At 56.2% G+C, this 68,109-nt stretch overlaps 3 protein-coding genes across 4 annotated transcripts; 1 reads left to right on the top strand and 2 right to left on the bottom strand.

Moving 5' to 3' along the window:
- The first annotated feature begins 1,048 nt into the window (after positions 1-1,048).
- On the top strand, positions 1,049-4,338 carry NPTX1 (neuronal pentraxin 1). The gene is given in 7 exon segments (XM_053960656.1): positions 1,049-1,549; positions 1,726-1,933; positions 2,390-2,634; positions 2,727-2,906; positions 3,014-3,092; positions 3,095-3,268; positions 4,250-4,338. Coding segments are annotated over 6 exon segments (1,296 nt in total). The 5' UTR covers positions 1,049-1,105; the 3' UTR covers positions 3,235-3,268; positions 4,250-4,338.
- Positions 4,339-14,161: 9,823 nt separating this feature from the next.
- On the bottom strand, positions 14,162-23,963 carry ENDOV (endonuclease V). Of its 2 annotated transcripts, none has more exons than XM_053960641.1 (9): positions 23,841-23,963; positions 23,314-23,485; positions 22,286-22,420; positions 21,877-21,916; positions 21,676-21,788; positions 21,499-21,567; positions 20,799-20,927; positions 17,219-17,295; positions 14,162-16,733 (listed from the first exon to the last, which is right to left on the bottom strand). In XM_053960641.1, exons 1-9 carry the CDS (start codon positions 23,876-23,878, stop codon positions 16,703-16,705), a joined length of 804 nt encoding a protein of 267 aa, XP_053816616.1. In that variant the 5' UTR covers positions 23,879-23,963; the 3' UTR covers positions 14,162-16,702. The 2 variants fall into 2 exon arrangements, with proteins under 2 accessions (XP_053816616.1, XP_053816618.1); XM_053960643.1 differs by having other exon boundaries at positions 14,162-16,730.
- A 72-nt stretch (positions 23,964-24,035) lies between these two features.
- RNF213 (ring finger protein 213) lies at positions 24,036-67,102 on the bottom strand. The gene is made up of 65 exons (XM_053960640.1): positions 66,856-67,102; positions 65,819-66,424; positions 64,718-64,899; positions 63,972-64,130; positions 63,535-63,728; positions 63,070-63,341; positions 62,063-62,322; positions 61,260-61,448; positions 60,595-60,793; positions 59,900-59,958; positions 59,501-59,654; positions 58,877-59,023; positions 58,212-58,310; positions 57,385-57,507; positions 56,829-57,009; positions 56,114-56,287; positions 55,608-55,766; positions 54,724-55,316; positions 54,285-54,450; positions 53,527-53,744; positions 52,843-52,983; positions 52,562-52,723; positions 50,985-52,125; positions 50,333-50,526; positions 49,844-49,996; positions 45,602-49,183; positions 45,258-45,394; positions 44,861-44,956; positions 44,307-44,425; positions 43,656-43,778; positions 42,976-43,058; positions 42,071-42,218; positions 41,656-41,791; positions 41,066-41,254; positions 40,620-40,759; positions 40,048-40,202; positions 39,529-39,741; positions 38,982-39,163; positions 38,159-38,279; positions 37,953-38,053; positions 37,531-37,710; positions 37,039-37,202; positions 36,848-36,950; positions 36,085-36,199; positions 34,360-34,570; positions 33,553-33,743; positions 33,130-33,258; positions 32,819-32,923; positions 32,333-32,575; positions 31,627-31,708; positions 31,030-31,064; positions 30,621-30,715; positions 30,127-30,286; positions 29,639-29,819; positions 28,802-28,896; positions 28,282-28,533; positions 27,948-28,080; positions 27,290-27,373; positions 26,808-26,988; positions 26,492-26,693; positions 26,329-26,406; positions 25,840-26,037; positions 25,482-25,571; positions 25,181-25,359; positions 24,036-24,632 (listed from the first exon to the last, which is right to left on the bottom strand). The coding sequence occupies exons 1-65, from the start codon at positions 67,045-67,047 to the stop codon at positions 24,479-24,481; spliced, it is 15,282 nt and encodes a 5,093-aa protein (XP_053816615.1). The 5' UTR covers positions 67,048-67,102; the 3' UTR covers positions 24,036-24,478.
- Between the last annotated feature and the right edge of the window lie 1,007 nt (positions 67,103-68,109).

Raw genomic sequence — 68,109 nt, 5'->3', positions numbered from 1 at the left:
TTTCACAGGATAACTTGGCATTATGTAAATACTCCAGCCATATGTGCTGCTGCAGTGCCCAGCTGAGCTAAGGGCCACGGTCCCCCATTTCCCCTGCAAGCTGCTCTCCAGGGCAGGAGTTTCCTACCGCAACACAACACCTCAGGAGAGGAAAAGGATAAAGTCAACAGGCAGGAGAGGCTCGGGGAGCTGGGACAGCTCCGTTTGTGCTCAGGTGTCCTGGCCAAGGACGTGGGGAACAAGGGCAGGGGACACTGCTGGCTGAATGAGAATCGGCCTCGGCTGAAGTGCTGAAGATGGGAAAAGTGACAGCTCCAACAGCCACGGGCTATTCCCACCAAGGACAGATGCAGACGTTACCTGCAAGGTTCTTTCGCTGGTTAATAAAGAAGTAAAAAAAACCTGCTCCCCTGCAGCCGGAGTGGAGCTGGGCACCGGCACCAGTGGGAGCAGCTGCCCCGGGACACGCAGTGAGCGGGGCCCGTCCGTGCTCCCCCGGGGCCGGCAGCCCCACAGCTCACCCGTGTCCTCCCCGCATTTCCCCGGGGCTTCCCTGCTCCACGCGGCACCGACCCACGGGGCTGCCCCCGGCCGCTGCTCCCGCACCGCGGCCGGGCACCCGCAGCCCCAGGAGCCCGGCACGGACACCCGGGGGGCACCCACGGGGCATCCTGCCCCCGCCACCGCACACAACCCCGCACGCACCTGTACGTGCACACCGGAGCGTGCACAGCCCGCACACCGGAGCGTGCACACGCACAGCCTGCACACCCACCGCATCCACCCCGCACATCCCCGCAGCCCATCCCTGCACAGCCTCCTCTGCCCACGCGCCGCCCACGCGCGCTCCCGCCCGCGGACACACGGACACAGGCGGACACACGGACGCAGGCGGACACACGGACGCGCTCTCACGCTCACAGAATCACCACCGCACGCTCTCGCACGCACTCACGCCGCGCTCCCACGCGGGGCCCCCCCCTCCGCCGCGGGCCGGGATTCCGCGCTCCGTGACGCCCCGCGCGGCCCCGCCCGGCCGCGATAAAAGCGGCGGCGCCGCAGCGGAGCCGGAGCCGGCCCGGAGCGAGCGGAGCCGAGCGGAGCCATGGCCGCGGGGCCGCCCGGCAGCCGCCGCCTCCTGCCGCTGCTGCTGCTGCTGGGGCCGGCGCTGGGGCCGGCGCTCGGCCAGGGCCTGGGGCAGACGCGCTTCATCTGCACCTCGGTGCCGCTGGACGGGGACGTGTGCGCGGCCTCGGCGCTGGGCACCGGCTCGGCCGAGGAGCTGAAGGGCACCGTGCTGCAGCTGCGGGAGACGGTGCTGCAGCAGAAGGAGACCATCATGAACCAGAAGGAGACGATCCGCGAGCTCACGGCCAAGCTGGGCCGCTGCGAGAGCCAGAGCGTGCTGGAGCTGCCCGGCGAGGGAAAGGGCAGGAAGGGCTTTTCCAAGAACACCATGGGCGACCTGTCGCGGCCGGCCGCCGCCGAGACCCTCAGCCAGCTGGGGCAGACGCTGCAGTCCCTGAAAACCCGGTTGGAGAACCTGGAGGTACGCGAGGAGAGCCGGGGAGCCGCGCAGCCGGGCACCGGCAGACACGGGCAGCCGGGGCGCCCGCGCATCCCAGCGCGGGGAGCGCGGAGCCGGGCACCGGGCAACCCGCGGAGCCGGGCACCGGGAGCCGCCTCCCGCTGCTAACAGCCCGCTCCTCTGCTCGCCCCTTGCAGCAGTTCAGCAGGATGAACTCCTCCAGCCAGACCAACAACCTGAAGGACATCCTGCAGAACAAGATCGATGACCTGGAGAAGCAGGTGCTGTCGCGGGTGAACAGCCTGGAGGAGGGCAAGCTCAGCCCCCGCAACGAGTCCGAGGAGCGCGGCAAGATCGAGAGCACGCTCACCTCGCTGCACCAGCGCATCAGCGACCTGGAGAAAGGTACCGGGCGCTGCCCACCCCCGCCCGCCCGCCGCGGGACCCCCGGGCCGGCTCCCGGAGCTCCCCCGCCGCTGGGGACCGGGCGCTGCCGGACGATGCGGAGCCGCTCCCGCGGGCGGATCTGCCGAGCCCGTCCCGTTGCCCTCCCCGGGAGCGGTCCCTCTCCCCCAGCTTGGCTTTCCCCGTGGCAGGGGTCGGGACTGGCTGATCGTTAAGGTCCCTCCCTGGCCAAACCCTTGCTCGGCGGTTCCTGAGGCGGCCGGTGCCCGCGGGCTCCGCGCCGGGGATGCTCCGGGCGCTGCCCGCCCCGGGGATTAGGGAGCCGCGCGGCGCCGGAGGGATTTGCTCCTCGCTGCCATCTCAAGGCCCGTTACATAACGGGGTGGGGAGGGGGGGAACCCCCAAAGGGGCAGAAAGGGGGCCCGGCAGGAGCCCACCGCCCCCGCGCTCCCACAGGCCAGAAGGACAACCGGCCCCCGGACAGGTTCCAGCTCACCTTCCCCCTGCGCACCAACTACATGTACGCCAAGGTGAAGAAGAGCCTGCCCGAGATGTACGCCTTCAGCATCTGCATGTGGATCAAATCCAGCGCCTCCCCCGGCATGGGCACCCCCTTCTCCTACGCCGTGCCCGGGCAGGCCAACGAGCTGGTGCTCATCGAGTGGGGCAACAACCCCATGGAGATCCTCATCAATGACAAGGTACGGCCCCGGGGCGCGGGGAGGGTGCTGGGCTGGGGGTGGGGGCAGCCTGGGGGACCCCCGTGCGTACCACCCCGACCCGCTGCCCGCAGGTGGCCAAGCTGCCCTTTGCCATCAACGACGGCAAGTGGCACCACATCTGTGTCACCTGGACCACGCGGGACGGCGTGTGGGAAGCCTACCAGGACGGCACACAGACGGGCAACGGCGAGAACCTGGCCCCCTACCACCCCATCAAGCCCCAGGGCGTCCTGGTCCTGGGCCAGGAGCAGGTAAGGGCCGGGGGCAGCCGCGGGGTCCCTGCTCGGCCGGTGCCCCCGGGGGACGGACGGGGCCAGCCGGCCCCGGTGCCCCCCGGTGACCGCGGCTCCTCCCGCAGGACACGCTGGGCGGAGGCTTCGACGCCACGCAGGCCTTCGTGGGGGAGCTGGCCCACTTCAACGTGTGGGACCGCAAGCTGAGCCGGGGGAGGTGTACGGCCTGGCCACCTGCAGCTCCAAGGCCCTCGCGGGCAACGTCATCGCCTGGGCTGAGGCCAACATCGACATCTACGGCGGGGCCACCAAGTGGACTTTCGAGGCCTGTCGCCAGCTCAACTAGGGCCACGGACAAGCGAGAGAAACCTCCTCAGCGGGTTCTTTTTTTTTTCTTTTTTTTTTTTTTCCTCCTTTTTTTGCGCAAAAAAAAAAAAAACCAACCGAGAACGAAGCCACCCGACTAGTCCCGGGCGCAGGGATGCCCCGGCAGCGGGGCGCCCGCCCCCGGAGCCCCACGGCCCTCCGGTTTCTGTCTTGCCAACGTCCTTCAACGCCTGCGTGCCTTGGCCTGGCGCGGCTGCGCCCCCCCCGCCGCCCCCCGGCCCGGCCCCCGCTTCGCCGCCGCTTTCCGTGGGCACCGGCGCCTGACAAGGCTGCGGGGCCCGGCCCAGAGCCCCCTCGGGGCTCCTCTCTGTCCAGCCTGAACCCCCCCCCCGGGAGGATGGTGCCCCCAGAGCTGGGGAGAGTTGCAGCATCCCCCCCCCGCCGCCCCCCCCAGCTGCGCTCCAACAGCGGCTGGCAACTCCGAGCAGGGGCGACCCCTCAACGTTGCCAGCCCCGGGAGGAGCCGCCCCCCCCCTTCCCCCGGTGAGCCCCGCACCCCTCCCCGGCCGGCGCTGCTCCCGAGCACCACAGCCATAGCCCCGGGCTGCGGCGGGACCCCCGGCGGGACCCCCGGCCCCGCTCCCCGACCTGCCGCACTCAGGTACCCCCGGCCCCGCCGCCTGCAGCCCCCCGAGGCTCCTACGCGCCGTAGCTGGTGACAAATAGCCTTTACCGTCCCCTCCAGCCCAGCTCCCACTGACAGGTCTGAAGCCTTTCTGCTTTTGATAATACACTCTCTTGTTTCTCTTACTGTAAAGGGAAGTTTATTACCAATAAAAAAAAAAATAGGGTATTTTTATGAAGATAAGAAAAAAAAATATATATATAGAATTATCAGCGCTCCCTGAGAAAAAAAAAAAAAAAAAAAAGTGCTTTGAGATTCTGCAGGATAAAAAGAGATAAAGAAGCGTATTTTGAGATAACAGATGCATTTTGTATGGTTTCCTTTTCTAAACTCCTGATTTGTACTACAGATTGCAGAAATCACTCCCCAGGCCCCCTCCTGCCCCCCCAGGGCAGCCCTGGGCGGCAGCGGAGGATGAGGCAGAGAATTCACCCGGGGCTCCAGAGCCTCACGACCAACTCCAAAGATGCGGCAAAGAGACGGGCGGAGCGGAGGGGTCCGCGCGGGGCCGGGAGCTGCCCCCGGGCCGGGGCACGGAGCACGGAGCCCGCCCCGCCCCGGCTGCTCCGCGGGGCAGCAGCAGCAGCAGCGCCGGAGCGAGACCCCGCGCACGGCTCAGGGCAGCGGATCCTCGGCCGTGCTCTTGGTGCAAGAAAAAAAAAAAAAATCCCCGAACCATCGAGAGTTAATTTCAGTTCCTCCCAAGCCCCCCGTTCACGTCGGCGAGCACAGGCACAACCTGCTGAGAGCAACAACGAGACCATGGCACGGGTTTGACCTCCAGCCCCAGGTGCGTTGGATTTGCCAAAAAAACCACGAAAGGGTGTGATGTCAACGCAGTGTACATAGTGTACAGTAGGGGAGAGAATTAATGTATCTTAATTTGTCATTATTTTGCTAACCAAAGCTGTACATTTTTCCTACTCCTGGCTCTGTCTCCTTTGGGATTTGAAGGGGTTCTGACACCCCACGCATCCGGCCCGCATCGGCAGTTCTGACAATGCACTGTTTCTACGGATTCTCATGCTTTTTCCATTTTATTGCTGGGATTACATGAATTGTTGACTTTATTTTTACACAATAAAGCGTGAAGAAAGACACCGGCTTCTCTCACATGTGTCTGTTCCCCGAGCAGCCAGTGCTCAGCAGCTTGTCTTTTTCCACAGGAAGGTTTTGTGCCTGCATGAAGCAGAAATTTCTGCCCAGCTCCTCTTGGAGCTGGCTCAGGCACTCCCTGAGCCTCTCTGCCAGGCTCTCTCCTTCTCCTGTACCCTCAAACCACGTCTTTCCCTGCTTTATGTAACACGCCACACAAACTGATGTATTTTTTCCTCAAGCCACGGGCTGGAAGCTCCCTCTGGGTCCTGCCAGGCTGGTGCAGGGGACAGTGGCACCCCGGGGCTCTGCAGGAGATGCTCCCGGTGCGGGCATCCCCCAGGACCGGCTGCCTCCGCTCCCTCCCCGCGGCCCCGCCGCTCCCTCGGGAGCCGGGCTGGGCTCCAGGCGCAGTTCCTGGAAGGCAGCGCTCCCGGGGGCAATCTGAGCCTGTGGCTCACAGGGTGATGTGGCTGGAGGCCACTCGTGTGCCACAGACGGGGCCAGGCCAGCACAGCGTCCCCAGCACTGTCCCCGAGTGCTGCAGCCTCCCCCTGACCCACAGCGGCCGTGCCACACGAATTGCACCAAAGGTACAAAGGAGGAAAATCATCATTTGTTCCTTGTAGCCAGCCCAAACCGATCTCCCACACAGCCCCCCCGAAACGCCCCCCTCCCGCTGCAGCCGGGGACGGGAGAGCTGTGGATCCAGCCCGGGGCTCTGCCTCGGCACCAGCAGGACACGGGCCAGCAGCAGGGACACGGTGACAGCCCCGAGGGACGCGGCTGGGGGAGCTCAGCACAGCCCTCGCTGCTGCCACGGCTGCAGCCAGCGAGCCTCAGCTCCTGGGGGCTGGGGATGGCCACGGGGAGGGTCACGGCAATGGCCACAGGAGGGTCACAGCAATGGCCACGGGGAGGGTCACGGCAGTGGCCACAGGAGGGTCACAGCAATGGCCACGGGGAGGGTCACGGCAGTGGCCACAGGAGGGTCACAGCAATGGCCACGGGGAGGGTCACGGCAGTGGCCACAGGAGAGTCACAGCAATGGCCACGGGGAGGGTCACAGCAATGGCCACGGGGAGGGTCACGGCAGTGGCCACAGGAGGGTCACAGCAATGGCCACAGGAGGGTCACAGCAATGGCCACAGGGAGGGTCACTGAGGGTCCTGCAGCCTCTTGCGCTGCATCTTCCCAAGAACTTCCCCAGTCGCTGCAGCCTCTGGTAAAGGTGTCCCTGACTGGTCACCTGCCGCCTCCCACAGCTGCAGCTGCTCACAGCCACCCGGGGGTCCCGTCCTTCACCCAGCCCCTGCCGCCCCCACGGAGCCTCTCCTCCTCCAGAGCGGAGCGTTCGCTCCTGTGGCTGCTGCACTCCTTTCCAGGACGCCTCAAGCACAACCATTGGAATAAAAGGGAAGGGAGATGCTCCGAGCCAAACTGCAGGGCTGGGAACCAGGCGTGGTTTTAACACCAAAAGCCACAGACTGGAGCAGAGTGACAAGTGCTGGGCACCCTGGGGAGGGGACAGTTGGCATCAGGAATCTGCTGGGGGCAAGAGGAAAGGTGAGACATCGGAGCTGTCTCAGGGCACTTCAGTGAGCCCCACGGGGACAGCTGAGTGTGATGTGCCCCCCGTCCATCACCCGCAGCCAGAGAGGAGGCAGGGGACTGCCACGGCTGAGGGGGCAAGACAGGGTGGGCAGCGACACGGGCACAGGGGGCACTGAGGGGGTGCTGAGGAGAACGGTGCAACCACGAGCTCCCCCTTCCCCGGTTGCCCAGATCCCCCCAAGGGCAGGAGGGATTCAGAGCAGCGTCTCCCCAGGCTCAGGAAGGCAGCAGCGCTGCGGAGCCCCCCCGCACGCCCCTCCCGCTGCTCCCCAGCCCTCGCTGGCGACGCAGACACCGTCCCCCCCCCCCCGCCCCCAAAAGCCAGCTGCTCCAAGGACAGGCTCTCGGGCTCCGTGTCACTGGGAACAGCCCACATCCTCACCAGGGGATGCTATTTATACCCAGGGAAGGGCGGCAGCTCCTGCCTCGCTCTCAGCCCCCAGCCCTGAGCAGGGCCTTGGCCCGGGGGTGCTGCCACAGCACCCTCGACCCTCCCTCCCCGTGCCAAGGCGGCATCCCAGCGCCCACCCGCTGCTGCAGGACAGGGAACGACCAGGCAGAGGCTCGTGCTGCCCTGCAGAGCTGCAACAACAAAACGGCCCCAACAGGGGGGCTCGGTTTCTCCGGGGGTACCCTGTGGTGGAAGTGGGGCTGCCCCCCACGCCAAGGCCGTGCACGGCGGGGCCGGGAGCAGGTGGGATGTGATGTGATGTGGGAGGTGGCTGAGGGAGCTGCAGGAACTCCAGCGGGTAACGAGCCCCCGGCTCATCGCCTCCGGGCTTCCCGGGGCTGCGAGCGACCCTCGAACTCTTAGCCCCCCCCCCCCCCAAAGCCTGCGGGAATTGATGGGTGCAGTCAGCTCAGGCAGCGAGAAGAGGCAGAGCAGCCCCGGCCAGGGCCATCCCTGTCCCTCCCTGTCCCTGTCCCAGCTCACGCTGGTGCAGCTCCAGGCACGACCCGCAGCGGTGCCAGCTCCTGCGGGAGGGAGGGAGGATCCTGGGAGAGGTGAGGAGCAGCCCGGCCCATCAATCTCGCACCGTCCTGACACTTCACACCGCACCAGGAGCCGCCGCTCGGGTTTGGTGGCACCAGCCCTGCGGTGACAGCCAGCGCCGCGAGCGCTGGGATCAGGGAGCGCCTGCCCGCCCCAGCGCACAAATCCAGCAGCTTTTAGAGCGGCAGAGCAGATGGAGATCTTGGGCTGCGTGAGGACAGGCCCCAGGGCTCGGGAGATGGCTCAGAAATGCCCACGGGGGCGAGGGACAGTCCTTAAGGGCAGGACGCAGCTGGGATTTACAGCTCTGATCCGGCTCCTTTGAGACTCACGGCAGGGAAACGCCTGGCCGGGCCCTCCGCATCCTGCTGCCTCCTCTGCTCCCACCGCTCGGGACAGCTCCTCCGGGGGCTCCGAGGGGTGAGAGGAAGTGATGGGGAGAGGAAAACTGAAATATGCTGTGTTTTACAGCGAAACCCCCCCCCCGAAAAACGGAGACAGCGTGTCCTGAAACGGCCCTTTCCCACATCCCTGCCTGCACGGGAGCGCCTGGGGCCGCCTGCGAGCGGAGCTGCCTGCGGCACTGGGACCAGCAGCGTCCCAGAGCATCATCAGCAACGCGGCGCCCGAGGCACTTAATAAATGCCGCTGTTGGATTAATTAGCAGTGAATGTGTCACGCCGCGCCAGGCCCGCGCGGCTGCGGGAGCACATGGCTCCAGGGCACCCGGATTCAACATGCGTGAGACGGGCAGCGGTGGGAGAGCCCCGAGCAGCGAGGGGGGCTCCGCTCCCCGCCTGGGCAGGGCTGCGCCGGGGAAACCGCAGCAGCGCCGGGCACGGGGCTGCAGAAATCGCTCTGCAGAAATCGCTCGCAGAAATCGCTCTGCAGAAATCGCTCTGCCTTCGCCCCCGAGCGGAGCTGACGGGGGTTGTACATCCCCTTCTCCCCAGCCCGGAGCCCGGACGGGGCCGGGAGCAGCAGCGTGCCGAGGGATGACGGCCCGGGGGGCTCGGGCAGCAGCTCCAGCGTGAGCTCCCCGAGCCGGGGCCGAGGGGCGCAGCCGGCTCTGGGCATCACGGGGAGGGTCCCGGCTGCCAGACACCACCCGAGGCTCCCCAGGGACACCGAGTGGCTCCAAGAAGCCACCCTCAGGCTGGCACTGGAGGAGGAGGAGGAGGAGGAGAGCAGGGAGGTGGGCGGCCAAACACTGCAGCCGGGCAGGGCTGGGGAACATCCCGGCTCGGGGAAGACAGGGATGGGATGGGATGGGACGGGACGGGACGGGACGGGACGGGACGGGACGGGACGGGACGGGACGGGATGGGATGGGATGGGATGGATCCCTGCGTGAGAGGGCAGGGGGAGCAGGGCCGAGCCGCAGCACAGGGACCGGCCGGGGCACTGCAGGCAGCTGGACACCTCCCCGGGCATCGAGTCAAGGCCGACAGACCGTTCCGGTCACAGGCGTGAGTCACTGGCTGTGACAGCGGCCCTCAAATGCCACTCGGGAGCCTTTGCTGGCAGAGCATCGGTTCCTACACCCCGAGGCACTGCCCGGCCATCCTGGCCAGCGCAGCCGGGGAGGGGCTTCCTCGAGCCCTCCCTCCCTCCGGGGAACACAACCAGAACCGGCCGGGGCCGCGCGGAGCCAGCAATTCCAGAGCAAACGCTGCTTTTCACAGCCCGCAGCCTCTCCACGGTGCTGCTTCCCCAGCCAGGCTGACTCCCGGCAGCTCCCAGCAGCAGGAGACCCCATCCCTCCCCCACGGGGGGCTGGCAGCTGCTGGAACACGGGCCTGCCCCCCGTTTTTGCCTTCTCAGAATCTTTTCACAGCCTTTTCCCGGGCTCCTCCTCCTGCGATTTTCCCAGCTGCTGTCAAACGTCACCTTGGCAGCTGCTTCCTCCATCCTTCCTATTCATCCCGACGGATTATGGAGGGCCCGGGATCTCAGACTCCACCAAGGAGCTCTGGGCAGATCCTCCTCTGGCTGGGGGTCCCGTGAGGGATCCTGACCCCCTCCCGGGGGCACAGAGGGGAACATCACCCCATCTCCCACCGGAGGGTCCCCAGTAAGCCCCGCTCTGCCCTGGGACAGCCCGTGGAGGTGCACGGAGCAGAGGCAGACTCTGTCTTCCGAAGCTGATTAAAAATAGATGCAGCACCAAACTAATTATGGTGATTAATTAGCATTTGTGGAGCAGAGTGAGCACAGGAGGGGGCACACGGGGAGGAGCGGGTGGTGCAGCGGGGTCAGAGCCCACCCCGTGCTGCCCCGGCACCCCCAGTCCTGGAGAGCGCCGGGGGCACTGGGGGTGCCGGGGCAGCACATTTGGGGGGGGTCCCCAGGCCCCCACTTCCCTCCGTGTCAGCAACAGATGCCAAACCCCACAGCGCTGCTGGAAATTAGGTCAGCGATCGCCTGCGGCACTTGGAGCACAGCTCGTCCTGCCGAGGTGCCACAGGGCAGCCCCGCACCAGCGGCCACCCCCGGGCCGGCTGGCAGCGAGGGCAGAGGGATGGAGAGGGCTGGGGCAGCCTCCAAATCCCCTCCTGCCCGGGAGGGGTGAGCAGGGCTGCAGGGCTCCCCTGTGCCGCTGAGCCAGTGCTCGTGGGAGCTGGGAATGACAGCATCCCGAGCACCCCGCACCCCTGGAGTCTGCCCCCCAATACCCCACGGGGCAGCAAAACCCCACAGGGACACGGCGGCGCTGATTTCTTCCTTCTGGAAAGCGGAGCAGGACCCCAGGTGCCCACAGTGATGGTGCCCAGCCCCTGCTCACACCTCTCCAGCCCCCCCAAAACCTCCCCGTGCCCGGGGAGCGGGCAGTTTCAGGCACCGACGTTGGATTTGGGATGGGCTGTGCTGCACAGCTGGCAGCGCTTTCGGCTCCCTTCTGCTGCCTCCCCAGGCCCCTGTGTGTTGGGCCATTAATATTCATGAGCTCCGTGGAAGCGTCCAGGGCCGGGCGAGGAGCCCCGGGCCGGTGGGTCACGGCGATCCCGGGCTGCCCGGGACCCCCCGGCCCCGTCCGCCTCGCACTCCCGACATCCAGGGCCCGTGCCAAGGGCTGGAGCAGGGGCAGCGCCCCCGGCACGCTCCCGCTGCTCTGCTCCCCTTCCAACGGCGCTCTGGGGAGCAGCTCCCGCTGCCTTCCCCCGCTCCCGGCGCAGTTTGGCAGAGCCCGGGCGGGAGGACGGGGAAAGGAGCCCATTTCCAGCAGAGTGGAATTTATCCACCTGCAGTCGGAGGCGTGACGAGGCTCGGGGCGGCCGCGGGGACCACACAGACCTGCCTGAGCGGGGGGCTTCGTCCTCAGCCTGTGCAGGGGGACTCGGCTCAGAGGTGGCGCCAGGAGAGGCCGGGATGTTGTCCCCAAGGGACTGGGATGTCCCCGGCCCCGATGGTGCCCCACGGGCGGGGCAGAGCCCGGCTGCTCTCCTGCCCTGCCTCGGCAGTTCAGGCACGAGCAAGAACCACAATCAAACTAATTGGGTCCCAGTTTACTGCAAACAAAGAGAAGGCAGGTGACATTTACCTAGCGGAGTAATTGATATCCGAGTAATTTGTTGGAGTAACCTCATTACACGCCAGCTGGATTTCCACACCCTCCCAATCCCACTCATTACAAACAAGGTTTGTGTGTTAATCAGAGCGCTTTAATCACGGTGCTGCCCACCATCCCTCCGGCAAGTTACAAAGCCACCAGACTTATCACAGACTCCAAACACTCGCCCAGGAATCGCTGGGGATTTCATTAGCAGGCAGTGCTGCTCCTCGGGAAAACACCGGACACTGCTCCCTCAAGTGATGCACAGGGGCAGAGCCGGCTCCTGGCACCACCTCTCCTCCCTTCCCGCAGGCTGCCCCTCCATCCCGGCCCGGCTGAAAGCCGCCTCCTCCTCCTCCTCCCCAGCGCAGGCAGGAGCTGTTCCCTCGGCAGACACCCGGCTCCAGTCACAACACGAGCCGGGAGCCGCCGGCAGAGCCTCCCACGCCGGGAGCGCCGCGCTCCCCGGGGCTCGGGGCTCTCCCAGCGCAGCCCCGCGGACACGGCCCCATGGACACGGCCCCATGGACACGGCCCCGGCCCCATGGACACGGCCCCATGGACACGGCCCCATGGACACGGCCCCATGGACACGGCCCCGGCCCCATGGACACGGCCCCATGGACACGGCCCCGGCCCCATGGACACGGCCCCGGCCCCATGGACACGGCCCCATGGACACGGCCCCATGGACACGGCCCCGGCCCCGCGGCCTCGGCCCCATGGACACGGCCCCGGCCCCATGGACACAGCCCAGCCCCATGGACACGGCCCTATGGACACAGCCCCATGGACACGGCCCCGGCCCCATGGACACGGCCCCATGGACACGGCCCCATGGACACGGCCCCGGCCCCATGGACACGGCCCCATGGACACGGCCCCGGCCCCGCGGCCTCGGCCCCATGGACACGGCCCCATGGACACGGCCCCGGCCCCATGGACACAGCCCCGGCCCCATGGACACGGCCCTATGGACACGGCCCCATGGACACGGCCCCGGCCCCATGGACATGGCCCCATGGACACGGCCCCGGCCCCATGGACATGGCCCCATGGACATGGCCCCGGCCCCATGGACACGGCCCCGGCCCCATGGACACGGCCCCGGCCCCATGGACACGGCCCCATGGACACGGCCCCGGCCCCATGGACATGGCCCCATGGACACGGCCCCGGCCCCATGGACACAGCCCTATGGACACGGCCCCATGGACACGGCCCTGGCCCCATGGACACGGCCCCAGCAGCAGCAGCGAGCAGTGACCAGCTGGGCTTTGCCGGCAGAGGCACGGCGTGCCAAGCAGGCGCTCCAAGAAAAGCAGGAAAAAGCGTGTTCCTAGGGAAACATCCTGCATCGAGCCCCCGAGGTGGGAACCAGCCCAGGAATTAATCGCGGGCTGCTTTCACAGCCTTGCTTCGTGTTTTTAAAGCTGATCCAGATGCTGGGATGGGGACAAGGCACTCCCAGCGTGTCACCACGGACAGACCCAGCTGATGGGGGACCCCCGGAGCATCCGTGGGTTGCACCCCCGAGAGCAGCCATCCCCCAGCACCTCTGCTCTGCCCCCTCCTCCAGCCCCAGGGTCTCACGGGCGGCTCTGCTCAGCAGCGATGGCTCCTTGGCTACCAAAACCCCACCCAGTAGCCCAGGAGGGGAAGGGAGCACCTTCCGTGTCCCCATCCTCGGGGCCCCAGCCCCCCAACAGGAGAGATCTGTTGCCCCACGGATTTGCTGCCTTGCTTCGGGCTGAGCCCTGCACAAGCTGCTCCATCACCCTAATGACACAGCTCATAATCATCTCATTTGCTATTAATTTGCTTGTCAAGAGAAATTCCACTCATTTGCTTTTAATTAATGGCGCCTTGAAATAAAGCCGGGGTGGGGGGGGGGGGGGCGGGGCTCTGGTGAGAGGATCAGGGAGGATCAACCAACACCAACAACGAGGAGAGGAGTTGGGGGGGAGAAATATTTATAGGACAAAAAGGAAAGGGAAAAAAAAAAATTAAAAAAAAAAAGGAACCAAAAGCCCTGCAAGGGAGCCACGACTTTCCCCAGCTCCCTCTGCACACCCGGGCTCTGTCCAGGAGCCACCACATCCAGGAGGCCTCAGCTGCCACGGGAGGGAGGGACCAGCTCTAAAAACGCCCATTTAGAGCCAGAGCGGGGCCCAAAGCTCGGAAAAGCTCCGAGATGCAAGGGACACAGCTGCCCCAGCCAGCCCCACAGACTCCAAACGCTCCGGGAATGCGGGAAGGGAGGGGGCTCAGCTCCACACCCAGACCATGGCTCAGCCCTGCAACTGGACCTGGTTTGGGGAATCAGGAGGGAAACAGCCCCTCCTAAACCCACCCAACCGAGCCAGGGGGAAGAGGAATGAGAACTGGGGGCAGGGAGGGGGGAAATCCCAGTGGAACACTTCCCCCGTCCTCGGCAGGAGCGTCCCAAAATACAAAGCCTGAGTCACCGGAGCTCACACGGCACAGGCAGCACCTACACTGCCACAAGCTCCAGACACGGAGGTGGGAGCTCATCCCAGCCAGCTCCAGCACCTGGCACGGAGCTGCTCAGCCAGGCTCCCTCAGAACACACAGACTTGCATCCTAAAGCAGCTCCTCGCCCTCCTCCCGGGACCAAGACAAACCAGGCAGGTGCAGGGATCCTCCTTCCTCATCTCCAGGTGTCCACATACAACGGAGGGAGCAGATCCAGAGAATCTGCAGCAGAGCCATTCAGGAAACCCAAGCCAATTCTGCCCCAGTTTGTCACCCAGGAGCCATCACTGGGCAGCCACATCCCTGCCCCAGCCCCACTGCTCATTCCCCAGCAGCACGGGGGGGTGACCAAGCCCTGAGACACCTCCAGAGACTCCCAACCAGTCCCAGATGGAAATGGTGAGGAGAAAACCCCACTGGTGATAACAGGAGGATTTACAGCCAGTCAGCAATAAGTACTCTCTGATTTCCAACAAGTTACACCAAGAAAAGCCAATTTCCAGCAAACAGAGAGTTAAAACAGACAAGCCATGTATGAGTTTATTTCGAAGGACACTCAAGCTCCAGTCTCTGAGTTTCTGTTAAGAGGTTTCAAGCATTACAAAGAGATTTTCCCTTCCCAAGGTTATAAACCAATTAGATAAAGACCAAGTTAATCCCTTATTGTGTCCAAAGAGCCACAAGCAGACACCAAACACAGAGATTAGTCCCTTTAGGCACAGTGTTTGGGCAGCTGGGAGAGCATCCCAGGCACAGAGCCCCCAGCTCCAGCAGGGCTGCCCCGGGGCTGCCAGGACACTGCAGCACCATCCCCCTCCTAAAGCCTCCCCAGGTGACCTCCTCCAGAGTCATCTGAGTTTACCTGGCTTGGAAGGAGAGGAGTTCAGAGCCTCACGCACAGGGAAGCCGGGGAAGTGATGCAGAGCCATTTTTTATGCTGGTTTTTTTTTTTTTTTTTTTTTCCCACCTGATTTTCCCTCATCCTCCGGGCAGAGGCAGCTGGGGGGGCTCAGGCCAGCTGAGGACAGCAGTGTCCCCAGCCCTGAATCCCTCCCAGGCTGAGCACATGGAGCTTCCATGGATCAAAACACCCAGATCCCAGCAGGAGCACCCAGCAACAGACCCTGAACAGCCACAGCCTCACATTTCTGTCTGAGCTGGGCTCAATTCCTCCAGCTTCCACCCAAATCACAGCTTTGGCTGCAGAGCCTCCCCTGGCCAGCCCAGCCCAAATCTCTCATTGTCAAATACCAACCAAAAGCACAAAAACAAAAAAAAAAAAAAAAACCCCAAAAAAAAAAAAAAAAAAACCCCAAAAAATCACCAATAGACCAGGGACTAAAACCACAGACATTCAACAGGAGATTAAAGCCAGCCACTCATCGGGGCAGAAGCCACAGTCCCACACACTGAAGTCCCACACCTCCTCTGTTCTGCCAGGGCCATCCTGGAGGAGCTGCTCCCCACAGAGCCTCATTCAGCACACCTGGGGTGACTCTGCAGTGGGAGTGGTGTCCCCCAGAATTTGAGAGGAGCCAGGGATGACCCTCCCAGCACAGGCCAAAGCAATCAGAAAGCCCAGATGGATTTCCCTGGGGCTCTGCTCCATGAAGGAGCTGTCCCCGTGCCCACACCACCACTCGTGCCTGAATTTGTGACAGGCTTTAGGAGACTGTCCCCATGGCCAGGGAAGTCTTGTGTGGGGCTGGAATGAGGAATGACCTGATCCCTGCTGGCTGTGGCTCTGTCCCCACCCTGCTCCCTCGGGAGGGGACAGGCCGTGGCACGGGAGGCTCTGTGTCTGTGCAGGGAGGGGACACGGCTGTCCCTGTGCCCCTGTCCCTGCCACTGCCAGCACCAGGCACGAGCCCAGTGCTCCCTGTGCCCCTGGCCTGGCAGCAGCCCTCAGGATCTGCTCAGGATCAGAGGAGCAGCTTCCACTGTGTTCTCCCCTGCCAGGCTCTGTCCACCCACGGACAAACCCTGGTGTGCAGCAGCTCTGAGGGCTCCCAGGAGAGGCTCCTGCACAGGCCTGGGCCCTCTCCAGCAGTGCCAGGACCAGCCCCAGCGCTGCCCAGATGGCCCCAGGGGAGCAGGGTTTGTCACTTCCTCCCCTTCCCAGCAGGTTCCAGGAGGGACAGCTCAGACCCCAACACAGCAGAGGCACAACAGGCTGGGTTTTGTCCTCCCCACCCAGAGCAGCTCCAAGACAGAAAAGAACAAAAGTTGTACAATAAATGTATGCAAAATTGAGGTTAAACAGCCCACAGGGGCCTGACCTGATCACCCCTCCCCACCCTCAGGAAAGCTTTCTTCTTCCTCTTCAGGCTGAATCTCACACAGCCACACCAAGATCTCCCAGAGCACCTTCTGCTCCTGCTGCTCTTCAGAACAGTCAGGAAGCCCCTGCCAACCTCAGCCAGGATCCCACACCCTGGGAGAAGCTTTGGTCCTGCAGGCTGGACGAGGGTTGAGGATGATTTGGGCACAGAAGCTCTGGGCTCTGCTCCTCAGGCCGAGCTGGGGCTGGGCCAGATCTCCAGCCTGGGATCTGGACACCTGGAACGTTCTGTGTGTCAGGAATGACCTCCCCATGCTCCTGGGAGGGAGATGGTTCCTCCCATCCTTTCCCCTGAGATGATCCTTCCTCCAGGAAGAGCTGGGCAGCAGGGCTGCTGCTCCAAAAACAGTGGGAAGGGAGGGCTCTGTGCCACAGAGGTGTGGTGGGAGACACAGGCTGGCTCTGCAGTGGCAATGCCTCAGCATCTCTGTAAATCAGCCCCTGCAGCTGCCCAAGGACTCCAGTGAGGTGTTGCACACTTACACGTGAGCCTTTGCCTACACAAAGATTTTACCAGTACTTGAAAAAGAACCCTGAGAAATTCACTGCATGGAGTCTCCCTGAGCAGTGGCTGGTGCTGTCCTGTGGCACACAGCCTGGCACAGCTGTCCCTCAGGGTGGCACTGGGCTCCTGCACCCAGCAGGACTCAGCCTTGGTGCAGGAGAGGACCCAGCGAGGAGAAGCTCTGCACTTTCTTCTGGCACCAGACTAATCCTCCGATCCAGCCTCCTTTTTGCTGCTGGGAACAAAAATGAGAAAGTAGGAAGTCGTTTTAAAAAAAGTAGAAGCCAACAGGCACAAACAACTGGCACTTGGTGAGCTTGGGCTCCTGCACCTCAGGGTCAGATTTAGCCCTGAACTGACAGCCAGTGGCTCACCTTATGTAAGAGTGGGGGACTCTGACCCTCCCCAAGACCTGCAGGCCTAAACCAGCTCCCTGCAGGTATTTCTGATCCCCCTCAGGTCACACCTGTGGGCGTTAGGGCTTTGCTCATGACCAGTGCTGAAAAAAGACCAAATCCCCACGGCCCTGCCCCAGCTCAGGACACGGCGCTGTTGGAGGCAGCGTGTGAGGCAGCGTGGCCACACGGAGCAGAAATCACCTCCTGGAGGCAGCACGTGTCCTGACCTCCCCACTGAGCTCACCTGGTCACCCTGCCTGTACCTTTAATGCCATTACTGCAGCTCATGCCACGAGCAGATCCCCTTTGCCCGCACACCCACCTCTCTGGGCTGGCAGGGACAGCCTCCACTGGAGCACAGGGCTGCTTCCGAAGGTACTCCCTGGACCTGATGTCAGCCTGGAAGCAAGCAGGAAAAGGAGTGAGCATGGGCTGAGCAGCCTGGCCGGTGCCTCTCTGTTATCCCAGTGGGCCCGTCCAGCCTGCTGTCAGCACATCCCAGCAGGAAGAGCGCATGGCTCAGCAAGGCACGAGAGCCTGGGGCAAGGAGAGCACCAACCACATCCCAGGAACTGTTAGGAAGTGTTGCTGGCACTTACTGGGTGTTCTTGCCCCAAACCCTGAGGTGTTTGCTCAGCCCCCTGGAGCTGCATGACACCAGCAGCAGACCCCTGATGCCATCACAAGCACATCCCGGGCTCTTGGGCAACTTTGAGGACTGGCAGTTGATTTTTACAGTCCTTCAAAGTTTTTTCTCTTTTAGAAACTTCTGTGCCATTTCCGAGCAGCCGCTGTGCCCACCTCAAAGGCAGAGTGTCTCTCCCCACCTACAAAGCAGGATGTGACCTTCCCAGCTGGAAAAGCTTCACAGTGTCTGGTGACAAGCTCAGAAATTGGGTTAACACATCCCCGGGGACTGTCCTTGAAGCATGTGCTGCTCTCCACCCTGTGCTGCTCCCCAGGAGCCTCTCCTGCAGCCCCCAGGCCCCTCACCCCGAGCCCTTGCTGGAGGCTGTGCCTGCTGCTGGAACCTGCTCCACAACTGCAGAGCCTCCTGCCAGCTGAGAAGGAGAGAGTTACATAAGGGCTGGTTTGTTTGGGAGATTTTTTTCCCTTCTCTCTATAATTGGACAGTTTCATAACCGAACTGACAAATAACTTTGATCACTCTTCAGGATGAGCGATTACGTGATGGATTTTATAACCAGGGAAGGAGGCTGCTCAATAGTCCCCACGGGCAGAGCAAGGAGCAGGAGGCACAGCTACCAACTATTTTTCCAGGGAAGAAAAACCCCAACCACATTCTGCTGAGAACATCAGCTAGTGCTTGATGAGGTGGCAGTTCCCAGGCAGGGCTCACTCCTAACACTGGAGTCAGCTTAAGGTGGTGATTAACCACAGGCTAATCAATAAGATGGATCACTGTCCAGCAATAATCCTCACAGATTTGGGCTATTTTCAGAGGGGGTGAGTGCTGGCTGTGGAAATGCTGCTTTGCCTGTTGCCTGAGGGGCCAGGGTGGTCCCTGTGCACAGCAGGCCTGGAGGGGGTGCCCCAGAGGGAGCTGGAGTCTCAGGACACCAGAGACTGATGTCCAGTCCCCGAGGAGAGGCTGATGCCTTGTCTCATTCCTCTGAGGGTGAGTGCTCAGTGTTTCACAGAGGGTGACCTGCCCTTCCTGGTGGGCTGGAGCACCCTCAGGCTGTCCCAGAGCCCCCTCCTGAGCCACCCCAAACCCGCTGGGCACCCAGGGGCAGCCGAAGGAAGCAGCAAGTGAGCAGGAGGCTGGGGAGCAGCCAAGCAGGAACCTGACCCAGAAAGAGCAGAGCAGGCTCCCAGGGCAAGCCCTGGCAGCTGGAGAGTGGCACCAGCTCGTGCTTCCCTGCTGGGCACAGGGATCTGGGAATGAGCAGGCTGCAGTGTGGGCAGGGGTCTGACCTCTGCCAGGAGCAAGGGCAGCTCTCAGCAGGGCCTGGGACTGCTCCAGGGCCACTCAGGGTGGGTGCTGTGCTCATTATTCTGGGATGGCAGCTCCTGCCTACCTCAGCTCCTGCCTGGGAGCTCCGTGCAGGACCTCACCAGGGAGCACAGCTCTCCTGGCTGGGCCTGGCCCTGCACGTGGAACAAGGACTGAGTGGGCTGCAAATACTGATTGCAGGTGACAAGGGCAGCTCATCCCCCTGCTTCCTCCAGGAGAGATCTCACTTCTCTCATCTGCACCACAGCCAGTTCCTTGGCAGCACAACCACACTGTGGGCTGAATGCAAATGGAACCCTTCCTGCTCCCTGCCTGGATAATGTGCATTCCTGGGAAGCACCACGTCCCCTAAAGCAGGAGGCCTGAGCTCCCACAGCAGCTGCACTGCACACGCTGCCCTCACACAAACCTCAGGGGCTGGGGGCAGCTGAGCTCTCACAGACCACTCCATCTCCAGGGCTGCCAGAACTTCCAGACCAGGACCTGATGATCCACAGGTCTTTCCTGACACTGGGAAATCTGTAAGCACTTCTCAGGTCTGCAATTTCTGGAGACATACAATGGCAAAAAGGCAACGCCAGCCACCCGTGGCAGGATTCTCCACAGCCTCCTACTTCCTAACTCCAGCTCTGCAGCTGCAGGTGCTCAAGAGCTGAGGCTTTCAGCTCTGCCTGTGCCAAGAGCTGTGGCAGTCACCACACAGAGGAAGCAGAGCAGGGACAAGTCCCATGGAAAGGTTTAAGTGCCCTCATCTCCTGCCATCCCTCCAGAGTAAACACACTCCCCTGCTGGACTTTTCATCTCTCTGTAAGAAAAGTTGTAATAATTCATCCCATCACTCTAAGAAAAAGGTCACAGGGAACTGGAAGAGTCTCCTAACATGAGCAAATCCTGGAGATGGCTGGAAGCGAAATGAGGGTGATGAAAAGCTCCAAGACACCTTTCTGCTTCCAAAGGGAAAGCTTCTCCCTTCCCTTTGAACACGCAGACTGCAGAGCTGGCTCGGAGCTCTGCAGAGGCATCTGTCCCTGGCTGGAGCAGGTTACATAAGGAGCTCCACCAGCCTCCTCCGGTCTGGCAGGTACTGGGGCTGAGATGGGGAACTGCAGCTCTGCTCTGGACACCCCAAGGCTTGCTTTGCTCCAAGGAGTGCAGATTTTGGGGGAGTTTATAAGCAGAGTCTCAGTTCCAGGGAACACTGCAGCTCTGGAGCAGCGCCCAGTGGGGTCACCCAGCACTGCCCCGCGGGCTGCTCAGGTGGGCACACCCCTGGGCCCAACAGCCTGGCACAGCAGCGATGCCAGTGGGCTGTCCCAGGGCAGTGCTAGGGACAGGGACACCCGGGCAGGCCCTGGGGTCACTCCTGGCTCTGGGCTGTGGAGCCACCAACAGCAGAGTGACCTCAGGGAGAAAGGAAGCACTTGCCAGGCCAGAAGTCCCAGAGGCTTTAAGCTTCTCCAGAGCCTTTCCCCAGGTTCTGCTGCGATTTCAGATCGGCCAAGGCTGAGCCTCGGTGGCAGTGAGCTCGGTGATGCAGTGCTGTCACCTGCTGGCTGCTGGCTCCGCGCGGAGTGCGGCAGCGGGAAAGGCCCAGAGGAGCAGCACTGCGGGCTGTGCCGGGCTCCAAGCGCCCGGGAAAACTGCATTCCCAGCTCCTGGGGGTTAACACCAGCGCGGCAGGAGCTGCCTGCACACAGGAAGCAGGGGATCAGTCAGGCTGGGTCTGCAGGCAGGGCTGGGAATGCTGCCGGGCACTGCGTCAGGGGAAGGGGCCCGGAAGGATCAGTGAGCAGCAGCACGGGCTGGGGGAACTGCCCAGCAGGAGGGTGTCCCCAGCAGAGGAGGGGCAAAGCGAGGCTCTGGAGCAGCCCAGGGCTTGGCAAACACTGCAGCTGCCCCCTGCTCCCTCCCCTCGGCGCCGTACCTGCCGGATGGGCTCCGGGACGCGGAAGCGGCAGCAGGCCCTGACCAGGCGCACGGCCGTGCCCAGGCTCACCCGGTGGCCCACGGACACGTACAGGGGCCTGGAGCTGTTGGTGCAGCTCCGCAGCACCTGGGCAGTCAGAAAGGAGAGGTCAGGCACTGAGGAGGCTCGTTTGAACACGCACACAGAGGGGCAGTGGAAGTAGGAGCCAGGCAGAGCCCTTGGGTGGGGTGGTGGCTCTGTGTTTGGAGCTCCCAACCTTCCTGACCATCTTCCCCATCCCAGTGTCTCCCGCAGGGACTGTCTGTCCCCCGTGGCCCTTCCCCAGGCGCCCGAGGCTGCTCTGGGATGCGGGAGCTGTGCCAGCCCAGGCTGACAGCACACACAGGAAGTGTCTCCCAGCTGCCTGTTCCCGCTCTGCTCTGAATCAGCCGCTCCCAGAGCGATCCCAGGAAGCTGCCAGGGAACTGGCACCTCTCCCAGACTGCAGCTCACCATCCAGGCTGCTGGAGCACCTCAGGTGCCACAGCCACGGACGTGAATGCTCCCAGCACTTGAGCTGCCGACTCCCTGCAGCCACCTGGGCTCTCAGGGAGGGGCCAGCAGTGTCACTGGTCACCTGTTCACACCTGCCCTCCTGCACGGGATCACTGAGACAGCCCCACTGTGGAGAGGGACAAGTGGCCAAGTGACAGCTTACCATGCCCAGGACCTTCCCCGAGGTGCCTGTCAGTGGGAATGCCTCTCCTGACCTCTGCAGGGAACGAACCTAGGGATAAACACACACGCGGTCAGCTCACGAGCACGTCATTGTAGGTGGCTGTCCAAATTCCCTTGGGATGTGAAAAAGCAGAAGCAAGTCCCAGCCTGGGCTAACCTGCTCCCTGTGCAGCTCATCCCTGACCAAGCCATCCACGTGCAGGAGGTTCTTGGCCACACCAATGCACGGCAGGTCCGTCAGGACTCCGAGGTGACAGGCTGTGCCAAACCCTGCCAACAAGGAGCCACTGTAGCTGCGGGACACCAGGGAACAGGAATCCAAGGAGCAGGAGAGCAGGGCTCTCCAGGAACAGCCTACCTCTGGGATGGAGCAGGCCATTCCCATCTACCAGAAGCACCTGAAAGAGCCAAAGCAGAAATGTTATTTCCTGGGCACCGAGAGCACTCCAAGGAGCAAGCAGGGATGCTGGCTCTGGGGGAAGGAGAAATCTCTCTTGGCTCCTCAGCTCTCCCTGTAAGGCTCTTCCTGACTGCCTGACGCTGAAGCAGCAGCAGTGTGGGATTGGCAGTGCCCTGCACACACCACGGGCTCCCACTGCCACGGGAGGCCTGGCTGCTCCCAGCTCCACAAGGAAAGGGGATGGATGCTCCAGCACAGCTCTGCCCGCGCCCCTCCCGCCCCAGCGGCTCAGGCGCCGGAGGGAGAACACCTTCCCCAGGACTCTGCAGCCAGCACAGCCCGGCTCCAGACAAGGGAAACAGCACACCTGAGGCTGGAGCTGGGGCTCCTCCTGCTGAAGTCTCTGCACAGCTTCCACCAGGACAGGGACCTCTCGGAAGGCCAAGAACCCGGCCACGTACGGGGCGGTGACGGGCACCATGCGGCAATCCTGGTACAGCACCTGGGCGGGCACAGACAGCACCTGCACGGTCCAGAGCTGCTCCTCTGCCTCCTGCCCTCTGCTCATCCCTTTTAAACCCAGGGACAGGTCAAAGAAACGGCGCAAGGCAGCACAAAACAAAGATTCCTGCCTTGCCCTGCAGGCCACAGCAGGGCTTGAGATTCAGTTCGTTAAAATCCCAGCAGACAGCATCAAACTTTATTTCTTTCTTCTATTTTTACAGTGACAGATAATTTTTATATCATTTTGAAAGCTGGGAAAGAGACCAAAAATCTTTATTAGTTCAAGTAAAATGACTGTGAGAAGTGAGACCCACGGCGGGTTTGGAAAAGCTTTCCTGTGTCACAGCCCATATTATCAGCTGGCTCCCAGCAGGAGCTCACCCACAGCACTGTGCACTGGAGCACTGCAAACACCTCCCTCTGCCCCAGGCACCAGCTCCCGACCAGGCACTGCAGCTCCTCTGGCCCTGGGGGAGTTCCCAGCCATCCCACAAAACTCCTGCAACTGGGAGCTGTTTGCATCACACCTTCCTAAACTTCTGTCTAAATCCTTACAGGCATTTTGTGTGGGGTTTGTTGTTGGGTTGTTTTTTTTTTTTTTGTTTGTTTTTTTAATTTTTTTTTTGGGAACACGCACAGAACCACGGAATGCTTTGGTCGGGAGTGACCTTAAAGCCCGTCCCATTCCACACCCCCTGCCATGGGGCAGGGACACCTTCCACTGTCCCAGGCTGCTCCAAGCCGTGTCCAACCTGGCCTGGGACACTTCCAGGGATCCAGGGGCAGCCAGAGCTGCTCTGGGCCCCTGTGCCAGGGCCTGCCCGCCCTCCCAGGGAAGAATTCCTCCCCACTATCCCGCTCCCGCTGCCCCACGGCCCGGGCCGCCGGTACCTCGAGGGCCGGGTAGCTGAGCACGACCAGGGAGGCGCAGGCACGGCTCTCGTCCCCCTTGATGTAGGATAAATCCACGCCTCCCACTCTCTGCAGCCCGGAGAAGTGCGGCTCCTTCTGCCACTGCTCGGTGTCCTCCTCCAGCACGCTGGCCCTCAGCCGGGCCTGCTCCCTGCGGGACCGCCGCGCTCAGAGCGGGGCCGCTCCCGGGAGCCGCTTCCCGAGCCCCGGCCCGTTCGCCCCGCGGGGAGCCCCCAGACCCCAACCGGGGGACGGAGCACCGGCGGCTCCTGCCGAGGGGGCCCGTGCCGTGTGGGGACGCGGGGCCGGGGAGCCCCGAGCGCGGCCGGGCTCCGCCCGAGCCCCGTTACCGCTCCGAGCCCCGTTACCGCTCCCAGCCCCGTTACCGCTCCGAGCCCCCGTTACCGCTCCCAGCGGCGCCTCCGGGCAGTCCCCGGGCCTGGCCCAGCCCGAGCCCCGTTACCGCTACCAGCCCGAGCCCCGTTACCGCTCCCAGCCCCCGTTACCGCTCCCAGCGGCGCCGCCGGGCGGGGGACGCGGCCATGGCGGCGCCGGGCCCGTCCCGCAGCGCCGCCGTTCCCCGGAAGGCGCGGCCGGGCGCGGAGGTTCCGGGCCGGCGGCACCGATCCCGACACCGATCCCGGCACCGATCCCGACACCGATCCCGGCAGCGGGCGCGGAAGGAGCCGGGAGCAGCCGCGGAAGCTGAACGAGTTTATTGAGAAAGGGATGGGGAGAACCCGGCCCGGGACAAGGCGGGGCGGGCTGAAGGCAGCGAAGCAGCCGCGGCGCTCAGGGCTCCCCGTGCGGGCCCCGCCGCAGCCGGAGGCGCTGGGCAGGAGCCGGTTCTGCAGCCAGTGCAGAAAGGCAGCCTGCAAAACATCAACCCAGCACGAGGGCACCATGGTTTGTAAAAAAAGTCCTTCATATTCCTCCAGTGGCTCTGGAGCTGTGGCGATCCAGGGGTCACAGAGTTGCTGGGCCTACTTCACCCTCCACCTCCTCCACGGCCGCCTCTCCTCTTCACATCAGGTGTAAAAACAACAACTCCAAACCCAAAGAACAACCAACAAGCCCCAAACAAATGCCCAGTGTTGCAGAAGCCCTGACAGGGTGTTGTGGCAGCCCCTGGCAGGGTTCTGTCCTAGTTCTCCCTGTGCTGCCGCTTGAAGACAGCAGCTGCTTTCCAGGTACCAGTGACATGAGACAGAAAAATCTCATCTGGGAACGTGTCTTCCAGCTCTGGAGCTAATTCGGAGTCTTTGGCATAAAGGTAAGGCAAGAGTGATTCCTTCAGCCTAGAAGACAGAGCAGAATGGCATTAGCAAACCCCAAGTGCCACTATAGGAGTGCACTTCACCACCCAAAACACTCAATAGCCACAACTGAACGGGGTGTGTGTAGTGAGAAGGGTTAAAGTGCCAGGTGGGGGCACAGAGCCCAGCCAGGGGAGGCTGCAGGGCAGAGCTGAGCTCTGGGGCTGAGCTGTGCCTCTGCAGAGCTGTGTGCCTCTCCCTGAAGGCTGGCCTTGATCATCATGGACTCTTTGTCCAACCTCAATGAGTTTGTGACTCTGTTATTATTTTATCCAAGTGCCTGCAGAAGTGCTGGCGTTTGTGCCCTGGGCAGCAGCTCCTGGAGTGCCCCAGCAGTGTCCCCAGGAGAGCCTGTGTGAGATGGAAGTGACGCCTGCCAGAACTGGGTGTGGATATTGCTAATGCTGCTGCCTGGGCGTGTCCCCCAGGACATGCATGTGCCAAGGGAGCGTTCCCACTGTGTGCGTGCTCAGAGGCAGAGAAGCTTCAGTTAACAACAACTGTGGTGGCTTTGGGTGTGCAGCTCCTACCTCCACGTGGGTTTGAATTCCTCCACAGCTTGGGCACGTCTCAGCCTCAGGATGATCATTTCATGGAGCTCCTGCAGGAAGGTTTCCAGCCTGGAGTGGACAAGGAAGGTGTCCAGGAGCTTGGCAAGCTCTGGGGTGAGCTCTTCTTTGTAGACTGGACTGACGTCTGCAAAAGGATCCTAAAAATGCAGCGAGGGGAGAAAAAACCCAAACCCAGATTTGAGCAGCTGCAGGCAGAGCAGGGCAGGGCAGGGCAGGGCAGGGCAGAGGAGGTCACACAGAGGTGCTGGGGGTGCCATACCCTGCCGAGGCGCAGCAGCTGCTCCGATTTGTGGGCATGCAGGAGCTGCCACAGGGCCATGCTGTGCCTGAGCTGGCACCGTCTGAGGGCCTGCAAGAGAAGGACATCTGTGGATGTCAGGGATGTCCTTGGAGCCTGTCCTGCCCAGAGAGAGCTCAGCACAGAGCTCATCCAGCCCCTTGGCCTGGGTGGAGCCCATCTGCCCTCTCACCCATCCCCAGCTGCCCTCAATAATCCAGTTTTTGATACCATGACAGGCAGTGGGAAAGTGAGAGGGCTCTGTCACACGGGCTGGATTTAGCATAAACCAGGGCAGATTTTACCCCACGAGAATCTGAGCTTTGCCCTCAGGACTCACCTGCAGCACTTGAGGGTTTGTCTGATCCCCCATCTGCAGAACTTGCTCAATGTACTCAGTCAGCAGCATGTCAGCGTCCTCACCAGCCATGGCCAGGAAGCCCAGGGTGATCTCAGTGAGGGACAGAGCATCACACACATCACTGTAGGACTGCAGCTCCCCACTGATCATGTTCATCACAGAACTGGGCAGAGCACTCTGAAAAGCACAAAGTCACAGTTAATATTGTTTCAAGAGCCATTCTTATTTCTCTTCAAATTGCTCAAGTCAAGGAAGACAACAGGGCCCCGGAGTTAGGAAACTGAAATGCTGAACTATCTCCCTTCTCTTTGTAAATCCTGACTGACAGCACAAGGCCAGACTGCACGTACCCAAGGCATGCTGAGAAATCAGCAGGCAAGCCTTTGGATGGACAAGGCAAGGCACAGAAAACCCTTGGAAAAGCAGGGATTTCATGCTTGCCCTGCTTCCTGCAGTGCAGAAGCCCACCTGCTCCAGCTTGTTCCTGACACCATCGAACAGCTGCTCGTAGTTCCGGTCGTGTCTGAACACCAGGGTGGGGATTCCCTGTCAGGAGAGAAACCCATGGATGTGAAGCTCTGGAATGCTGCTCCCAGTGCCCTCCTGGCTGCACAGCCCCTGCCCCTCCTACCGTCAGCGTGATGAGTGGCTTCCCCTGCAGGAACTTGCTGATCACTTGCTGCTGGATCCTCTCCAGATCAAAGTCCTGCAAGGTCTCCCCTCCCTTCTCCATGCTGTACTGGCAGTTGGACAGGATCAGAGGGATCAGGTCCCTCTCCACCTCGTAACTGATCAGGTGCAGGTCGGCCACTTCCGAGGGGCTGACCACGTACCTGCAGGGAGCAAAGGGCCCGTGTTCAGAGGGAGAGGCCTCTGTGGAGCAGGGAAAGCTGCCTGAGAGGGAGCAGGGAATGCAGCAGAGCCCAAGGAGCGGGGCAGCAGCACACCTGTCATCCTCCTTGGTGTGCCTGTTGACGGAGTGCACCAAGTGGTTGTGCAGCCCGATGAGGTAACTGGCCAGCGCCGTGGAGCACAGCCCCAGCCCCTGCCGCCGCGGCAGCAGCACCTCCAGCCTGCTGTCCAGGCTCAGCTCGGCATCGCAGTAGCCTTTAGGCAGCTTGATTTCCCCTGAAATACAGACAGCAGTGTTTGAGGAGGCCCAGAGCCAGCCCAGGCTGAGCCAGGGCAGGAGGAGGTACCTGAGAGGAGCCTGAGAAAAGCCACGCGCTCGGCGTTAGGGACAAGCACAGAAGGGAACAAGTTCAGGTGAGACTACTACAACAGAGGAAAAAAACCCTCCCCTTGTACCTAGATTCTTAAAATTCAATAGCCAAGCTCAGTTTTGAGGATATGCCTCAGAATCAGTGATGGGAACTGAAATCAGAATGAGGAGCAGTGGAGGAGCAAGGCTGGGAAAGAAGCTGCTCACCATTGGTGTCCAGGGAGCTCCTCAGCTTGTTCCAGACAGACAGAAACACATTCACTCTCTTCTCTAACAGGTCCCTCATCACATCTGAGAAACAACAAAAAGGTAAATCCATGAAACACCTTTTCCTGGTGAAACTCTCCAATACAGGGATCTTCAAAGCACACAACTGAACTCTAGGAAATGTTCCAATTCCTCCAAAGACTAAACGCACACCAAACTCCTTTCTAAAGGTATCAAATGGAGTCATTTGATCAGTTTGCTGTTTTTCCATTATTGCCTGCTCCTGCATGACCATGATGTACTTTTCCATAAGTACTTAAAAACATCAGTAATTGCACTTAAATACAATTAGAGGAGTTGCCACAAACTTCACAAAAGCAAGGGAAGAACGTTCATTTCACTCTTGAGGCAAGCCCTGCTCTAGGGCTGAGCTTAAAATGCCAACAGAACCACTGCACAGAGCTCCCACCTCCCATAAAAAAATCTCTTGTGCTTAATTCCCTTTAAAGCCATCTGGTAACTTTTCCAACCCTATCCAAGTCTCCAGTTCATCTGGGTGAGAGTTAAAAGGAAAAGGTGAGTTTTCCCCCTTCACTTTCAATTGGACAATCCAGCACTTTCTTTTTCATTAATTACAGTTTTGGCAGAGTCTCCTCACCTGAGTGGGGTTCCCTGAGGAATTCCCTGATGGAGCAGTGTTTGATCTCTGCTGTGTTCTGGAATTGCCTCACCAAATCTCTCTGCAGAGCCAGAATCTCTGGTAGGAATTTCACCAGCCTCAGCTCACTTTCCTGGAAGAGGAATGGGCACCTGTGGGTAAGGCTGCACTTGGACAAACCAGTTGGGAATACTGTCATGGAATTATTTCTTAAATGTTTAAAAGACAGCAATATCTTCCTTGTTCATTCTCTAGATCACAGCAAGTACTGGGATAACCCAAACGTGGTTTAGTCCTGGGCAATCCCAGGCTCTCACCCCTGTGCCACCCCCACCTTCTGCAGGAAGGTCCAGAGGAGAGGGACGGTGTCCTTGGCATTCTTCTGCTGCACAACGTGGCCCAGGTTCTCCACAGAGACCCTCCTGCGGCAGCTCCACATCTTGGAGTGGTGGACGTGGCTGTCCCCTGGCAGCTGGGACAGGAATGCAGCTGGGTCCCCATACACTATTTTCACTATGGGGTTGGAGGAGATTCTCTCATCCTCTTGTATCTGTCGGTTTAACTTCAGGAGCTTTTTATCCAAATCCTGCATTAAAAGTATAATAAATTATTGGATATTGTGAAATACCTTCAGCTGAGCTAAGCCATTTCTGCTTTTCCAGCTATACAAATTCATCCCAGAACAACTCCAATCTCAGGCTCCCATTTCCCCAGGCAGGCTAATCCTTAGCCTGCAGCTGTGCCATGGATGGGCTGGCTTTAGGAATAGCCAGGTGAAAAGTGTAGCACAGATATTACAGATTTCCAGTGGATTTTGCTGCTCAGCTACTGACTCTGTATAGCAGATTTCTCACCTCCAATTCAGGAACAATGATTGTGTTTGCAACAATTTCTTCCCATTTGTTTCTCATCCTCTTAGTGGAGAGAAAATCATCAAAGTGCACCAGCCCTGCAACAGGAATAGTTCACCTCTTACATCTGCAATATTTCAGTGAAAAGAAAGCACAGATTCACAGGTGCCAGAAGTTAACTGAGTATCTTGGTCCAGCTGGAGAGTGACACCCAAACACCACAGAGTGATCCAGGTTTCCAGGAGCTTCATGTGAATGATGGGGACATTTATACAACTCCTTCATAACCCCAGAAATATTGAACAGGCTGTCCTAGGTCAGACCATGTCCAATGACACACTGAAGCTTGGAATACTGACTGGTGCTGTCCCACACTCCAAATGTGGGCTATTTACACATAAATGCCTCCGTGCCACAGTGACTCCAGACCCCACCATGAACCCCACTGTGCCACCCCTCTTTTCCCAAACAGCTTCTGGGAGTCACTGAGAGGCAGCACAGAACAGGGATTGCACTCAGCACGAGCTGTGTGCTGGGAGAACAGCCCTGCTCGGGAGCTGCAAGCTCTGCCCATCTGTCATGACATTGTTTTGTCAATAATTCATTTTCAGAGTTACTGACTGCACCAAACCTTGCAAACCCCATGTACTCGACTGAAAGAAGCAAACAGCCAAAGATGCTTCCCTCCCTACAGTAAGAAACAAGCTTCAAACTCTCTAGTTTCCTCTTCAGCTCAGCTGCTGATGTTTAGGGGTGAAGGGGTTTATCAGCAAGGTGGCTGCATGGCCACAGCCCTTCAAACACAGCCCTAGGTGTGAAAGGGCAGGTGGCTTTTCTTACACTGGCCTGGCTGCTGCTGGGGGGCCTGCAGGAGGCTGCTCAGCACCAGGTGCAGGATGTTGATAATGTCATCCACACTCTTCCCCAAAATCCTGGTGAGCTGTGCCAAGTCTTCCTGAATGTGCTGCTGCAGGAAGCTCACCACGTCGTCCACTGTTGGCTTGATCATGCTTCCCAGGGACTGAAGGCAACAAAGGCAAGAGTTGAGCACAGCCAAAAACACCCAGGGAAGCACAAAGCACACACAGCTCAGTCCTGCCAGGCATCCCCACCTGTGGGATTCCTGCTACCTGTGCCCATCAAGGCAGGGCTGGGTGGCTGTGCCTGCATGGAAGTGCAGGAATTAACCAAACGAGGAGGGAGGGAATTTGGGTCTTGCATCCCGACAGACTGCCTTGGTCACTTGGCAATGTGATGAAAAGGACCAGCAGCATACAAAGGTCCCCCTACACTTTGTGTGACCGCTTGGAAACATTTTTGGAAGATACCTGAGGGTCTCTGGAGGCTCCCAGGAGCATGGACAGGTGAGTGAGCAAACGGAGCAGCACAAAGACCACGGGGGACACGCCCCTGTCAGACATTCCCAGTGTCCTCCTGTGCTCAACGTCTCCAAGGACGTGGCCAGTCTGAGTTCTGTCTTCACGAATCCTGTAGGAAAGTGCATATATGGTTTTTTTTCTCCTAGACAAAAACCACACAAGACATCTCTGATACCCAGCAATGCCTTTTTAACCCGTAATGTCTTTGAATGCCCTAAAAGCTGCCAATTCAAAGTGCCACAGGAGAGTGAAGGCTTCCAGTCAGTTTTGTGCACAGAAAAGCAAATTTCTTTGGTTTTGCTGCCTGATTACTCCTGCTTGGACATTCCCTCCTTACACCTTCCAGAGAGCAGCATGAAGTGGTTGGTGCCTCTGGCCTTGGAAGGCACCACAGGCAAGTCCTACATCATTTAGCACTGCAAAGGCACTGAAGCAAAGCCCACCTGGATGCTTGGAAGCCCTGCACGGCTTGGTGGTCGATGCCTCCAATGAGGACATGGCAGTCGGGACAGCGGCTCATTTCCATGGGGAGCCCACACTGGGAAAAGCAACAGGAGAACACTGAATTCCAGAGCAACAGCTTCTCCAGCAGAGAAAGGGAATGAAACAAAAATCCAACGTCTAAGTGGTTAATTCAAACCCTGCTAAAAACTGGGCCTCTGCCTGATGTTTCCCAATCTATGGTATAAATGCTAAATTCTAAATTTTACATGACAATGATAAAGTGATCAATAATATCGGGCTTAGAAGTGGAACTCTGTGCATCAGAACATTCAAACCAGTAAATAAAATAAACCAGTTTATTGTTGAAAACTTTGTCTGCTTAAATCCCCACCAGTCCCAAATTCTTACCTCTCCCACAGTGCAGAAGTGGCCATTGGGACATTCTGGGAAGAGAGAAACAAATAGGACAGTATTCTAAGACAGATTTATACAGCCCCTGTTATTCCCTTTCATTGGTACCATCATCCTGGAGCAAGAAATATGCTGAAGATCTAATCAAAAGTCCTGACTATCCCAAAGCCCCAAGGACTGACAGGCCCACACAGGAAGCCAAGGCATTTTTCAGTGCTGCTTTGCCTTGAGAAACAAGGAATCAAAGCCTGACAGATTCTGCTGCTGAGGGCAGGAATGCTCTCACCCCCCATTCCCTGCTGCAGAAAGGTCCAGCTGAGGGAAGCAGAGACAAAGCTGGCCAGGAATGTGGAAGAATTCTCCTTTCACAGCCTGTTTGTGTTGCCTTTGTGCCCCCTCATGCTCTGTGAACAGCTGCAGACTGAAGACTAAACAGCATTGGATGTCCTTTGGTGCATCACCCACACAAACTGTCTACAAATCTGGATTTACCACGGATAACTTGTACTGAGGAGTGTGTTTGTTCTCACTTTTGGAACAGTTTCATTCTCCAGACCCAAGGAATTCCTTCCCCAGGCAGCCAGCAGCACTCACCATACCACTGCAGACCACGCATTTCCTTCCAGGTCCTCGCCTGAGCCATGATGTCCTCGGGCATCGTGGGCAGAAACGAGTGCTGAGGAGGGAAAGGGGAGAAGAGTCACAAAAGGATCTGTGAATCAGCTCTGTCCTGTAGCAGTCACTCACTGGCTCTCTGTTCACACTGGGGAACAAGGGACATCTGAGAGCAGAGGTCAGGCAGGTGACACAGATGCAGATTTTCAAATTCACCTTTGAAAACCCACTCTTAGAACTGGCAATATTGTTAAGACTTGCATGTGCACTCTGCAGACATCCTGCAGTGCATTGCTGATTCACCCTGGTGAGTACCAGCGTGCTCCCTTACACCTTGGGTAGCCAGGGGTAGCAGAGCAGCAGCTCCCTCCCCCCGAGTGAGGGGCCAGAGCTCTCTGAGCAGGCAGGTCAGCACAGTGAGAGCTGCCAGCTGCTCTCAGCCTTGCTCACCCAAATGTCAGCAAAGGTATTTGCTTCACACTGCTCAGCACGGAGAGTTGCCTTGAAAAAATACCAGGCCAGAGCTTGGTGTTGTGCTAATTAACCCAAGCACTGAAATAATCCCCGCCTCAGTGTTTCACAGCTCATCTAGTGAGTCAGAGAATTGCTGTTGAGAAAGAGGATCCAGCAGACACAGGCAAGAACCAGGGAGGTGCTGAAGTGCACGTGAGCTCCGTGCCCTTACCTGCATGCTGTGTGGCTGGAAGGCCAGGTTCCTGAGGGGCTGCAGGACAGGGCTGTGCCCACAGAGCAGCACAGCAGCCACGTGCACAGCCATCTCCACCAGGGCTCCCTGCTGGCCGTGGCCCTGCGGCTCCACGGCCAGCCCGGGCAGGGCGTTCCTCACCAGGGCAACTGCAAGGTCCTGCAGCTCGGGGGAATTCAGCACTTGGCAGCTCTGGATGAACTCAGTCATCACCTCTGTTTGCTGAAAGCACAGATTGGAAAGAGCTAAAGCCATCAGGATACTGCCCCCACCCAAGTGAAGAGCACTGGCAGCTGCTTCCCACACTGGGTTAACCTGCTCTGAAAGCCTCCCCTGCCTGCTCACTTGGGCCAATCACCCTGGCTGGGGCACAGGAGCAAAAGCTCCTCCACCACTGATTTAGATGCCCTTCACCCTTACCCACAAAGCAGGTGTGTCACAGGCTGCCAAAGGGGAGCGTCCTACCTTCTGCTTGGGACGAAGGCTCGGATCCCCGTACAGGGCAGTGACCTCTCGGAAGATGGCCAGGAGCAGGTGGGCAGATTCCAGAGCTGGGGGGCTCCTGGAGGCCTGGGGAAGAACCAAGGATGTGGGAAGGGACAGGCCAGAGCTGCCCCAGCTACAGTGATGGGATGTGCAGGTGGGAAAGTAAAGAAATCCCCAGTGACCTCCCAGCAAAGGCCGCCAGGTGCTGGGAACAGCCACTGCCCACAGGGACACAGCAGAGCTGGGGCCATGCACGCCCAGCAGGGGTCTGGGGGAGGACTGGGCTGTACCTGCTGGGCCTCGAGCAGCCCCTGGGCCGTGCCCTCCATCATGGCTTGTCCCACGGCGTCGCGCAGGGCTCGGTAGCGCTCCCCACACACCAGGTACCGGTCGATGTGGTTGGACTGGCTGTGCTGGACCTGCCAAGGGAACAGCCATGCACAGCACTGGGGACAGCCACCCAGCTGGAGGAGGCAGAATCTCCTCTTCCTCCCGAGCACTGGGGCATTTCTGGCTCTCCAGAGCAGCGGCAGCAGCCACGGTGCTGCCAGGAGAGGCTCCATTCACCAGAGAGCCAGGACAAGCCACCTCCAAACCACTGCCACTCTGGCCCATCCCCCAGGAGCCACGCAGCACTAGGAACACCTCAAAGCAGCACAAAGTGAAGGCAAAGAGGGGACCAGAACCATCACCAGGAGATGCCTCTTGTCTACCTGTTGCAGAATTTCTTCTGGGAACACCCAGCTGAACCGTGGCTCTGTGACCAAGTTCTGAGCAAACTCCATCCCGTGCTGGCTGGCAATCCTCCTGACCAGGTACACACGGTGCCAGTCGTTCCTGGCGAGGCTGCAGAACTTCTCCACCTTCTTCAGGTAACGCTGCATCTCCTCCATCTTCTCTGGCTCTGCAGGGCAAAAAAGAGGTTAAAACAAACAGGCAAAAGCACATCCCACCTTGTAAAACTTTTGCCCCAGCTGTAGCACCGAGTCCCTTTATTGGTACTGTGTTATTACACAGAAGAATTTCAGAGCCCTCCCTTGGGTGTTGTCTGGAGCATCTCCTCAGCCAGATTTCAGACAATGATTCATTTATCTGACAGGGAAGATATAAACTCATCAATATAAACTCTTAATCCCTTCTAGCTGTGCAGAGCTGTCATTCATATAAAACAATAACCCTTACAGTAGTCCCGGGTCTCAAGCAGCATTTATGCTTTAAAGTTCAATTTAGTGGGCTCTAAATAAATCTCATGGTTAGCATCAGGAGAATAAAATAAATCTCCTTCCACAGGTGCTAACTGCCATGTAGCTACACTGGGGTCACCAGCACAGCCTTGCTACCAGTTACAGAGCACTTGTAACACCTGGTACAGGGGACAGACACTGACTGACGCCCCCCAAGGAAAAACAGGGTTGCTGCTCTCCTCCTTGGCCATGCACCAGAACAGGTCCTAGCAGAGCACAGGGCACTGACAGTGTCCAGCCCACCTGCCCTGCATCCAGCAGAACAGTCAGACTCACGTGTGTGCTGCTGCAAGTGGAAGATGAGCTCTGCAGCCCTGCTCAGGCACAGGCGCACCTCGGCCACGGCCTGCAGGTACTCCACAGAGGCTTCCTGGGGAGCCTCTCTGCTGCTGGCTGGGAGGTAGTTCTCTGGAAAGGCTCTGTCCTCAGGCAGGCTGTTTCCATGCCCATATCCCAGGCTGTCCTCTGACTTTTCACACATGGAATCCTAGAGAGAGGCCAGAGCACTGGTGAGTGGCAGAGCCACCTCACCCAGCCACCCCATGGCACCCACCCTGCCACGAGCACAGCAAACCACCCCTGAGCCTCCAAACCACCCCTGAGCCTCCAAACCATCCTTGAGCCTCCAGCCCACCCTGCCACGAGCACAGCAAACCATCCCTGAGCCTCCAAACCATCCCTGAGCCTCCAGCCCACCCTGCCACGAGCACAGCAAACCATCCCTGAGCCTCCAAACCATCCCTGAGCCTCCAGCCCACCCTGCCACGAGCACAGCAAACCATCCCTGAGCCTCCAAACCACCCCTGAGCCTCCAAACCACCCCTGAGCCTCCAAACCACCCTGCCACGAGCACAGCAAACCACCCCTGAGCCTCCAAACCTTCCCTGAGCCTCCAAACCTTCCCTGAGCCTCCAAACCTTCCCTGCGCCCTCCACCCCACTGCCACTGCCCCCTCACCATAAACCTCTGCCAAACACCATTTTTAGGACGTGCCCCAGCTGTCCCACACTCCCCAAGCTTGGAGCTGAGCAAGAGCCATGAGCAGTGTGTGAATAACACACATTCCATGTTCCAAGATCTACCTGTCTGTCCCTTAGCAAGAACATGAATGGTGATTTTAACTACAAAGTCACCTAAAAAAAAAACTGTAAGTAATAAAACCTCTCCCCTGCTGTCACATTTGTTTCAAGTTGTCTTAAGTGTTGAAAGTTATGCAAGGGGAGGAAAGGGAACAATCCAAAAGGCATAATAATTTAAGTTCTGCACAGTAATTTAAGGGTCTGTGGTGACAAGAAGGCAGTTCAGCAGTGGGCTGCTGCCCTGTTTGCTGCACTCCTGTGCTGGAGTTTGAGGTTTAACACCCAGACACTTGTCCAAGGGAAAGAATTTATGTAACACTGCAAAGACACACAAGCCTTTCCTTGAAAAGCAAGGCTCATTCCATGCAAGTTCTGACCAGGTGTGTGGCAGCAGCTCTCTGGCCACAGAGAGGGGCACAGCTTTCCCAGGCATGGTGCTGGGGAAGGCTGTGAGAAGATCAGAGAAAAGAATGATAAGCACTTCTTATCTTCACTTGTTGCACCTGTTGTTGTGAACATGTGGAATGTGTTATGGAGATTTGTTTACCAAAGGGTGGTTTCTTTAATTAGCCAATGGTGATGGTGTTTTAATTAAAGGACCAATTAGGTCCACCTGTATTGTAACTGTCTATAAAAGCAATGGTTTTCTTAATAAGTATAGGATTATTTTTCTTATTTTCTTAATAAGTAGACTTCTTTTCTTAATAAGTATAGGACAATAAAGTGATTGATCAGCCTTCTGGAATCATGGAGTCAATGCTAATTATTACCCAGCTGGGGGCCTGCAACAGCACAGGTGATTTGATATCAACTCCTTTTGGGCTTTCTAGCTAGAAAAATAGTTACATACACAAGAAACACACCTAGAACTGCAGAAGAATTTCTGTTCTTGGCTTCAAGAGTTTCATGGCCCAGCTCTTACCTCCAAGCAGTTGACAAAAAGCAAGTAGAGCTCCTTTTTGTCATTTTTCTCTAGGAGCTCGTTGTGCTCCACCTGGGACAGGTAACGCTGCACATCATCTTTCACCTCATTGAAGCTACAGAAGAGAGAGACACCCCTGACACAGCTGCCATGCTGACAGGACTGCCCCTGCTCTAAATCACAGCACAGCTCCCAGAGCTGGCTGTGGGACAGGTGGGGTCCCTCTGGATCCAGCTGCAAGATGGAGAAGCCCTTGTGCCACTTTTTGCAGGTGACATTTGGCAATGAGCCAGGCTTTGATCATCAGCAGTGCTCAGTGAGCACTTCCAGGGCAAAAGGCATCTGGTGCAGGAGGTGGTCACACCTGAGAAGGGGCCCTGCTGCAAAGGGAGGCTGGGTGGGCTGTGGGAATGGGGAGGTGTGTGGAGCAGACACAGGATCAGTCCTGATTAAATATCCGTGAGCGAGGAGTTTTGCTTTGCTGACCTAGATCACAGCAACTACTCAGGCACCTTGCAGCAGGCAGGCATCCACCCTCAGCACAGGGTTAGTGAGGGACAGCCAGGTAAACCTTGCACAGGCTGCTCACACTGCACCACAAGCCTCATGCAAGCCAGCCAAGTTGCACGGATTACAGAAAGATTTTGTGGTGAAAGTGAGCTTCAATGAAACTCCGGGAGGTGAGGAGAACAATGGGATGGGTTTGATGAGGAACAGAGCTGAACCTGGCCTGGCCCAACCTCCCTCAGCTGATTGTGCTCACCTGTACTTCAGGAGCAGCTTCAGCATCACAGAGCGGATGATGGGAGTTTCATCCACCTCATCATTAAACGGGGACAGGAATTTTGTGTAGACAGCAGGGTGATCTGTGGAGACAAGGGAAGGACAGGTTTGGCAGGTGACAGAAGGACAGATCCAGCTCTGTAAGACAGTGTGAGGGTGAAGGGAGCTCACCTGAGTCTTTCACGAGGCTTCTGTGAACAAACAGCAGATTCAGAAGGCTCTGGATCACCTCTGGCTCAGGGGGCTCGTTGTCCTTGAAGCACATGGTGGTGACCATGTCAATGAAGAAATTATTGCACCTCTGCCGGAACAGGGCCTTCTTTGCTATGGCAGCTCTGGGAGGGGCAAACCACAGAACCTCTTAAACCAGGCAGGAATCAAGCACAGGCAAAATCACCAAAGGGAGATGCTCTTCAACCTTCCCAAGGAGATCATTCTTAAGGTCCCTTCCAACCCAAACCATTCTGTGATTTGCATGTTTTTACAGAGGCCAAGGCAGTTTTCCCCTTTTTTCAAACAGAGCAGACAGGACCTATTCAGTTCCAGAGGGATGAAGCAGAGTTTACCCTCCACTCTGCTCGTGTTGACCACCTCATAGTTGAGAATTTCCTCACAAAGCCTCCCCACCCAACACTCCCACCTTGGAGAGGGTGGCTGGAGTACCTGAGCTCCTCAGAGACAGTTAACTCCTCATCCTCCACAACAACCCTGCAGTAGGGACAGTACATCTGTGTTGGCACCAGCCACAGGCTGATGCACTTGTGGCAGAACACGTGGTTGCAGGGCAGGCAGACGGGGTCCTTCGGCTCTCCCAGGCAGATGGGACACGGATCCAGACCATGCCTGGAATCCAGAAACAGCAATGAACACAGCTGCCCCCATGCTGCCTCCCCAGAAGCCTGAACAAGATGTTCAGCTGCAGCTAGACCGAGAGCTGGCTCTCTGCTCAGCTCAGGGTGCAGAACCAAACAGGGTCATTGCTCTTCCCTTGGCTTTCACTGCACTCTGTGCAGCACTGCCAGGAGCGTGCTGGCAACGCAGGCAATGTCCCTGCTGGCCCCTGCAGCCTGTCCCAGTGTCAGTACCTGTAGAGCCTGTGGCTGACCTCGTTCTTGCACTGGCACAGCACTGTCAGCACCGCAGCAAAGGTTGGATGGGACTTCACGTCTGAACCGAGCTGGAAACACTGCAGAGGGAAAGGACAAAGCCCAGTGACTCAGCTGCAACACCTGAGACCAGAATTCCCGTGATCAGCAGAAGAGGGAAGAGGTGAAATCGCAGCTTTGCTCACCTTGCCAAGAAGCAAAGTGTATTTTCTCACCAAACCCTCAAATTCCGGCATGACAGCGTGGATGCCCACCAAGACGTGTTCCACGAAGAGTGCCATGGCAAACACACGGCTCCAGCAGCTCCTGTGGGGGACAGCAGGCTGCCACCACAGCAGGAATGGCAACCAGGGCAGCCAGGGGCTCACTGCTGCTCGTGCTGCCCTCCACAGCTCTCCTGCACTTCTCACTTGCTTTGCACTTTGGCTTTCCGGAGGGATTTTTGTCAAGGACAGAACACCCCAGCACTTCACCCAGGGGGCTCAAGGGCCTGGCCTGGAGGCAGCACTGCAGCAGGACCAGCACCACTGCACACACCTTCTCACACCTCTATCTCAAAAAATTTTTAAAATACCAATCACAATTAGCTACGCTTTCTTCACTTCAAATAAACTAAACAAGGTCTGTGAGAAACTGGGGTAGCACTCTGGGCTTTCTTCCAAAACACAAGATGCAGTGAACTTCCCCATCTCTTGAATCCTTATGCACAGAGGATGAAGTGGGGAGACACTGCTGGTTAACAGGAGCCTGAGGAGAGTTTTAAATAACCCCTGAACCCAGATGGAATGCACCAGATGATACCACCAAATTTAGAGAGAGAATCTGCAGGAGATGAGAGGAAAAAAAAAATGTGGTTCTTTCTGCTTGGTATGTAATTGAGCCCAGCAGGGACCTGGAAAGGTTTGCAAAGCCTGAGAAAAGCAGCAGCAGAACAGCTTCAGGCTGCTCCGGTGCCCCAGAGCACCACCAGGCAAAGGAGCAGGGCTGTGAGCAGAGCTTGGTACCTACTTGAGCTCCCTCAGCAGCTGATGGCAGTGGCTGCCCCTGCGCCGGGCACCCTCCTCTTTGCACAGGAATTCAATGGGCATATAGAGGGTCTTCACTCTCTGCAGCCAGAGCTCGGGGGAGGCTGTCTGCACCTGATTCTCCAGCTCCTCAGCACACACCATGGCAGCCAGCACGTCCAGAACCTGCACACACACAGGGCCAGGGGTGACAACAGCTGCATTTCAGAATTATTTATGGACCTGGGGCTCTCAGTCTGCTTTGCTACAGCACGTCTTCTACTCAATAATGTCCTACTTGATTATCTTAAACTCTGCAATTCTCATGTTTGTGGCTTGGCTCATTAGCATGTCCTATTAACTAATGCAAAAGCAGGGCAAACTATTTTAAAACCTGCTTGTGGCAATAACAACACAGCAGATCATTCCCAATTCTGAGGAACCCGAGCCTGTGCTTCCCCCTCTGCTGTCACTGAAATCCAAAGGAGACTGAACAGCAGCTAATTCAGTGCAGACAGAGCTCCCTGGCAGGGCTGAGGGAGTGACTCTACCATCTCAGAGCGTGGAACTCTGCAGCCTTGCTGGTTCAGGAGGTAGCCAATGACACGGGGGTACACAGCCAGGATCCTGGAGAAGTTCTGCAGGCGGCTCTTGAACTGGTTGTGTGCCAGGTGGACCCAGGGCAGGGAGGGCACCAGCTCCTTTCTCCAGGGGGACTCTGCCATCCACTCCTCAATGCAGGACATGAATGCCACACGCAGACACTGCAGGGGTGGGACACAGAGAAAACCAAAGGTGAGAAAGTACTTTTATAATTCATTCTGCACTGGAAATCCTGGCAAAGTTCTCTGAAAGATGAGAATCACTTCCCTACAAAGACAGCCTTAAATGTGTAAATTTATACAGGTGCTGCCTTTCTGAGTAACCCCAGTGTCCAGTGGTCTGCTCTGGGGTTCCCCTGCTGTTGGGCTGTCTCAGAGGGGCATTTTCCCCAAGGCAGGACTGATTCAGAAGGACACATTCACAGGCATCACACTCTTCTCCCCATCCAAAGGGTTTGCTGCCCTGACCTGCAGCTCCTTCTGGGAGGACACACCGATGGTCAGGACAATAAAGTCTGTGATGTAGCACTCGAAGAGCATCTGCCTTTCTCCCTCAGGCAGAGCAGAGATGAATTTTCCCAGGGCAGTTTTCTGGAAGTATTCCACAAACTTCTCAGCATGGCCTGGAAAATGAAGATGCAGAGAAAAGCTGGATGTTAGGAGGAAGCTGGCTTTGACACAGCATCTATCCTAGAGACACTGACACCTCATTAATCACTGATGCATCCAGCACTCCCCTCATCCAGGGCACTGAGGAGGGACTCAGGCCAGGCCTTGTCAGCCCAGCACCCGTGTCGTATTTCTGGAATCTCACCTTGTCATTAACTCTTGGCTGCTCCACAGCACTTTGAATGCAAGGGCACAGAGCAGGTGAGGAAGAGGAATGGTGAGAAGCACAAAGAAAAGCTTCCTGCACAGAACTCTGCTGGCACCCAGGAGCACAGAGGGACTCAAGGTGACTCCAGTGACAGGAGCAGCACAGCAGTGACAAACCAGAGCTCAAAGGGCAGTGGATGGAGATGCTGAAGCCAGGCTCTCACCTTCAGTGTTTTGGATGTACTGAGCCTCCAACCACATCTCTTCCAGGTACTCCTTTATCCTCCAGCTGAAGGGCATCTTATTCCCAGCATCAGCAGATACCATCATGTTGTTCTGCACCAGGATTATCTCTGGCTGAGGGCTGGGGGGTAAAAAGGTCATTAATGCACAGGGCTTTTGTCTGGGAAGCACAGTGCAGACAACAGAGGCAGAGGCTGCAGAAAGCAACTGAGCCCTAGGATGGAGGGGAGAGAAAGGGAAGAGAACTGCAGGACTTTAAGAACAGACTGAACTGTGAGCAGTGCCCTGCTGCCCTCCTGGAGCAGCCAACAAACAACATCCCTCTGCCTCGGGGGTTAGAGCCAGCACTGGGCTGCTCCCAGTGCTGCCAGCCCAGCCCAGCCCAGCCCAGCCCAGCCCAGCCCTCCTGCTGCTCCCCCAGGCTCACCTCTTCTTCCCCACACTGGGAGGGACACTCAGGAATTTGGCGTCACTGAAGATGAACATCCACAGTTTTGTCACCCACTTTTCTCCTGGCCTGGCCAGCAGCTCCAGATTGCCATTCCTGTCTATGACAGCGATCAGGAGAGCCAGGAAGGGAGTGACCACCTTCTGCACTCGCTTCCACAGGGTGTGCCTTTGGGGAGAGAGAGATGGAGAAACACAGAGGGATGTGAGCCATCAGCAAAACAGGAGGTGCCTGCCCCGAAAAACTGCTGGCATTTGCATGTGACAGAATCCTAAAGCTGCCTTTATGGGAAAGAATACCACCAATGAAAAACTCCTGCACTCCTCTCCCTCCTGGCTCACCTGTAATCCCACTGTTCCACTCAAGCACTTGTGCATCCCTGTCCCACTACAGCCCCTTCAGCTCTAATTCGCCCTTCCCCAGGAGAGGCTAAAATTGCCTTCAGAGAGTTTCCAGCACAGCGTGCAGACTGACACTGCAAATGTTCAGCTCACACAAAGCTGCTGTCTCTGCTGCACAGGTGCCACTTGCAGACCCCTCCTGGGAGGCTGCAGTGCTGCTGTCCTCACCTGAAGGTACCTGCCTCCTGCAGAGCACTGAGGTTGGAAGCCTCCCGAAGCACCCAGTTTTTTGGGTGAAGGGAATTTTCTTCTTGCTTCTTCAACAGGCTGGAGAGACGAGCCTTGGTTGTCTCCAGGAAAGAGGCTACAAAACAACAGGGAACTTGTGTTTTCTCTTCTATTAGCTTGGACCCAAATATGCCACCAAGCACAGCATTTGACAGTTGTTTCAGTAATTGGCCAAGTGGGGAAAAAACCAAAGAGCCACCACTTGAACAGCAGAAAAGCCCCACATCCACCCACACACTGGAGCATGGACACACATTCTTGTCTGCACCACAACAAGGACCTCTGGATCCCCAGTGACCTGACTGACTGTTTTGGGGGTCCCCAGATGTCCAGGGACACTCTCTGCAGCACACACCTTTCAGCTTATCCTCTTTGGAGAAAAAGCCAAGCAGAATCTGAATTCTCCTCCTGCTCCGACTCAGGTCTTCGTTCTGGTCCTGCAGCATGCCCACAGCACTCTGCACACAGGTCCTCAGCAGCACCGTGGTGTCCAGGACCTCACCCTGCCCAGGAAAACAAGGTCATTCCCCTGGAGTGACCCTCCTGTCCCCAGCCCACTCCCTTGAGAGGGTTCCAGTGCTCCCCCAAAGGGCCTGCTGCCTGGCATCCCTGATCCCAGCTCCCCTCAGCTCAGGCTGCAATTCTCAGCTCTTTTGCTGTCAAGAGCACGACGCAGCTTCCGTGGCCCTTCCAAACTGGCCTGTGACACAGCATTTGTGCTGAGTTAAGATTCCTGCAGGGGCAAGATTCAGCAGTTTGAGGAAAGAAGTGGAAATAATCAACGTCACCAGGGAAAATGTGCCCTTCCTGGGAAATGCTCCATGTCCCTGGTGCTGGGCAAGTCCAGCTGAGGCTGCCAGGAGCACATGAAGCACTGTGAATGTGGCTGCAGCACAGCCAAGTCCTCAGCCAGCCCAGCTCCAGCTGAGAGCACACAGCTGGGGTGAGGCTCAGCACCACAGCTCCCACCTCCAGGGGGAGAAAGGCAACAGAAACCCTTAGAGCTGATCTCTAAAAATCAGAAGAATGAAATGACTAAGGAATTACAGAGTCCTCAGAATGGTTTATTTCTTTAGTGAAGCTGATTTTGACTGGGCAGTGGGGAGGAGGAACTTGTGTCTGACCAGTAACACTCATGATGCAAATACTGCTGATTGCTTTCAGGTGAAGGGGGACACAAAAGGCCTGTTGCAGGCATGGATGACAGAGCAGAGAGCCACAGTGACAGCTGAGAGGCAAACAAATGTATTCTGAACTGACCTCATGGTGCTCTGCTCCTGGCACTGGTGCTCCAACCTCCATCTCCTCCTGCTGTGCTTCTCCACTGGCAGGCAGAGCTGCAGCTGAGGTGTAGAATTTTTATTAGAAAGCAGCAGTGCACTCCTGCATCACTCAGATCAGAGTTTGTTTTAGCAACTGCATCCCAGAGCAGCAGAACATCTGTCAGAGACCCATTAGCACCTGCATGAGTAGCTGAGATTCACCTCCCAAACACAACCACAGCTGCTCGGGCTGTCAGGCTTCATGCAGCAAGAGCTGGAAAAATGTGACACTGAGCTAATGCCTTAAGCTCTCCCTGACTCCTGTCAGGCAGTGTGGTGAAAGGAAAAAGAGTAAGAAAAAGCTGAGGGGAAAGAAAGATCCTTGACAGTCTCTGCCATGCAGCATCTGCTGCCTCCTGTGCTGGGACAGAACACTCAGGCTGATGAGTAGTGCAAATGCCACATTTTTGTCAAAAAGAAAAGGGAAAAATACCAAATTAGCTTGCTTAATGACCTAAAGTTGTAGTAGTGAATTAAATACAAGCTGGGAGCCATGTGGTGACCCCCCCAAAACCAGGTGCTGAGCAGGAAAGTCATCAGATACGTCGTGCCAGGCATCAGTTCCTGTAGTACCAAGTCTGGGAGCACAGCTCCCCCTCTCCCCAGCACACAGCTCACCTCTGGCTGCACCTGGATCCTGAGAGAACACCTGGCTGATGGTGAGGTTCTGCAGGGCTGCCAAGTCAGAGGTCATGTCCTTGGATCTGCGAAGGTCGTCGATGTGCACCGACTGCCACAGCCCTACAGGCACAGAACCACAGGGATCACTCCCAGCCTGCAGCTTGTTCTTCCAGAGCTGCTTCCCCAGGATTACCTGCCAGCCCCTGGGGTTATGTTCAGAGGTCACTAACTCTCACCTCTTGCTGTAGGAGGGGAAAGCACAATGCCCTCAGAACCTGCTGCTGCACATGTCCCTGCCTGACAGGTCCAAGGTTCTGAGGCTCTCAGAAGCCCTCAGACCCTCAGAGGAATCTTGCTGGACATGTCAGCACCTGCTCCAGAGCCCCTGGAGGACAACACACCCTCTGAGTTACCCTCGTGGCTGTGTGCTGCTCTCCAGCTGACTGGAGAAGGGACCTGTCTGTCTGTCAGCAGGCAAGGCAAGGTGCTCCCAGCCAGGACTGCCAGGTACTGATCCCCTGGGCAGTCCTGTGGGACAGGGAAGCAGCTCTGACAACCCACAGGACACACCGAGTCCAGCTTCTCAGCATTTAAAGGAACAACGAGCAAGAGAAATGATTGCCTGAAGGGACAGATGGGCACACCCACCTCCATGGAATCCCACGTAGGATGTTCCCCCTTCCAGCCGGGAAAGCTTCATGATAAAGTAAACAAAGACAGAGACTTCCCCCAGGTCCACCTTGTTGATCTCGTTGACAACGGTGTACCTGCAGCAAAGAGGAAATGCTGCTGGCAGAGCAAAGGCACACAGAGGCCCATGGCCACGGGTCTTTCCTCAGAGAGGTCATGTTCCCTCTCCCAGAACAGACACAGGTGACTTCCACTCCTTCCTCCCAGCTGTGGTGCTGAGCTGCCACCTCCAGCTGTGCCCTGAATTATCCCATGACCCTCAGCTCTTCAGGAATTCTGCAGCCAGTGGCCAATATTCACACTTCAAAGGGGATTATCTGCTCATTTCACTCAGCTTAACTTACTCTGACTTGGGTTATGGATTATTTGAAATACAATCAGTGCATTTAGATTCATTCTGCTACAGAATAAAGGACTGCACATTCCTGAGTGTGAGATCCCCAAACAGCACCAATAACCAAACACAGGGAGGAGTGGCCAGGCAGAACTGAACCACTCCAAAGCCAACTCACTTGGCTGAGGCAATGAGCTGAGCATCCCGAGAGCCATCTTCGAAGTCTGTCTGAATAATGAGGACTTTATTTCCTGAAGTAGAATCCAGGAAATCCCTGAAGAGTGAAAAAGAGATTTAACAGAAGTCACTGAGTATAAAGATCAAACATTAAAGACCACTGAACCAGTCACTGGTGCATTCCACACTAGCTTTGGCTGCTGCAGCAGGAGAGAGAAAAACACCAAAAACCCATCTCATATGATGGAGCTGATAAGGTTTGTCCCTTATTTGGGCACAGCCAGCCCACTGCCAGCCCAGCCTCCCTTTTCCATATTCCTACTCTGAACACTCTGCCCACGCACCTTCCACACAGCTGACAGCCCATCCCAAGCAGGAAAACGCCGGCCCAGACTCACCGGATGCCCTTCAGGAAGGAGTACTCCGTGTCAAACTGCTGCAGGAACAGGATCTGCGGCCTCTGGGCCTTGCCCTGCACCTCCCTCTCCAGGCAGGCAGCGTCGGCACTGGTGAGCAGCCGTGAGAAGGTGGTGACCTGGGGAGAGAGGGGCAGCAATGCAGCACCTGTGCTCGCAGGGCTGCCAGCCTGCTGCGGAGCTGCGCCGAGCCCCGAAATCAACATTGATTTACCGCCAGCTCTGCACACCCGGCGCCGCAGCACACGCAGGCGGTGGTGCCATGCTGCAGGCCTGGCACACGGAGCTGAGCGGGGTCGGGAGGGCTGGCAGCACCCCGTACTCACCTCGGTGAAGGCGGTCTGGGGCTCGGCCGCCGCGCGCACGTGGGCGCCGAGGAAGTCGGCGAAGGACGTGTGCTGCTGCTGCCTGAAGTAGGTCTGGGCCGGGGAGGGCGTCATGAACACCCCCACGGAGTTGCAGAGGCGGATGACGGCGTCGGGGGTGGCACAGTTGAGCAGGGCCAGCCGTGCCTGCTGGGTGACGCGGGGCAGGAGCTCGGCGGGGGCGCAGGTCGAGCGCAGGCGCTGCGTGCCCTGCAGCACCAGCGAGGCGCAGGTGTTGTCGTGGTAGCCCACGAACACGTCTGCGGGGCGGTACCGCTGCTGGCTGATGAAGTGCTCCTCTGTGTTGACCGCCGTGAACTCCTGCACCCAGCGCTCCAGCTCCTGCACGGCCTCCCTCTGGCCCTTGTCCAGCACGGTGTTGATGTCCAGGTAGTGCTTCTCCAGCCGGTTGATCAGCGGGATGGGGAAGTGCTTGTACACCACCTCCTTCTCCTCGATGACGATCAGGCGGAACTTGGGGTGCACCCGGCACTTCACCCGGTGCGTGCCCAGCCCCAAATCCACGTACTTCTGCCCAGCCAGGTACACGTAGTACTGGTTGAGGGCATCGTAGAGGCTCTCGTAGAGGTTCTGCAAGTTGAGGAGCACAACCATCTGGCCAGTCTCCATGCAGACCTTCACTCGGTTGATGTTCCTGCATATCTGGGTGTATTCTTGGTCCTTAGGAAAACTGGAGCCAAAGATGATTTCTGGCTGCTGTCGGGCAGTGAAAAAAGCCTGCTGGAGGATCTGCAGCGCTGCGTAGTTCTCAGTCAACACAAGCAGGTACCTGCAGTCCCCATCCTCAGCACTGCTGTAAATGTTCTGTCGGATCAGCTCTATCCTACTGATATCATGAGCAAGTATCTCCCCTTTTTCTAGCAACTTGGAAGTGAATATTTCCAAGGCGTTGACATCATCTTTGCCACCAAAGTTACGAAGAACCACTGCGGCGATGTCCTGAGGCGTGGGCTCGCTTTTGGAGCTCTTAGCTAAGGCAAAAAACATCTTTATGAGGCTGTAGTAGTCACGCAGGCCAAAGAACTCCCTGTCCTGGGCCTTGCAAATGTTTTCATATGCATCTGCAAAGTGATGGAAATACTGCTCGACCTTCTGCAGAGCCCCTCGTGCCGAGCAGCAAATGCCCTTTGCGCTCTCGATGAGCTCCTCTCTGCTGGGGTCCCCACGAGACACAAAGATGCCTCGATTCATCTTTGCTGGGTCCAAAGCCCAGTTGGAAATCCCAATGAAGCCAACCTTTTTGTGAGGAAGAGGGACATCATCTATGCAGCCATCCTCCAAAAGTGGATGCAAAGTCTTCAAGGGCATTTTGGGAGAGTCTTCTGCCAGCCCAATCTCATCCAAAACCACCACTGATACATACTCCTCCAAGTTCTTCCCTTCCTGGAATCGAGCACAGTGCTTGAAAGTGCCTATGATTCCCTCTGGAGTGGAGAGGGGGCTGCACTGAAAAGACACGAGATGGATCTGCTTCAGGTCCTTGAACAGATCAGAATGAGCTGCTTGGCCCTGCATAGCATCCGCCACGATGGTTTTTGCCAGGGATTTGGAGCTCCCAGGCTTTCCAACCAGAAAAAGAGGGATTTTCAGCTCAATACAGATGACCATCATGAAGACATTTTCCTTCAAGGCCAAGTTCCTTGCTATGGTATCCCGGAGTGGCACCCCACTCAGGAATAAGTCCTGCATCAGGGTGATTTCTTCCAAAATCTTTTTCTGGGTATTGTAAGGCTTTGGGAGGACCTGGCTGATGGCAGTCCTGTACGGCTCCTTCCTTTCCAGGGACGCGTGGTAGCAGACCCCGACCGCCAGCACCAAGGACCAGATGACGCCGTTTCTGTCGCCGCCGCCCTTGGGGGCTTTCCTCTCGGCCAGGTACTTCTCCAGCTCCCTCAGCAGCAGTTCCCTGTGCCCGTAAAACCACTTGAACACCTCCATGCAGCGCTCCACGTCCCGCAGGCTGACGAAGCTGCACTCGTCGTCCCTCTGCCTCATGTACTGCTGGGAGGCAAAGAGCACCTCTGTGACTGTCCCCACCTCGTCCCTGGTCATGGGCAGCTGCTCTGCCACGCGCTGCACGATCTGCTGGATGTACATCTTCTCCATGCAGTTGTTGAGCTGCCCGAAGTCCCACACCAGCGGGATCATGCTGGGCGGCAGCGCGTGCACCCGGTACACGAGCTGTCTCAGCGGGATGGACCCCAGCTTCTCCCGGGTGTCGTCGGCCTTGACCCGGTAGCCCAGCCCGGCCAGCTCCAGGCGCTGGATCATCCTGTCCGTGTGCTTCCGGTAGGGATTGCAGGCTGCGATGATCCGCAGGCCAGAGCCAGAGGCCAAAGGCCTCCCCTGCACCGTGCGGTCACACAGAACCTCCTTAATGCTGCTCACGGCCTCTGTCGTGTTGGCTTCATCGAAAAAGAGGATGGTGTCCAACCCGTACTGCTCCTTGTTGGATTTAGCCAGGGCTTCCGCTTCTCTGATCCTGGCGTAGATCATCTCTGCAGTGGTACCTCCATGAACCTTGACAAGCTTCATGTTCTCCACCTCTAACAGTTTTCTGCGTAACTGGCACAGGAACTTCACCAGCCTGGTTTTCCCACAGCCCGTTTCTCCCATGATGACCACCGGGATGTCGCAGCGGAACCGCATCTCGATGGCCAAGATTTTCAGCACGTTGTCGGTGGTGAGCTCGTACGTCTTGTCGGGGTCAAACACAAAGGGGAGCCCCAGCACCATGCAGAGCCTCTCGAGCTTCTCCTCGCGGGGCAGCTGATCGAAGGGCACGTTGAAGGGAACCCTCTGCGCTAACAAGCCCTCGAACAGCTGGGCAGTCATGATGTCCTTCTTGATGACATTCCCGTTCAGAGGATTGATGGCATCAATGCGATTCCTGGTCTGCTGGAAGTGGAAACCAATGAATGTCATGGACACGCGATCCTCATTGAAAAACAGGTAGGGATGAGGCTCTGACTCCCACTTCTTCCTGATGCGGAAAGGAAGCAGATCTTCCTCTGCAACGTTCTCCAGGAGGGAGGATTGTCTTCCTGAACTCTGGTCGGAAATGCTCAGGGAGGGCGTCGCAAAATCCCGCGCCATTAAAATCATGAAGCCAACCACAAAGTTCTTGAAACCATTCAAAGTGTCCTGGACAAATTCAGGGTTGCAAAAGACAGAAGCCTCACAGTCTCTCAGCTGAATGTTGAGGAACCAGGTGAAGTTGCGGAGCTCTGCCCAGGAGGGATCCACGACCCCGCAGTGCAGGAGGAAGATCTGCAGACATTCTGCAGGGCTGCCTTCCACCGAGAGCGCCTCGTACCAGAACGTGTCCAGGTCATAGCCCTGGTCAAACCTCTTCAGGTACTGGAAGGGTCTCTGGAAAGCCTCACTGCAAAATTCCTCCTTGTCCATTCCCACATCCCCAGAATGGTTTCCAAGTGTCTCCATTTCTAGCACTTCTTTGGGAGAGTTGCACGTTATTTTAGGGAACACATCCAAGAACTGATACTTCTGGCTCGCTGACATCTGGAGAAGAGAAAAAGAAAATAAAAGGTCATCACAGAGCTGTAGCCACACTCTTCACCAGCTTAGTTAATCTGTTCTTAACAGTCTCTTTGCCTAAAACCACAGACCTGAGGAACAGGAGCCAGCCTTTTCCCCGTGCATCCCTTCTTTCACTTAAAGTGCACCAAGGAATCCTATTCCCTCCTACATTTTCCTTCCAGGAACATGAGCCTGGCATCACCTCCAGCCCCTTCTCAGGGCTACATCAAAGAAAACTAAACCCAAGAAACTGCTGGTATTTATTCCAGTCACTTCTACATTCTGTTCTTACAGCTGCATTTAAATATTCCCCTACTTTCAAACATGCAAATTAACATGAGGGAGATTAGATTTTGCATTTTTATGTTTCCAATAAACGTTACAGTGGGGGCAGTGAGGCTTGGACTAACATGCCTTCAGAAATCACCAACCCAAGGAAATTAAACAGGCCCAATTTGCTGTCTGGTGTGTCACCTTGTACCAGGGACACCAGTTTGTTATGGGATACAGCACACCCCCAATGAAACAGGGACCTCCTGTGCTGTGTTTACAGTTACAGTCTCTACAGCTCACCACAGCTACATACAAACATGTGCAAAGTGACTGAGAAATTCCCAGAAAAGCAGCATTGCTGGTACGTACAGGTCTGGCTGCTTTCTTTGGCACTGGGGACACCTCCAGGATTTCAATGATGTACAGATGACACTTCTGCCGTAGCCACATATTGCCATTATTATCTGTCAGGTACTGCAAGACCAACAGCTTGAAGAGAAACTCTGGAATTCCACGCTGCACCTATCACAAGGAGAGATACCAAGGCACTTCCTCTTTATTTACCCATCACAACTTCACAGAACAGTTGAGGGTGGGAAAGCAGGCCCAGCTAGAACAGGCTGCCCAGGGCCACATTCAGTCAGGTTTTTAATGCCTCTACAGTGGAGACTCTACAGCTTCTCTGGGCAACTGCTCCAGAGTTGAATCACCTTGATGCTATTTGTGTTACTTACAGAATAATGAGAGAACACATGCTAGGGAAATGGCAGGTTGAGAAACAAGAGCTTTAAAGAAAGCTCCTGCAAGGGTCCACGCAGGACCTGTAGGACAAGTCAGCTGTGGGAGGGATGTACTCACTGAGGAGGTGATATCAAAATGGAATATCATGGGCTTTGTCTGGTGTTCTCTCTTCAGAAAAGGCAGGAGAGATTTTAGCACTTTATCTTCATCCACTTCTGGTTCAATCAGTCTGATGGTTTTCAGAAGTTCAGTGCAGTCAGGCTGCTCTTCTTGCAGTCTCTCATGCAGCCTCTTCACATACAGAGATTTCCCTGTTATTAAAAACACCGCAAGAATTAAAGCCATCAATATCAGATATATCATATTAAGACCATAACAGACAAAAGGAAATAAAATGCTTAAGTACTCCATGCCCTAAAAATCTCTGAAGCTTCCTAAAAGGCATTCCAGAAGAAAGTCTAAATCTGGTTTGAGCAGCTGGAGCCTGGAATCCAACACATTGCTCTTGTTATCCGTACGGTTTGTTTTCCTTCCACTGCCTGAGAGAAGCTTTACTCTTCATTAGGACTTGAATCTATTCTATGCTGTGCTTATTTCTAAAGTCAAACCAGGGGACAGGGCGACTTTGAGCTTTCACCTCCCTGCACCGACCAGTCTGAATTGCTCTTTTTGACCAAGATACTTAAATCTTGCACACAGAACCTGGCAAGGTGAACCCCACCCTGGTTCTGAGCTCTCAGCAGAGCCCACTCTGCACATGCCATCTTACCCATGCCGGCTCTTTTGGAGGACACAATCCCAACACACATGTGCTCCTTGAACACGGCCGCAGCCGAGCTGGAGGGCTGAGCCACACGGAAGTGGTGCTGCAGGTACTGCTGGATGTCTGCCTGTGACCTCTGGGGAATCATGTGCACCTTGCAGTGGCTGAAGGCAGAGGGCAGGTAGCTGTTCTCCCGCTCGCAGTTGCACAGGATGATGAGCCTGTAGGAGCTGTTGTAGCACTGCAGGTGCTGGAACAGCTCCTGTGCCCTGCAGCTGACGTCGTAGCTCAGCTCATCCGCGTAGAGCATGGTGTAAATCTTGTCCCCACCCTGGCAGGGAATGAGGCACCTGCGCAGGAACAGCCCCACCTGCTCCGCGCTGGTCTGGGGCGTGCACAGCAGCACCTCATCAAAGGTGGGAAGGGGCTGCTTGGGGCTGTTCATGTAAATGGCCAGGGCAGAGCTGAGCACCTCGGAGCGAGGGCAGAGGATGAGGTTGGGCTGGCCCACATGGAGCAGGTCCTGAGGGAAGTCTCTGGTGACACATTCCCCGCTCCTGCTGGCCAGGTTCTTCAGCCACACGCCCAGTGTGTCGATGTCCAGGCAGTTGGGGAGGAAGGAGCCCATGTTGCTCATGTAGCACTCCCAGATGTGCTCCAGCCGGGCGTTCAGGTCCCTCTCCCCATCCAGCAGCACTTGGAAGTCAGAAACAGCCTGGCCTGAGCTGGGAGGCCCCTGGCTCCCGAGGGCTGCGAGGATCTCCTGCTCGGTGCAGCGGGGGTTGAGGAAGGAGAGCATCATGAGGGCAGCGTGGCTGGGGCTGCCCTGGCCCAGCTCCGAGCACAGGTACACCAGCTGCTCCGCGCTGTAGTAGTTCAGGTAGAAATGCTCACATCGCTTGGCATTCATGAAGCTTTTCCAGCTCTCCAGGAAACTCTCCATGGTCTTGCAGAGGGCTGGGAGCACAGTTGCCATATTCCCTTGCCCTTCCAGCACTGGCACGGGGCCCAGGGAGAAGTCTATAAAAACACAGGATTCTCTGTGGGGTGAACAATACACCTGGGCAAGCCAGGAGCGGAAAAGCATGTTCCCAGCTGAGTAAAGGTCTATAAAGGCCTGGGCAAGTCTCTGGACATTGGAAAAGACCTGTGTGAGGACAGAGGAGAGAGAAATAAGTTAATTTACAAGTTTCAGCCATGAAACCACGGAAAGACATTCAATGAAGAGAAGGTCTTTGGTCCCAAGGTGTGTCAGGCCTTGTACAGCAACCACAGACTCTCTGTGACTTCTTAACAGCAGCATCCCCAGGAAACCAGTAAGGAACTCCCAGCTTGCTACAAAAGCACGGTGATGCTGCCAGCCAGGACAATTCCCAGTGCAGCCAGAGGATAAGGCCACCAGTTGAGTGTTCTGTCTCCAGCTTAGTTCCACCTTAGCAAAGAACCAAAGGCAGGAACGCCCACGTGCCTGTGACCACCACCCCCACCAACTCCACTGTCAACCACAGCCTTAAAACCTTATACTCAAGGGAAAATCCAGCCCTGGCTCCAACACCAGTAACCCCCCGGGTTTGGAATCTGACCTCAGAGAACCTCTCCACCTCCAGGCCTTGCTCTCCCTTGGCCGACATGAGCATCAGTTTGTTCTGCAGCTCGCGGAGCTCTGCCAGCGAGTACTTCCAGGAGGCTTCGGCGTCCCCCGAGCTCCCCGGGAGGGTGAAGTGCAGGACACTGTCCAAGGAGACCTGCCAGAGCAGGAATTGTCAGCGTGGCTGGGGCTGAGGCTGTGCCCGAGGCCAGGGGAGCGCTGGGACAGCAGCCCCAGGCAGGAGGGGCAGCGGGAGCTGAGTGAGCTCAGCCTCACCTTCTGGCCACCAGCCGGTGCCCTCAGCACGTAGACCCCTCTGCTGTTGATGGCAGCTGCCAGGGACAGTGAGGACAGCTCCACGGAGCCATGGCTCTCCTTCACTGTCTTCAGCCACTCCAGCTGCTGAGCCGAGGCGCGCTGTGGGGAGAGGAGACACAGCACTGCCCCGACTGCTCTGAAATCTGGGATCTCTGCTTACGCCTGACCAGGACAAACAGCCTGCACTGGCACAGGAGTTTCATGATGGAGAAGGAAGAAAGGAATGAGTACTGACTTCAGCCTGCTCTTTCCGCACAGCTCTTCCTTACCCGCTCCACGGGAGGCTGAACAGAGCCCACAGTGCTCCAATACCTCTTGCTACAGAAGCAGGCCCTGCTGCAACAGGGCAAGAGTTCCCAGGCATTTGCCTCCCCTCTTTCCCACCATCAGACCTGCAAAAGCCAAGCTGCACCACATCACACTGGAAAGCCTTGCAGCGCCCTGGAGAAACCTGTGCTACACCAGCTACAGCTGCTGCAGTGAATTTTTGTGCCGCGGGAACATCAGCTGTCTTTCCTCCAATAACAAGAGCAGCAGCCATGTCCCCACACAGGTGCCATTTGCCCAGTGGCACAACTTCCAGCAACTCCTGGAAGGCAGAAACGCAGGAGGATGCAGAGGCCCTGCTCCAGCAGAACTCACCAGTTTCTCAGGGAGGGCCTCATCGCTGTCCAGGGCTCGCCACAGCTTCTGCAGGCAGCGCATGAAGTCCTCGAAGCCCGAGTCCTGGCGCAGCTCGTAGAGCAGGGAGGAGTAGCCGTGCACAGTGCCATGGAAACAGGCCACACGGTCCACGTCCATGTCGTTCTCCCCCGCCGAGATGGAGGCCAGGTCAACAAACACCTTCAGCTCATTTATGTCTGAAACGAGGCAACGCAGGAGTGAGAAACGCGTGAGGCAGCTTGGACACCAGCCCTCATCACCACCCTCTGCAGGAAATGCAGGAAGAATGCTTTGAACAGCAGCTCCTGTGTAACTGCCCTCTCCCCATCAGCTTTCCCAGGCCATCCATCCATCCACGCATCCCCAGCCAGGACAGGAGCAGTGCCTGGGGGGTGTGTGCAGGTGAGCGTGTCTGTGCAGGTCAGACAGCTCAGCTGGCAGACACACAACTCCATCCCCTGAAACAACAGGTCTGAACCGAGCAGCAGCAGCTGCTGGAGCCCTCCAGGCCCAGCCCAGCTCCCAGCAGGGTGGTCACTGTGTGCTGCACCAGCCCACAGTGCATGGGCATGTTTAACGGGTCCTCAGAGCACGTTCCACACCATCAGAGATGTAACTCTCAACACCAGAAGGTGCCAAGGCACAAAGCAGATGGCTCAGGGATTCAGTGCTCCTTCTGCCCCCACACGAGCTGCCATCCCTTCTAGTACTCTAATTCCTGGATGAGCAGCACACACCTTTCAGTGCTTCTCTGACCCAGCAGACAAACTCCTTCTGCTGGGCCAGCTCCCTCAGACAGCCACGGCGGGACACAGTGATCCCCTGCAGCATCTTCTTGGCTTGCACGAGCTCAGGGCTGATGGAATCCAGCTTCTGGGTCTTGTAGGATTCAAGCTTTTCTGTCTGGAAAGCAAGTGGTGCAAACACACACTGAGTCTGGAACTGGGAAATGTCACTGGTTCTGCAGCAGGGAAAGGAAAGCCCTCTGCAAAGCCACACCCCAACAGAGCAGCATCATCATCTCCCTTTAAGGAATGACTATACAAAAGCACTTGGAACATCTGATTTTTACCTCAAATAAGCATTTTGGGACAAGGATTGGCTCTTGACAGACTGAGACAGACTTGTGGGAAGGTTCAAATTTAACCAACACCTTGACAGTACAGGAATACTTACTATATCCAACAAGTTTTCCAGGATACTGAAATCACCAGAGAGGCCTAAACTCTCTTTGACACGGGCAATGATCTCGGCAGCATCAAAGGTTAAATGCATTTCATGGTACTGCTGGATCTGCTGGACTCTCTGGTCAACCCAGCCTCTGTGTTCCGCAGGCCGAAGCCCACAGATGGTGTTCAGCTCTGCTCTGAGATCTTCAGGATTTGTGAATTCCTGGAAAATTCTATCCACTGCAGAAAGTGTGAGACTTCCTGATCTGAGATCATCATACAGCATTGCACAGCTGTCAAAGCAAGGGCGGATCATGCTGTTCAAAGCATCATCAAGGTCCAGCTCAGGAACAAACTCCTCCTCATCTTCCTCTGGACTGTCACGCACATACTCCGCTCCTGCCTTCTGTGCTGCTTCCTCCCAGAACTGCTGGAAGATCAGGCTGTCCTTAAAAGAGTGCATTTTGAGGACAAACTCTTTCAGCTCTGGGCTCAGGCTGTAGAAGGTCTGCAGGGGTCTCGTTCCCACTGCCACAACTTGATTCAGTCTTTTTAAGCGAAGATCTTTTGAGTGTTGAAATTCCACTTCACCTACATTCACTGTAAACCAGAGACAGGTCAGAGGGAGATCAGGTGGTGCAGCTTGGCTCCAGCTCACGTCATTCCATCCCCCAAGCCACAAAATGCTACCAGGCAGGTGGACCCCTCCAAGTGTCATTTGATGCACAAGCACTCACTTGATCTCCCCAGTGCTCTGGTTTTACTTGCCCCACCCCTCCCCACCCTCACTTTGGGGCTTAGAATCAAACCTGATCCCAAAGCCAAGAGATTTTCAAGGAAAATGCTGTTTTCTGGAGTTACCACTTTCAGACTGCTCCCCCAGAACTGTACCTCTCACAGACGTCTGCACCTTCCTGCACATGCTCAGGAAGGTTCCTATTGCTTTTTCCTCTCTTCTGAGATGTGTGACTTCTTCATGCCTCAACTCCAGCAGTTCTTTCAAGCTTCTATGGAGCAGTTCCTTTTCCTCACTTGGTCGTTGCTGGTGCTCTGAAAGAAAACTCACTTGTAGTCACAAAGCAGACACTTCCCACACCCTGCACCCCAACTCAGGCTGGGAACTACAAGTCACAAACCCCGCAGTGACAACACAAACTGGAGCTGGGAGCTCCCTGCCCAGGCCAAGGGACAGCACTCCAAACTGCTGCAGCCCCTCCTGAGCCTTCCTAACCCCTGCAGCCCCTCCTGAGCATTCCTAACCCCTGCAGCCCCTCCTGAGCATTCCTAACCCCTGCAGCCCCTCCTGAGCATTCCTAACCCCTGCAGCCCCTCCTGAGCAGGCCAGCATCACTAGTGATGCTCTAAGCCAACCATGCCCTCTTGAACCCATCTCTTACTTGTCTGCCAAATGCAGAGGAACTGTTCCTTGTGCTGGAAAACCTCCTCCAGATGTTTCATGAGGATGCAGCCGCTGTGGATGTTATCGGTGATACTCACAAGCACAGAGTCTGCTATGTCCATGACATTCTTTGCTTCATCTGTAAGCTTGTCCAGAAGGTTTCTGTTTATTCCTGTTCCACAAACAAAGCATGTCACATTTCCCAAAAAACAGGCAGAATCAGGAACCTTTCCATGCCCATGCCATGGCACAGAGTCCTTCCATTTCCTTTTGAATCCCTACCCAAGAGCCTGTGGACTCACACCTCCCTCCAACCCCTCATGTCTTTTTGAACAAAGCCAGGATCTCAGGACAGCAATGTGGAAACTTTCCATGGAGGGCCCAGACCCAAACCCTGTGGGGCAAACAAAAGCCATTTGGATCCATTCACTTGGCCAACTGTTTGGCATTTTTGTGTGCCAACAACTTGTGAGAACTTCTCAGAGAAAGAAGTGATGCTCCACAAATCCTGAGGAAGCTGCAGTGAATGAGCAGAGGAATAGTGGCTCCCTCTTCCTTGGCCTTCCCTCTCCAAACCCAAGCTGAATAGTTCAAGCTTTGAGATAGGGACTAAAACAAGAGCAGGACAATTTCTCTTTGCTGCTCTGTGCAGTGGCAGCAGTGAGGCAGAGAAAAGCTTCACAGGGTCTCCTAAAACCCAACTACAGACCTACCATTAAAGCTGAAGATATGTTTGATGTCAGGCCACGTGAGCAGGTGGTGCAGAATCATATCAAAATTCTCCTCAGACTGCCCAGCCCTGACTGGCCACGACTTCACTATGACAGCAGACACGAGCTGGCTGAACTGGCCCATGTTGTAGGCAGAGATCTGCTCCAGGAGATTGCTCTGCATCTGCCAGGGCACACAGAGAGGGCAGGGTGGGTCAGGCTCTGGGCTCCCACTGTGGCTGTGCCTCAGAACTGGCACTGACGCCAAGGAGTCACCTCCAGGGCTGAGGTATATTCCAAACCAGCCCTGTGACACAACTGACACCAGAGCTCACGGTGGAAACACATTACAAATATTCCTCATGGAGCTCATCTCCTGATTTCTTGTTGATATTTTTTGTTGCTGGTTTAACAAACAATCCACAGCAACTCAAGCAACATCCACCTTCCCCTGCCATCACAAGGCACATTCCTGTGCAACAGAATTGCTGTGGAATTCCACTCTTCTTTCTCCTCCCTTCCCTACTTTTCCCTTTGCCTACCAGGGCACACATGATACCTGGCAAGCTGCAGGTACAGCCTCTGTGGCACAGTTCTGGAAGCACCAGCTGATGGAGGACTCCATCTGTGTGATTTGGGGGTGCTGACAACAGTACACCAAGATTTGGTTCACTGGAGGCTCCTGAAGGGCAAAAGGGAAATTTATCATCAACTCCAAGTGTTTCTCCTGGCAGCATGAAGCAGTGTTGCTACCAAGATAATAAAAGAAACCTGAACATCAGCCCATTTCTGAGGGCCTGGGAGAGAGATCAAACAAATAAATGCTTGGAAAATATTTTAATTATTTCCATCTAAAGTGTGTGATTACTTAATATCCACTTCTCCAAGACAAGCTCACAGAAGAGTTTGTTTCCTGATTTCACCAGGAAAATCAATGGCATAAGGAAATGTGTAACTGCTGTAGAAAGGAGATGAGGAGATATATAGGGCCAGTCTGAAAAGAACTGACACACGTGGGTGAGCATTTGGGAGCCCGAGCAGCACCATTTCTGCACAAGGAATGAAAAGAGAAGCATCAACCTGGCTTCTCTGAGCCCTTGGGTGTTTACTTTGCACTTGCTGGTTCTTAAAACCACAGAGGTGACAATTGCTCTGAATGTGGATTTCCTCTGCAGCACCAGGACCTGCAGCCAGGCCACTGACCAGGATTACAGCGTGGGACATTGCCATGGCCAACTGCTGAGCCTCCAGAACCTGGTTTATAGCAGCAATGGCAATTGGTATGGCCAAAGGCACTGTGTTTGTACGTGCTCCTGCTCTAAGCACAGCACAAGTCACTCCATCTGCTCTGGACACCAACCAAGGCTGCCTGGAGCCTCCCCCTACCTGCTGGATTCTTTTCTTCAGATCTGCAAGTAAAATGTTCCTCCACATCCGAGTGAACTGCTCATCTGGAAAGCTGATATTCACAAACTTATTCCAGGCCTGCAGGGGACAAGCAAAGCAACCCAAACCACTGAGTGCTGAGATTGACTAGAGAGGGAAATGAAAAGAACAATGTAGAAGAAATGCCCCACACGCCTCAGACAGCCTGAAGTCCTTCCAGATGTTTCCATCCTGAGGAAAAGGAACACTCCCAGAGCTGCAGAAGGCAGCTTTTAAGCCCAAACAGTGTGTAAATGTGTCAGCTGCTGAGGGAGACTTTTGGATGAGCCACTTCCACCCTGCTGTTGGAAACTGTCCCAGGGAGGGCCGGGAGCAGCAGCTCAGATTGGCAGGGCTGCTCTGAGCTTGGCCTGCTGGAAGGCCTGAGGACAACCAGGGGGACACACTGGGGGCAAGACAACACCAAGGGGCAGCTCCTCACCCCAGCAATGCCTTTAGGAACAGCCAAGGAAGAGCAGAACGGAGGTGAGCTTCAAACACTGCCCATCCCCACCCCATTCCTCACCCAGCCACAGCTACAGAGCCCAGCAAAGAGCCAGCACACTCAGGACCTGGCTAAGCTACACTGAAGCCCCTTTTACTGACATTATCAGAAGATGACAAACCCGAAGTTCAGCGAAGAAAGTGAAGGTGACGTGGTCCAGGTACTCCTTCAGTAATTTCTGCTTTAAAACGTTTCTGAACCAGGCTCGAGCTTCCCTCAGAGCTCCACTGAGCAACTTTGGAACTTCCTGCACAGCATCCCCTGGAACCTGCCCCACACAGAGGGGAAGACAACAAAATAAACACAGTTCAAGCAGGACAGCAACAGACAACTGATTTAAATCAGTATTTCTAAAGAGAAGGCCCAAACCCATCCAGAACACACAAGAGCCCAGCAACAGACCCAGCACTGCTTGAATAAAGAGCAGAGAGAGGCTGGGAAAGTGCAGTGCTTACAGGCAGGTTGTGCTTACGCTTGTTCCAGGAAGCAAAGACAACAAACATTTAAGGGGAAACAAAACCAGACTTAAAACAAAGCTTATCACAGCAAACCTGAGCATCTGACCTTATTCTCAATAAGAACCAAACTCATTAGGTGACTCCACACCTGCCTGAAAGTACCACAGTCTTGCTTAGAGTGTGAAGTTCTTCAAACAGACTGGATCTGACCAAACCAAGTGTTGTACCACACTTGTGATATTTCTGGTACCTGGCTTGTATCAAGACAAGAGTTCCTTGGTACTCACTGCTGGGGGCTGCAGCTGGGCAACCTTGGCAATCAGGATGGCAGCAGTGGCAGGGATCAGGAACAACCCCACTGTCCTGGCAGCCTTGCAGAGCCTCTCGTGCAGCTTGAGGCAGCAGGACAAGCAGTGCTGCCAAGAAGGAGCCCCCAGAGCTCTGCAGGGCAGCAACAAAGAGGGAGAATTAATTTTCTGCTCCGAGGAAAAATAAAAAATTAAAAAACAAAGTAAAAACCCCACCAAATTCAACACCATGTGGGCACCTGCCTCCCTCAGTTGGATTTAAAAAATGGGATAGAACTCCAGGATTCTTTTCTCCACAGAGATTTCAAGGCACACAAGCACAACCCCAGCCCTGGTGCAGAGGCAGACAATGCTCTCACAGAGGTGCACTGCACTTACCTGGCTGCAGGATCATCCAAGGCACACAGCACTGTGTTTAGAATCTCCTCTACCTGAGACTGGAAAGACAAAAAAATGAAACTGTAGAAAAAATTTTACAGACCGATTTCTGATTTGCTGAGAAGAGGGAACTCACTATTCTTTTGCATCTTCTCCAACATTTTTATAAATACACTGTAAAATAGCAAAACTTGTTTACTGGATGTCAGAGCCAATACCTGGGCAGCTTTTACATGCACAAACCCAACCTGTACTTCTTACAATCTGGGGGTTTCAAATCTATTATTAGTTGCAAGGTCCTACTCCTGCTGTCCTCACACCAATACAAGAGTTTTGATAACAACAGGAAAATCTCCCAAACCAGCAGCACCTTGCCCAACCCTCCAGTTTCATGTCTGAGGAGGTCAGGAATGAAATATCTGCCATAACTAACCAAGAGCAAATCCAGCTAAGAACACCCTCCCCTCATCAATGCCAACACCACCTTTTGCTGCAGATACACCCCCAACTCTCCCTCTGAGGAGTCTCTGACTTCAGAGCAACTATTTTTGCTCTTAGCTAGGTTTGAAGCTCGTTGTGCTGTGACCTACAGCCAGCCCCAGTCCCCTCAGTGGTGGTCAGTTCTGCCAGAAGACACCCAGGGGCCCAGTTGGAGCCTCCATCCCAGAGCTGGGTAAAGCTGCCAGGAGACAAACCTCAGAGCTTCTGCACGAGAGGTCAACGTCCTCCAACCTGTACAAAACACCTTGAAGAGTAACTAACAGGTCACTGGAGAAGTCTCTTATGAACTCAGCCAGGCTCTTTAGGGGCAGCATGCAGAGCCAGGACTTGACCAGAGTCACATCAAATTCCATCAAGTACTTCTTTTCTCTCATTCGTTCCAGCAGGGTCTCTCTGGAGGGGAGACAAAACAAAATCTTCAGGACTCCAAGGAACAAAAGGCTGTGAGCTTGTGCAGCCCACAGAGGAGTCTCCTCCTCATTCCTGTGCTTTTGTCCCTGCAGCTGAGGATCAGTGGGAGTCCCCAGGGCCCAGGGGTGGCACAGCAGAACCAAACCACTGAGCACAAGCACTCAGGGAAAATAAGCTCCAGGTCTTGCTCAGACTCTACACAACACGAGCAGCTTTAGCTCCCACTTGCTCCCTGGCTGGCAGAACTGGGGGGTTTGTGTCTGGGGGGGCACACCGTGCCCAGCTGGGCTACACTCAGTGACCTCTGAGCCACCAGTGTGGCTGTGCCCAAATACCCCAAACATCCTCCCTCAACATGCTACATTTCATGCTCTTTAAAAGCGAGGGAGGGGAAAAACAAAAAAAAAAAAAGAGATGAGGAAGGCACAGGCAGCTCTGGAAAACTCACGCATCCCGCTTCTTCCTGGTTTCAGCAAATGGAATCCCTTCCAACCCTGCCCAGACATCCTCCTCCACCAGCCTGTGCTCCTGCTGCAGGGGAGCAGCAAAGGAATGCAGAAGGGGAAGGATCCACACCCACTGGTCTACGTCACGTCCAATGCACCTCTGGCACAAGTTTGTCAGGTCGACCTTCAAGCTAAATAAAAAAACAAAACAAAACAAACACACTGAGTGAAAGAACAGCTTTATCCTGGCCTTGAAAACACCCTAGGGGTGTGGGAGGCTACGTTTCAATCTCCCTGTGTGCCTTCAGTTAACCTCTGGTCATTATTTTAGCTCCATCTACTCTTCACCACAGAGGGCACCTGTCCAGGTTTAAGGCCCAGAGCTGCAATGTTACTGAATCTCTCTGCACAGACCCTGCTGCTGGAGCACTGGGAAGACCCAATCCTTTATTTACAGTCTCCCCACGAGCCCTCCAGCACCCACACAGAGAAGGACTCCAGAAAGAAATGCAATGGCTGCAGCTGTGTGAGTGAAGAACTCCAAATCCAGTGCCAGGTAAGCAGTCAGATTACAACGTGGTAAAAACAGGCACTCCAGGGGAAACCAACCAAAAAGTGTGGAATGATGCACTGCAGCCTTGCCTGGATGTTAGCCCTGCTTCAAGCAGGAGGCTGGAACTGACACCTCCAAAGATACCTTCAAACTAACTTTTTCTCTGGTTCTCTGGCAGTAGAGAGCTGGATTCCTGTGGTTTTATCAAAGCAACACCAGCCCGGTCAGTTAGAAGGTACAAGGAGCACTTACTTGGTAATTCCTGCAAAATCCTGTTTGATGCGATGAATCTCATTCTGTACATCTTGTGGTGACACGTGATCCAAGCACAAGAGGCTGCACAGCTCAGCCAGATCACTTTTAGGTACATAGAGTGAATAGTTCTCAAGTACCACAAGAATGGTGAGCCCCAGAGCCAGTTTGCTTTGGATGACTCTGTCCTCTGGAGCTGCTTCTGGTGCAAGGAAAGGGAGAGCTATTTTCTTCATGTATTTTAGGAGCAAATCATTCACCTGGGACAAAGAAGAGAAGAAACAAACCAAGCACAGCATTAATCTTTCCCTTCTGAAGCCAATGTCTTCTGCCAGTTCCAGCGAGGCCACAGGTCAGGAAGGAGCAGCCTCGACAACCAAAAAAGCAATGTGGCATTTCTGTCACATTTCCCAATTACGTCAACTAAGAAATTTTGGATTCCAGAAGCCCTGCTGGCATCACTGCTTAGAACAGGATCAGGAGCCTCTCCCAAAAAGCAGGCAGGTTTGGAGCAAGAGATGAGTGCAGAGAAGTTGTTAGTGACAGAACAACTGGCAGCAAGACTTAATGGCAAGGCTTAGGAAATCAATATCCAGACACAAAACCCACTCAGGTACGAAGTGACCACGTCACAGCCCTGCTGTTGACCCCCATAGGGTGTCAGAACCATGTGGTAAGTACATATATATTTTTAAAGATTTTTTATTAAAGTATACAAAGAGAAATAAAAAACAATTTTTATTTTTGCTTCTTGTTTTTCTCTTTGTGTACTTTAATAAAAAATCTTGAGAGAGAGAAATGTGCTTGCCACAGAACCACACCGAGGTGCACAGGTTGACTGAAGCCCCCAAGGCAGTCAGTGACAGTCACCCCAGAAGGATCCCCACTGCTTCTGTACCTGAACTTTGACTGGAAAAACAAAATTAACCCAACGAGGTCAACAGCAAAATTAAAGTTGGTGTTCGGTAATGGAATGTTTTCTGTCTCGGCGCAAGAGAAGGGATTACCTGCTCTGTGCTGAAATTTAGCTCTATCCACAGCACTGCCCTGCCATCAAACACCCGCTGGGCTACTGCAACGTTATGGAACTGCTTCAGCTGGTAGAAGAAATTCCTCAGATTGTCAGGACTCCAGGTTCCAAGAATGCTGAAGATACTTTCTAACATAATATTGGCAGCTATTTTCTTCCCTTCCACCACTTCCTTGTTTTTATCAAAAGTAAAGTATTTTTTGAACTTGGAAGGCTTTGCACACACGATGTCATCGTACTGGTGCCACTCTGGAACAGCAACACAGGGAGAACACAGGAAAACAATCATTGCAATCAGGTGCCTTTTCTCTTCCAGCTGCCTCAGCAATACCCTCAGCAGCCCACTGAGCTCCCAGCTTCAGACAGGGCTGCCTGCCAGGAATGCTGGGCCACAGGACAGCAGGGATCACCCCAAGGTGCAGGCCCAGCCTCCAGAGCTCACCTCCATTGTTGAGAAATGTCCTGTTTATCAATAAGCAGCGATTCACATGTTGATTGGATTCTGAATTCTTGTAAATGAACTCATACTCCCCCTTCCCACAGGTCACCCAGTACTTGTAAGGAATGTATTTATCCAGGATTTCTCTGCTGAGAGTTACAGCACCTTCAATGAGGTATCCATGTTCTCCCAGATGCCTTGGAAACACAAACACAGCAAAGGCAGGCAAAGGATATGTTAGCTGATCTACAGACCTCCTTTTCCATGCATTGCTCCATTTTTAATAGGAATGGTGACTGTTCATTCGCAAGAACACTTTAGAACAGTTTTCTCCACTGTGAAACCCTTTGCTGCAACCCCCACCTGTGGGGACAGAGCCAGCCCTTGCCCAGTGGCTGAGGCCCCAGAGGGACCCCGTTCCAAGAGCAGGGAACACTCACCGGGTGCAGTTCAGCTCACAGATGTTGTCCTCCCAGTCGGCGTAGGAAGGAATGCCCTGAGCCCTGATGAACACTTTATCCGTATCGGGGTTGAGCTTGAAGTCTTTGGATAATATGGCATGGAAATACACTGTAACACCCTCATTGCGCCTCACTGAGCTGCAGGAAAGAATTGGAAGGGAAAGAGAAAGGATTCTGTTGGGGTTTTTTAATTGCACAAATCACTGTAGACCTCAAATCAGACTCAAACCACCAGCTGAGTGGCTGCAGGACCCATAAACTCTGGCAGCAGTTCACTCAGACTGATGTTTGAGCAGGCCTAGTGCAAAGCCCAGTGCCAAAAGGAAAAATGGGCTCCTAAAGGCAGCAGGAGATACTCCGGCCCAGCAGAGTTACCTGGAATGGCTACACTCTCCACCCCTTCCAGATCACTGACATTAAGCAAAATATCAAAACAGCTCTTCACACTATTCACCTGAAGCGTTGTGTGTGTGAAGCAAGCACATGTTGCTCATAAGAGCAAGAAAAAAGAGAAGCTCAAGCAAGTTCAACATATCACCCATGCTGCAGCCCCCACTCAACACTGGTTCTGTCATGCACAACCATTTCACCTCAGTTTCAAGACAATTCCACATGTCCAAGGTGAGTACTGACCCAATCCCAGCACCTCAATCTGGAATCCTGAGTCCTCCTCACAGCAGCTCCTGTTAGTGAAGAATGCTGGGGAGCAGCAGGGCTGTTCTCACCTTTCTTTAATGTTTTCCACAGGTTTCTGGTTCCTTTTTTCCTTTTTGTACTTGGGGCTGTCTGCTGCAGGCACAGCACCCTGCTTCCTGGCAGCCCCGGCTCCTTGGCTCGGACTTGTCTTCTCACTCACGTTAGGCATTTTCTCACCTGGGGTCTGAATTTTCTCTTTTGTGTTTGCATTCTGCAACAGGGAGACAAGCAATGCCCAATGGAACAGGAGGCCCTGGAAGCACAGCATCTCCTCCTGGTGTGTGGGCAATTGAGAGATGGGACTCCTGGTGCAAGCAGGAAGCCATTTATTGTTTGATTGTTTCTACAACTCAGTTTATATACTCCTACAGCCTTAGGTAAAATCTTTCACTGCTAAGCAATAACCACATTATTAATGTTTCTTAGCTACATTGCTTAACCACAGTCTTGCACCTGCAGTCTTGCCTAACTACTTTTAAACAAAGCCAATTTCCTTTTCACTTCCTTCCTTACATTTCTGTTTGATGTCCCAGGGATTCTGGCCCACCAGGGTCAAGATGCCCACATCACCCATCAACTGTGCAGCACTTTCTGCTCTACTGCCCATCTGCCCCCAAGACTGGTGCACCGCCAGCTTCATCCTCCTGGAAACACTTCAAACACTGATCCCCTGCTGAGGGAAGCTCCTGGATAAGGAAAACAGCCCACGATGGAAGAGGAACAATACCCAAACACACTGCCAAGCTCAGTGACCCCAGGTCCCAGAGGATGGGCATAAAGAAAGCGAAACCACAGCAACTCCCAGCTTTACACAGGCCTGTGTGTAAACAGAGCACAGGCACCTGCAAAACAAAAAATCCCCTCATTCAAGGAGATCCCAGAGCTCGGCTGGCTGGAGAAGAGACACCTCCCAGTCCTGGGGGCAACTGAGCGACCCCTCAGTGAGAGCTGGGCTATAACTGGCATCCAGGAGAACAGAACTCAAATCAGAGCCTCCCCGTAGTCCTCCCCAATTCATCCCTGTATCCCCGGGCTGGTGCTCCTCAGCCTCACCGACAGCACGAGCAAGTCACACTGGCAAAGGGAAGCTGTGCCCACTGGAACACTCACCAGAGCTCACTCACACTCACCTTGACAGTGGAACTGGTCCCTTTCTGCTTGGGCACCTTTCCAGCCTGCAGGCCCTGAGCCCCAGGGGAGGTCTTGGTCACAGGCTTGCTTTGGGGGGCTCCCCTGGCAGGAGGCAGCCCAGAGGGACTCGTTCCCTGCCCTGCTGGCAGCAGCTCCTTGCTGCTGCCCCGGGCCTGGGAACCTGCTGTGGCTGCTGGCAGCTGGCCAGGGGCACCACTGTCCCGTTCCACACCACCCCCAGCTGGTCCCCTGTGCTCAGGGCTTGTTCCATCCTCCACCTTGGCCCCCGGGGCTGCGGCGCTGGGAGCTGGGGCAGCCGCCCCAGCTCTGCTGCTCTGCTCTGCAGGGCTCAGCCTCTCTGCTTCGGGGCTGCCAGCTTCCTTCCCCAGGTGTGCTAAATTCCTGTTGCCCTCAGGTGTGTCTCCACTGGCATCAGTACGTTCATCAGCACCTGGCTTTGCTCCCTCACCGCCGGGGGGTTGGATTCCTTGAGGAGCAACACCTGTGTCAGGCAACTCTGTGGTTTGAGCTGGTGCTGTGCTTTGAGGAGGCAGAGAGTCCTGTTCCCCACAGATGGACTTCCTTGCTTTAGTCTTCTTTGCTTTCTATTAAAAAAGGAAAAACAAAGACCACAATGTCTGATTATTCATTGCCAAAGGGAAACTCTTTATCACCTCATCCATTGCAGCAAGTACAGACATCTTCCTGCTACAGGAGGCTAACAGAGAATGATCAGGAAGAGGAGGGACAAGACCAGCCAGTGAAATGCAAATAACTCTTGAGAACTGTGTAGGTTTAATATTCAAGGCTTGCTCAGCAGGAGCACAGAGCAGCACTGCAGTGTCTAAGCTGATGCATGTAATTTGTGGTTTCCCCCAGCACCAGCACAGCGTCAGCAAACACAGTGAGCTTTTCCTGGAGGAAGCCAGGCAGCAGCTCCTCGATGTGGCCAAAGGGAAGTGGGGGATGCAGCCTGGCCTCCTCACTTCACACAAGAGAGCAACGAGTCACAGCTGCTCCCCAGCAGGACCCTCACCTTCCTCAGTGGAGAAGCCACGTCAGCGGAGTCGCCAGCCCCGCGCTGAGCCGAGGGCTCTGCGTTGCTCTCTGAAGCTGTGACATCCTCCAGCAGTGAGGATCCCTCTTCCTCCTGCCAAGTCTCAGCAGAGTTGGGAGAGCCACCTGCAGCGTCAGGTGTGGTGTTGGGCAGAGCTCTTGCTCTGTCCATCAGCGACTTGCTGTCTGACTCCTTTGTTTCAGTGGTGGAAGGAGCCCCAGCAGCCCCTTCTCCCTTCATCTCTTCCTCTGCATCAGGGACTGCAGGGACCTGCACCTCTCCTCTCTGCAATGGAGGGAAATTGATCGTTAAACTGGAAACTCACCCCCCAGTGGGGTCACAGGATGGTTTGGGTTGGAAGGGACATTAAATCTCATCTCATTCCACCCCTGCCACAGGCAGGAGCACCTTGCACTGGACCAGGTCGCTCCAAGTCCCTGGGTGGGGGAGAGAATCAGAAAAAAAGGCAAAACTTGTGGGTTGAGATAAACACAGTTTAATAGGACAGAAAAGGAAAATTACAATAACCATAAAGGAATAGCCAAAGCGAGTGATGCACAGGCTGCTTGCTCACCACCCTCTGAGCAATGCCCAGCCAGCCCCTGAGCAGTGGCCCTCACCCCTCGGCCAGATCCCCACAGTCTGTCCTTCAGCACCATGCCCCGTGCTCTGCAACATCCCTCTGGGCTCTGGGGCAGCTCTCCTACCTCTGCCCCCTCCCAGCTCCTCGCTGCCCAGGCAGCCTGAGAAGGCCTTGGCTTAGTGTAAGCACTGCTCAGCAGCAGCTGAGCCACCCGGCTGTTATCAACAGCAGCCTCATCCTGAGCCCAAACACAGCTCTGAACCCGCTCCTGGGAACAGCAAACTGTCCCGGCCAAAGTCATGAACACACAGGAGCTGTTTGCTGCTCCCTGTTGAGCCCCCCCCAGCCATGCCACCACTCTCCCTTACAGCCTCCTGCCCTCCCCAAGGCCCTGCCAGATGCAGAATAATTAAGCACTGATGTAGAGCTCCATCCCTGTCCCTCCTGCAGACACGGACGACGCAGCAGGGCTGGCAACCAGCTGCCCGTGCCAGTGCCCGGAGCCCAGCAGGAGCAGGGACAGGAGAGCGGCACCTCCCAGCTGGCACAGCCTTCTGGGGTGGCACTGTGACCTCGCCCACTCCCCTGAGGGCTTTCCAGGAAGGCAGAGGAAACTCCCTTTTTACCTTCACAGCTTCATCCAGTCCTTC

This window comes from Vidua chalybeata, chromosome 19 (genome assembly GCF_026979565.1).
Source record: "Vidua chalybeata isolate OUT-0048 chromosome 19, bVidCha1 merged haplotype, whole genome shotgun sequence".
In the NCBI taxonomy this organism is placed as follows: domain Eukaryota; kingdom Metazoa; phylum Chordata; class Aves; order Passeriformes; family Viduidae; genus Vidua; species Vidua chalybeata.
This window is presented reverse-complemented; position numbering and strand designations above follow the sequence as displayed.

What these genes read in the sequence shown, in the direction of transcription:
- ENDOV (XM_053960641.1), bottom strand. Translation starts at nt 23,878, where the DNA reads ATGGCCGCGTCCCCCGCCCGGCGGCGCCGCTGGGAGCG. An exon ending in TCAGCTACCCGGCCCTCGAG is followed by an intron (nt 22,421 to 23,313) that starts GTACCGGCGGCC and finishes GTGCCCGCCCAG; the next exon opens with GTGCTGTACCAGGATTGCCG. An exon ending in CGGGGAAGGTCCTGGGCATG is followed by an intron (nt 20,928 to 21,498) that starts GTAAGCTGTCAC and finishes CTGACTGCCCAG; the next exon opens with GTGCTGCGGAGCTGCACCAA.
- RNF213 (XM_053960640.1), bottom strand. Translation starts at nt 67,047, where the DNA reads ATGGACAGAGCAAGAGCTCTGCCCAACACCACACCTGACGCTGCAGGT. An exon ending in GTACATCCAAAACACTGAAG is followed by an intron (nt 40,203 to 40,619) that starts GTGAGAGCCTGG and finishes TTCATTTTCCAG; the next exon opens with GCCATGCTGAGAAGTTTGTG. An exon ending in CCACTTGCAGCAGCACACAC is followed by an intron (nt 33,744 to 34,359) that starts GTGAGTCTGACT and finishes TTTGCCCTGCAG; the next exon opens with AGCCAGAGAAGATGGAGGAG.